At 40.3% G+C, this 72,089-nt stretch overlaps 1 protein-coding gene and 1 non-coding gene across 2 annotated transcripts; one reads left to right on the top strand and one right to left on the bottom strand.

The window, feature by feature from the left end:
• Positions 1-44,477: 44,477 nt before the first annotated feature.
• On the bottom strand, positions 44,478-44,584 carry LOC114401022. Its single transcript, XR_003664138.1, has one exon. It is a non-coding gene; the product is annotated as a small nucleolar RNA R71 (small nucleolar RNA).
• A 2,557-nt stretch (positions 44,585-47,141) lies between these two features.
• Positions 47,142-47,891, top strand: LOC114398634. Its single transcript, XM_028360811.1, has one exon. It carries the CDS (start codon positions 47,142-47,144, stop codon positions 47,889-47,891), a length of 750 nt encoding a protein of 249 aa, XP_028216612.1.
• Positions 47,892-72,089: the final 24,198 nt, after the last annotated feature.

The raw sequence follows: 72,089 nt of genomic DNA on the forward strand, positions 1-72,089 counted from the left end.
GTATCATCCCCTTCGAAAAACATATTGCGGCAGTAGGGACTACCAGCAACAACATGCTATCAAAGAGAAAAACTCTAGATGAGGGTTCACTGTTATCAAGCAAGTTGGAGACCCAGCATGACCACAGATTCACCTCCACTCCTTATGTTCCCATGGACCAAGGTATAGGGCCCCTTTTCAACTCACCGTGTGTACAAATAGTGTTGGTGTTTGTGCGCATCAAATGAATAAATATCTATCTCATGCATACATTTCAAAAAACACACTAAAAGCATCAAAGAGTTATATACAAGAACGTACAAGAAATAAAAGGAAATCGACAAAAGAGGAAGTCATGATATTGCATGAGATTAGAAGGCCTAATTCTCTAAAAATAGTTCCTAGTGGAGTCTCCAACTGTCGCAACCTACCCTTCGGCGGGAGGGTGACGAAAGGCTCATGGGTACGTCTTCCAAGGGAGGAAAATGCACAGAGTCACCACCAACGTTTATTCGAGGAAAACGTCAGAAAAATCGGAAAGGTGTGGTCTACGAACTTTAAGTGTGAAAGGTTTGGGTGTTTTTTTTACGCACGGGGAAGGTATTAGCACCCCACGCATCCGTCACAAAGGACGGCAGCCTTTAACCAAGTGTGCAATATCATGTCTTCGATTTGTTTTATTTTCCCTCGCTTCTACGTATCCTCAATTGCGATGAGGAAATCAGACCTACGTAATTCTTTCAAAAGCAGTAAAGTTACATGTTGATTTTATGCTTTTGAACGGTCCATGTTAACCGATAAAAGCAAAGAGGAGCGTTTAAGGTGTTGGACCTTAAAACGGTCTTTAGTGATTTTTGAAGACAAAGCTTGATTTGTGAGTTGATTTTAGCTTTAGTTCCACTTTGGTTATTAGTCAATTCATTCAAGGAAAATTCCAAAGAAAAACGTCCAATTGATTTTTTTGGTTATTTTATTCAAAGATATTTTGATTATTTTATTATTATTTTTCAAGATATTTTGATTATTTTATTATTATTTTGCCTTTTCTTGGTTTAACCGTGGTTACAGCGTGAACGATCGATTGAATTTTATTTTAACAGTGATTAAACAAAATTACAACACAAATGATCGGTTGAAATTCATTTTATTATTTATTAGGTGAGAAAATGGGGACCACTAAGGGTGCATATAATGAATTGAAAGATTCGATTTCAGGAACTTACCGGTTGAAGACCAAAGAACGACGAAGAACGATGAAAAACGGTGAAGAATCTTCACGAAATCGCTCACGGAAACGTCTTAGAAGCGTTACGGAAGCACCTCGGCTTGGATTTTTTCCATGAAAACAATTTTCTTCACTAATTTCGAGAGAATCCTAAAATACCAGAAGGGCTGAACAATTTACTCTGCCCTCTTTCCCCTATTTATAGGAGAAAAGAGGGAGGTGGTTGCCACCCAGCTCGCCCAGGCGAGCTCACCTCACCCAAGCGAGGTGGGTTGCTTCCACCAGAAGGCACCGCCTTCTGTTGAAACCCCCTGGAAGGTCCAAGTGGGCCTGGTTGCTATTTGCACCCTTTTTTACTAAATACACCCCCCTTTTGTGTTTTTTTGCTGATTCCTTTTCGAAATGTTACAGAACTTTACGGATTATGTAACGACACCCATTTTCTTTCCAGAATGTTGCGAAACTTTACGGATTATGCAACAATGCTCTTTTTGACTTCGAGAATTTTGCGGAACTTTACAGATTGTGCAACAATGCTTCTTTTCGACTTCCGGAATGTCGTGGAACTTTACGGATTACCTAACGGTGGGTGTTAAGTACCTCGAGGCGGTCAAGCGAAGGTTGGATGCCACCAAACAATGGTCCCTGGACGAAATTAGGGTATGACACATAAGATTCTTTTGGAGGATGGAGCTAAACCAGTGAGGCAGCCACAACGGCGAATCAACCCCACCATTCTAGATGTGGTGAAAAAGGAGGTGACTGTTGGTTCAAGTGGCCTCAGAATAATTAAGAAGGGGGGTTGAATTAATTATTCCTAAACCTTTACTAAATAAAAATTACTCTTCTAAGGATTTTACTAAGTTGTTAAGAGAATAATGAGTAGAAGAGAAACTTAACAGAAAGTAAAAGTGGAAATTAGAATGCACAGCGGAAAGTAAAAGAGTAGGGAAGAAGGAGACAAACACACAAGAGTTTTTATACTGGTTCGGCAATAACCCGTGCCTACATCCAGTCCCCAAGTGACCTGCGGCCTTTGAGATTTCTTTCAACCTTGTAAAAATCCTTTTACAAGAAAAGATCCACAAGGGATGTACCCTCCTTTGTTCTCTTTGAAACCCTAGTGGATGTACCCTCCACTAGAACTGATCCATAAGAGATGTACCCTCTCTTAATCTCAGTCAAACCCAAGTAGATGTACCCTCTACTTGTACCACAAAGGATTTACCCTCCAATGTGTTAAGACAAAGATCTCAGGCGGTTAAACCTTTGATACTTTGTGAATGGGGATACAAAAGAATTCTCAGGCGGTTAGTCCTTTGAACACTTTTGTATTAGGGAAAGGGAAGAATCAAAAGAATTCTCAGACTGTGTCGTTTTGAATTCTTTGACAAGGGAGAAGGGAGACACAAAAGAATTCAGGCGGTTAGTCCTTTGTTCTTTTGGAAAAGGGAGAAGAGAGACACAAAAAGAATCCAGGCAGTTAGTCCTTAGCGAATTCTTTTTGGCAAAGGGAGAAGAGAAGAAAAGAATGAATAGCAGAAGTTTTCAAGGTTTAGAAAACCAGAAAACTTTGGAAAGCTTTTAGTACAAAGAAGAAGAAGAAGTTCAAAGAGATTCAAGGCTTGTAAAGTATTGTATGAATAAGTGTTCAAGGTACTTGAAATGCAAAACAAAGCCTTGCTTTTATAGACTCTTCATGTCTGGTCAAGACAACCATTAGAAGAGTTATGACTTTCAGAAAAACTTAAAACCAATTTGAAAAAGTCAAAAACTATTTGAAGAGTTACATCTTTTGATTTTATTCAGAAACAATCACAGGTAATCGATTACCAAATCAGTGTAATCGATTACACAAGGCTTTTATGTGAAAGGATGTGACTCTTCACATTTGAATTTGAATTTCAACGTTCAAAGGCACTGGTAATCGATTACCAAAACATTGTAATCGATTACAGCTTTTTGAAATTAATTGTAACGTTGTAAATTCAATTTGAAAACATTTTCAAATCCATTTTGCTACTGGTAATCGATTACAGCAATCTGGTAATCGATTACTAGAGAGTAAAACTCTTTGGTAAACATGTTTTGAGAAAAATCATCTGCTACTCAATTTTTGAGAAAAACTTTTCATACTTATCTTCATTAAGCCTTCTCTTGATTCTTGAATCTTGAATCTTGAATCTTGATCTTGATTCTTGAGATCTTGAACCTTGAATCTTTGATTCTTGACTCTTAACCTTCCTCTTGAGTCTTGAATTCTTCTTGATTCTATCTTGAACTCTTGAATTGTTCTTGATTCACTTGAGTTTTTCTTTGATTGATCTTTGATCTTTTTGTCATCACCTTTGTCATCATCTTTTGTTATCATTATTGTTATCATCAAAACACCTTTGAATCACCTTTGATTCACCATGAAGCTTTGCTTCTATAGTGACCAAGCTCTTCCAAGCTGGAATCATCTACCCCATTTCTGACAGCCAGTGGGTGAGTCCAGTCCATGTGGTTCCTAAGAAGACAGGCCTCACAGTGATCAAGAATGAGAGGGATGAGCTTATTCCCACAAGAGTGCAGAACAGTTGGCGAGTCTGCATTGATTATAGGAGGCTGAACCAGGCAACCAGAAAAGATCATTTTCCCCTGCCATTCATTGATCAAATGCTTGAGCGCTTAGCAAGTAAGTCTCATTACTATTTTGTTGATGGTTTTTCTGGTTATTTACAAATTCATATTGCTCCTGAGGATTAGGAAAAGACCACATTCACCTGTCCCTTTGGCACTTTTGCCTATAGCAGGATGCCCTTTGGCCTATGCAACGCCCCTGGTACCTTCCAGCAGTGTATGCTTAGCATTTTCAGTGACTTTTTAGAGAGTTGCATATAGGTGTTTATGGATGATTTTACTATTTATGGATCCTCTTTTGATGCATGTTTGGATAGTCTGGATAGAGTTCTTAATAGATGCATTGAAACTAAACTTGTACTGAATTTTGAAAAATGTCACTTCATGGTAGAAGGTATAGTTTTTGGGCATATCATTTCTAGTAGGGGCATAGAGGTAGACCCTGCAAAGAAAGCTGTTATTTCACAATTTCCTTACCCCTCTTGCATGCGAGAGGTTTGTTCTTTTCTTGGCCATGCAGTGTTTTATAGGCGTTTTATCAAGGATTTTAGCAAGGTAGCCCTTCCACTAACCAATCTGCTGCAAAAGAAGGTGGACTTGATGGAGCTTGCTTGTGGGGCTTCTATGAAGGCTGGATCTTTGAGCTTCAATGAGGTCCTTTAATGGTGATTTTCCACCATGGAGATGCAGCGGAAGACAAAGGAGAAGAGGTGAGAGGAGGCGCCATCCACTAGGGAATAAGCCATGGAAGAAGGAGATTCACCACCAAGATGAGCCTTTGATAAGAAGCTTGGAGAGGATGCTTCAATGGAGGAAAAGAAAGAGGGAGAGAAAAAGAGAGGGGGGAGCACGAAATTGAAGGAAGAAAGAGGGAGAGAAGTTGAACTTTGAGTTGTGTCTCACAAGACTCTCATTCATCAAAGTTACCACAAGTGTTACACATGCTTCTATTTACAGACTAGGTAGCTTCCTTGAGAAGCTTTCTTGAGAAATCTTCCATGAGAAGCTTCTTTGAGAAAACTTCCTTGAGAAGCTAGAGCTTAGCTACACACAAGCCTCTCATAACTAAGCTCACCTCCTTGAGAAGCTTCCTTAAGAAGATTCCTAAAGAAGCTAGAGCTTAGCTACACATACCTCTCTAATAGCTAAGCTCACCTCCTTATGATGAGAAGCTAGAGCTTAGCTACACACCCCCTATAATAACTAAGCTCACCCCCATGGCAAAATACATGGAAATACAAAAAAAATCCCTACTACAAAGATTACTCAAAATACCTCGAAATACAAGGCTAAAACCCTATACTACTAGAATGGCCAAAATACAAGGCCCAAACGAAGGAAAAACCTATTCTAATATTTACAAAGATAAGCGGGCTCATACTTAGCCCATGGGCTCAAAATCTACCCTAAGGCTCATGAGAACCCTAGGGCCTTCCCTTGGATCTCTGGTCCAATCTACTTGGAGTCTTCTATCCAATGCCCTTGCGGGGTAGGATTGCATCATTCCCTCCACCTTGGAAAGGATTTGACCTCAAATCCTGAGGTTCTTCATACTTTGGGCTCCTTCTGTCAACACCTGTAAAAAGAACAAAAACATATGTATTAGTGGTGTTGGGTATGTTAGAGTAGGGTAAGGTCTGAAAATTCCTTTCTTGGACCTCTTCCCATGAGGGAACATGGTTCTTCACCAACTCAATGAGTGGTGCTACAAGTATAGAAAAATATGGGACAAACCTTTTGTAAAAGTTTGTGAAGTCATGGTAGCCCCAGATTTCCCTTATACTTGGTGGAGTGGGCCAATCAGGAATGATCTTTATTCTCTTAGGGTCCTTGGGAACCCCTTGATCACTATTTAAAAAATTAAGGAAAGTAATGCAATAAAGCATACCTTTTTCTGTATTTTTATGTTGATTATTCCTACAAAAAAATATGACAAACCTAAGGTGTCCCATATGAGCACCTAAGTTTGTATTGAAACCAAAAATAAGAACAAACCTACCTAATGAGTCCCTATGTACATGAATCATGAAGACGTTGGGTGCATGACTGATTTTACAAAAGAGGGTTGCAACACTCAACACATTCATCATATCACTTATTTTAGGGATTTGGTGCCTAATAATACCTATTTTGGGCACCAACAAAGCACAAGGATTTAAGCTCTTACGAACCAAACCCTCATCCAACAACTCCTTTTCTTGAGGAATAACCTCAAGCCCAAGAGGCGTGGCAATGCTAGCAAGTGTCTTTTAACAAAAGAGAAAATGTGGAGGTTGTCTAAGAGGGAAAGTTTCTTTAATGTTTGTCTTTATTGTAAAATGAGTTTCCTTCTTAGCTAACCTCTTGGAGGAAACACTTACCTCCTTACACTTCTCTTTAACCACTAATGGTTCTCCTTCTTCTTGGGGGTAGATTTCTTCACTAGATTCTTCCCCTTTTGCTTTTTCACTTTCACTAGAGGAAGGTGAAGTAGTAGCCTTATCTTGGCTACTATAAATGTCTTGGCCCCTCATTATCATGGTTTTTGTGGTGGGGCATTGAGAAGTAATGTGTCCTCTTCCAAGACATTTAAAGCACTTTATAAAGCTAGTTTTCTCTAGCTTGCTAGCCTTAGGGGCTTGTTTTTCTATTGTCTTCCCCTTATCATCTTTGGGCTTAGAAGGTGTCACCCCTAAGATGCCTCGACCTTTGTCTTTCTTTGGATAAGAGTGAGAGCCATAAGATTTTGATGTGGACTTCTTTTTAAGTTGTTGCTCTACCCTTATTTCCCAAACTAAGTTAGCCTGTACATTGTCCTTCCCATGGAAGTATGGGAGGTTAATGTTAGCCTCTTGAGGCTTTCTTTCCTTTTCTCTTCTATGGGAGTGAGGTCTAAGATGTGACCTATGCCTTCCTTCGTAATAGTCACGAAGTTCTTCACTTAGGCTCTTGCAAGAGTTATGACTACTATAGGAGGCATGTTTTTCTCTTTTCATTTCTTTCATTATTTTTCTTCTTTCTTCCTCTCTTATTTTCTTTCTTTCATCTTGACTTATTTCTTCCACTCTTTTTTTTTCCTTTTTCTTTTCTCTCGTTTTTCTTTCCATAACTTGAAGGAACTCAACTCATCTAAGATTCTAGATAAAGGGTCTTTATGACTAGTACCCTCGCCATTAACACTAGATGAATGATGACTCGTGTTGGTTCCTAAGTTGTGGTTCTTTCTTGTTGGAGGTTTGAAAACAAAAGGTAAAAGAAAATATGGTAGAAACTAGCCAAAATAAACACTAAAAGAGGTGTGAAAGATAAGGGAAAAAACTAATTGGTAAAAGGAAAGCTATCTAGGCGGTTTGACAATGGAAGGTAAAGGAAATAAGCTATGAAAGTAAGCAGGAAATGTAAACTAGGCGAATCCTAAGAGTGTTTGGATGACCACATTCAAGGTTCCCAACAAAACACTCACTATCCTAAGGAAAAATTGCCTAAAATTATTACACACAAATGGAAGTTTGGTAACCTATTGGAGGCTCCTAACACACTTCCAATGAAAGGCCTTTTTGTTACAAAACTTGAAAGCAATGAAGGTAAGTAAATTGCAAATTACAAAATTACAAAACGGTCCTCAATTTTGGTGGTTGTTCTCTCTTTGGTGATTCACTCAATTTGGAGTGCTTCTTAGTCCAATAGCTCTTAAGGTGGTTGGCCCCTTTCTTCTTGACTCAAATTCTTCAAGGGATGGCATCAATCCTCCTTCCAATTTCCTATATGGCAACCCACAAACAAGGAAACAAAGAGACAAGCAATAACCAAAGACCAAAAAAAATGAAATGAAAGCTAAACCAATGGAGTTTTAACCAGACAATTTTTCAAGGATTACTCAAAAATTAAAGCAATGAAAAGGACATAGAAGCAAGCTAGGACTCAAAGAGAAACTTAGAATGGCTCTAGAGTAGAGTAAAAAAACTATAAAAAAAAATACTCAACAAACCTCTAGCTTTGGCACTTGTTTTGACAGTAATTTTCAATTGAAATTTCGTAACTGAGATTGGTATAACATAGGCACCAATTATAGAATAAATTTTGAGCCAAAACAATAAGCACACTTCCCTTTCACTTTTTTTTTTCTGGATACTGATATTTCTTCCAACTTGTGTGATTTTTAGTATTTTTTCCTGTTATCCAAATCACTTGGTTCTTTTTTTATAACTTTTTTCCAGATGTCTAGAAAATTCTTTAAAAATTTCAGCTCAAAATTAGAAGTAATCAATTCTCATTAATTTTTACAAGTTTGTATGTCCAAGCTGCCAGCATTAGCGATTGTTTTTTAAGCATGGTATATTGATTGCCTCTGGCTTACTTTCAACCTTCCTATGTATGTTGAACTCACTAGGATTGTTTACCACAGTTTTAGGAGTTCAATATTCACTTAGGATCAACATTTCAGCCAGCAATTCAATCACCAAAACTCAAATTCACAATAGACACAATCATAAGGAAACCTAAAAGTTCAAGAAAAGGTTCACAATCAAAGACTCTCTAAGAATTTTGCATGAACATGTTAAGGACTAATTAACATGAAAGATTTGACTCAAATCAAATAATAGGCTAAAATAATTTCATACACTCATGAACAAATGATTTAGACAAAGAAACTGTTAGTGTTTAGCTCTACTGAGCTTTAAAAGATTGGCTAAGATTTTGTTAAAACATAAGCACTTAGACAATGAAGGAAAGCTGGAGTTGCTGCACATGATGTCCAACGTTATGTCAAGGAATAAGATCGGGCTGCACAATGTACAAGGCAAGATAAAATGGCAAATGAAGAAGTGAAGTTGCAGGATCCACGATGTCGGATACAATGTCCTGACATCCTGCCCGAGAATACTGGAATTGCTGTACAATGCAAGATAAAAGTCAAGTGCAGAAGTGAAGCTGCAGGATCCACGATGTCGGACACGATGTCCTGACATCCGGCCCGATAATACTGGACATATAAATCTGTTATATCTTTAACAGATTATTGTGCAGTTAGCAAGAGATTAGAAGATCTATCTTTAGGAACGAATTAAAAGATCATTAAAGTTCGAATTTCAAAGTAGAAGAGTTCGTTCAGGGATTAAAGATTAAAGATTAAAGATTCAAACTAAAAGATCAAAAGTTATCTTTTAGTTCTTTAACTGCAGATTTTTCAGAAGAAGATAGATCTCCTCCAGCATCAAGGAGTTGCAGCCCAGAATCGTACACGGCTATATAATCATGGAGGCTGCACGAGTTCTGTACCAAGTCCGGGATTGAAGAGTTATTTTGTGAGTTGGGACTTGAGTCATTTGTGAGCCACCTTGATGGTACCCTAACATCAAGTGTTGGACCTATGTGTGTAGAGTTGATCTCTTGTGTCTAGAGTTGATCTCTAGTGTGTAGAGTTGATCTCTTTTGTTCAGAGTTGATCTCTGGTGTGTCTTTGACTTAATTGTAAACACGGGAGTGTGAGTGAGAGGGAGTGAGCAGAGGTTCTCATATCTAAGAGTGGCTCTTAGGTAGAGATCGCACGGGTAGTGGTTAGGTGAGAAGGTTGTAAACAGGGGCTGTTAGACCTTGAACTAACACTATTGAGAGTGGATTTCCTCCCTGGCTTGGTAGCCCCCAGATGTAGGTGAGGTTGCACCGAACTGGGTTAACAATTCTCTTGTGTTATTTACTTGTTTAATCTGTTCATACAGACACATATAAACTGCATGTTCTGAAGCGTGATGTCGTGACATCCTGTACGACATCTGTCCCCTGGTATCAGAATTTCAATTGGTATCAGAGCAGACACTCGAAATCACAGAGTGAGATCTAGGGAGATAAATTCTGATGAACATGGAGAAAGAAGGCGGACCAGTGAACAGACCACCAATTCTTGATGGAAGCAACTATGAATACTGGAAAGCAAGAATGGTGGCCTTCCTCAAATCACTGGATAGCAGAACCTGGAAAGCCGTCATCAAAGGCTGGGAACATCCCAAGATGCTGGACACAGAAGGAAAGCCCACTGAAGAATTGAAGCCAGAAGAAGACTGGACTAAAGAAGAAGACGAATTGGCACTTGGAAACTCCAAAGCTTTGAATGCTCTATTCAATGGAGTTGACAAGAATATCTTCAGACTAATCAACACTTGCACAGTGGCCAAAGATGCATGGGAGATCCTGAAAACCACTCATGAAGGAACCTCCAAAGTTAAGATGTCCAGATTGCAACTCTTGGCTACAAAATTCGAAAATCTGAAGATGAAGGAGGAAGAGTGTATTCATGACTTCCACATGAACATTATTGAAATTGCCAATGCTTGCACTGCCTTGGGAGAGAGGATAACAGATGAAAAGCTGGTGAGAAAGATCCTCAGATCCTTGCCTAAGAGATTTGACATGAAAGTCACTGCAATAGAGGAGGCCCAAGACATTTGCAACATGAGAGTGGATGAACTCATTGGTTCCCTTCAAACCTTTGAGCTAGGACTCTCGGATGGGGCTGAAAAGAAGAGCAAGAACTTGGCGTTCGTGTCCAATGATGAAGGAGAAGAAGATGATTATGACCTGGATACTGATGAAGGTCTGACTAAGGCAGTTGTGCTCCTTGGAAAGCAGTTCAACAAAGTGCTGAACAGAATGGACAAGAGGCAGAAACCACATGTCCAGAACATCCCTTTCGACATCAGGAAAGGCAGTAAAAACCAGAAAAGATCAGATGTAAAGCCCAGTCACAGCAAAGGAATTCAATGCCATGGGTGTGAAGGCTATGGACACATCATAGCTGAATGTCCCACTCATCTCAAGAAGCAGAGGAAAGGACTTTCTGTATGTCGATCTGATACAGAGAGTGAACAGGAAAGTGACTCTGACAGAGATGTGAATGCACTCACTGGGAAATTTGAAACTGCTGAAGATTCAAGTGATACAGACAGTGAAATCACTTTTGATGAGCTTGCTACATCCTATAGAGAACTATGCATCAGAAGTGAGAAGATTCTTCAGCAAGAAGCACAACTGAAGAAGGTCATTGCAGATCTGGAGGCTGAGAAGAAGGCACATAAAGAGGAGATCTCTGAGCTTAAAGGAGAAGTCGGTTTTCTGAACTCTAAATTGGAAAACATGACCAAATCAATAAAGATGCTGAATAAAGGCTCAGATACGCTTAATGAGGTGCTGCTGCTTGGAAAGAATGCTGGAAACCAGAGAGGACTTGGATTTAATCCTAAGTCTGCTGGCAGAACAACCATGACAGAATTTGTTCCTGCCAAAAACAGGACTGGAGCCACGATGTCACAACATCGGTCTCGACATCATGGAATGCAGCAGAAAAAGAGCAAAAGAAAGAAGTGGAGGTGTCACTACTGTGGCAAGTATGGTCACATAAAGCCCTTTTGCTATCATCTACATGGCCATCCACATCATGGAACTCAAAGTAGCAACAGCAGAAAGAAGATGATGTGGGTTCCAAAACACAAGGCTGTCAGTCTTGTTGTTCATACTTCACTTAGAGCATCAGCTAAGGAAGATTGGTACCTAGATAGCGGCTGTTCCAGACACATGACAGGAGTCAAAGAATTCCTGCTGAATATTGAGCCCTGCTCCACTAGTTATGTGACATTTGGAGATGGCTCTAAAGGAAAGATCATTGGAATGGGAAAGCTAGCTCATGATGGACTTCCTAGTCTGAACAAAGTACTGCTGGTGAAGGGACTGACTGCAAACTTGATCAGCATCAGTCAGCTGTGTGATGAAGGGTTCAATGTAAACTTCACAAAGTCAGAATGCTTGGTGACAAATGAGAAGAGTGAAGTTCTAATGAAGGGCAGCAGATCAAAGGACAATTGTTACCTATGGACACCCCAAGAAACCAGCTACTCCTCCACATGTCTATCCTCCAAAGAAGATGAAGTCAGAATATGGCATCAAAGATTTGGACATCTGCACTTAAGAGGCATGAAGAAAATCATTGACAAAGGTGCTGTTAGAGGCATTCCCAATCTGAGAATAGAAGAAGGCAGAATCTGTGGTGAATGTCAGATTGGAAAGCAAGTCAAGATGTCCCACCAGAAGCTTCAACATCAGACCACTTCCAGGGTGCTGGAACTACTTCACATGGATTTGATGGGGCCTATGCAGGTTGAAAGCCTTGAAAGAAAGAGGTATGCCTATGTTGTTGTGGATGATTTCTCCAGATTTACCTGGGTCAACTTTATCAGAGAGAAATCAGAAACCTTTGAAGCATTCAAAGAATTGAGTCTAAGACTTCAAAGAGAAAAGGACTGTGTCATCAAGAGAATCAGGAGTGACCATGGCAGAGAATTTGAAAACAGCAGGTTCACTGAATTCTGCACATCTGAAGGCATCACTCATGAGTTCTCTGCAGCCATTACACCACAACAGAATGGCATAGTTGAAAGGAAAAACAGGACTCTGCAAGAGGCTGCTAGGGTCATGCTTCATGCCAAAGAACTTCCCTATAATCTCTGGGCTGAAGCCATGAACACAGCATGCTACATCCACAACAGAGTCACACTGAGAAGAGGGACTCCAACCACCCTGTATGAAATCTGGAAAGGGAGGAAGCCATCTGTCAAGCACTTCCACATCTTTGGAAGTCCATGTTACATCTTGGCAGATAGAGAGCAAAGGAGAAAGATGGATCCCAAGAGTGATGCAGGAATATTCCTGGGATACTCTACAAACAGCAGAGCATATAGAGTATTCAATTCCAGAACCAGAACAGTGATGGAATCCATCAATGTGGGTGTTGATGATCTGTCTCCAGCAAGAAAGAAGGATGTCGAAGAAGATGTCAGAACATCGGGAGACAATGTAGCAGATGCAGCTAAAAGTGGAGAAAATGCAGAAAACTCTGATCCTGCTACAGATGATTCAAACATCAACCAACCTGACAAGAGACCCTCCATTAGAATCCAGAAGATGCACCCCAAGGAGCTGATTATAGGAGATCCAAACAGAGGGGTCACTACAAGATCAAGGGAGGTTGAGATCGTCTCAAACTCATGTTTTGTCTCCAAAATTGAGCCCAAAAATGTGAAAGAGGCACTGACAGATGAGTTCTGGATCAATGCTATGCAAGAAGAATTGGAGCAATTCAAAAGGAATGAAGTATGGGAGCTAGTTCCTAGGCCCGAGGGAACTAATGTGATTGGCACCAAGTGGATCTTCAAGAACAAAACCAATGAAGAAGGTGTCATAACCAGAAACAAGGCCAGACTGGTTGCTCAAGGCTACACTCAGATTGAAGGTGTAGACTTTGATGAGACTTTTGCCCCAGTTGCTAGACTTGAGTCCATCAGATTATTACTTGGTGTAGCTTGCATCCTCAAATTCAAGCTGTACCAGATGGATGTGAAGAGCGCATTTCTGAATGGATACCTGAATGAAGAAGTCTATGTGGAGCAGCCAAGGGGATTTGTAGACCCAACTCATCCAGATCATGTATACAGGCTCAAGAAGGCTCTCTATGGATTGAAGCAAGCTCCAAGAGCTTGGTATGAAAGGCTGACAGAGTTCCTTACTCAGCAAGGGTATAGGAAGGGAGGAATTGACAAGACTCTCTTTGTCAAACAAGATGCTGAAAACTTGATGATTGCACAGATATATGTTGATGACATTGTGTTTGGAGGGATGTCGAATGAGATGCTTCGACATTTTGTCCAACAGATGCAATCTGAATTTGAGATGAGTCTTGTTGGAGAGCTGACTTATTTTCTGGGACTCCAAGTGAAGCAGATGGAAGACTCCATATTCCTCTCTCAAAGCAAGTATGCAAAGAACATTGTCAAGAAGTTTGGGATGGAGAATGCCAGTCATAAAAGGACACCTGCACCTACTCACTTAAAGCTGTCAAAGGATGAAGCAGGCACCAGTGTTGATCAAAGTCTGTACAGAAGCATGATAGGGAGCTTACTATATTTAACAGCTAGCAGACCCGACATCACCTATGCAGTAGGTGTTTGTGCAAGATATCAAGCCAATCCCAAGATAAGTCACTTGACTCAAGTAAAGAGAATTCTGAAATATGTAAATGGCACCAGTGACTATGGGATTATGTACTGTCATTGTTCAAATTCAATGCTGGTTGGGTATTGTGATGCTGATTGGGCTGGAAGTGCAGATGACAGAAAAAGCACTTCTGGTGGATGCTTCTATCTGGGCAACAACCTTATTTCATGGTTCAGCAAGAAGCAGAACTGTGTGTCCCTATCTACTGCAGAAGTCGAGTATATTGCAGCAGGAAGCAGCTGTTCACAGCTAGTTTGGATGAAGCAGATGCTGAAGGAGTACAATGTCGAACAAGATGTCATGACATTGTACTGTGACAACATGAGTGCTATCAATATTTCTAAAAATCCTGTTCAACACAGCAGAACCAAGCACATTGACATTAGACATCACTATATCAGAGATCTTGTTGATGATAAAGTGATCACACTGAAGCATGTTGACACTGAGGAACAAATAGCAGATATTTTCACAAAGGCTTTGGATGCAAATCAGTTTGAAAAACTGAGGGGCAAGCTGGGCATTTGTCTGCTAGAGGAATTATAGCAGCTACTGCAATCTGAACGTGCCCAAACGAATCACTTAACATTAATAGCACGTTCACCACAAAGCAAATTCGACCGTTGCCTCACACGCCCCTCTACATTCTTCGTTCAAATTTATATCTGCTTGGCATTCGTGTTTTCACCAGCATTTCCCAATAGTTTTCTGAGATTTACGAAATCATTCCAAACGCTCTGTTTTTCCATGGCTTCCTCACCAAAAGAAACTTCCGTTTCTAGTTCACCCGCTGTACCATCATCTCCGCACCAGGAACAACCAGAATTCAACATCCAACCCATACAAATAATTCCTGGTCAAGCTTCAGTCCCTGAGAAACTGATTCCCAGAAGACCACAGGGAGTGAAGATTGCTGAAAACCCTAGCCCTGCAACAAGTCCTAGGGAAGTAGACACGGAGATGGACAAGAAAATCCGCAGTATTGTGAGTAGCATTTTGAAAGATGCTTCTGTGCCTGATGCTGAGAAAGATGTCCCAACATCGTCCAACCCAAATGTTTCTATGCCTGATGTCAAGAAAGATGTTCCAACATCCTCCGCTCCAAATGCTGAAGCCCTCCCTTCATCCAGTGAAGAGGAATCAACAGAAGAAGAGGATCACGCCTCAGAGGAGACTCCTGCACCACGGGCACCAGAACCTGCTCCAGGTGACCTCATTGACTTAGAAGAAGTAGAATCTGATGAAGAACCCATTGCCAACAGGCTGGCACCTGGAGTTGCAGAAAGGTTACAAGGCAGAAAGGGAAAAACCCCCCTTAAGAGGTCTGGACGAATCAAGACTATGGCACAGAAGAAGAGTACTCCAATCACTCCTGCCACATCCAGAAGAAGCAAGGTTGCTATCCCCTCCAAGAAGAGGAAAGAAATTTCCTCATCCGATTCTGATGAGGATGTCGAACTAGATGTCTCGACATCTAAGAGGGCCAAGAAATCTGGGAAGAAGGTGCCTGGAAATGTTCCTGATGCACCATTGGACAACATCTCTTTCCACTCCATTGGCAATGTTGAAAAGTGGAAATATGTGTATCAACGCAGACTTGCGGTTGAAAGAGAACTGGGAAGAACTGCCTTGGATTGCAAGGAGATCATGGACCTCATCAAGGCTGCTGGACTACTGAAGACAGTCACCAAGTTGGGAGACTGTTATGAAGGCCTAGTCAGGGAATTCATTGTCAACATTCCCTCTGACATATCAAACAGAAAAAGTGATGATTACCAAAGAGTGTTTGTCAGAGGAAAGTGTGTTAGATTCTCCCCTGCTGTGATCAACAAATATCTGGGCAGACCTACTGATGGAGTGATAGATATTGATGTTTCTGAGCATCAAATTGCCAAGGAAATCACTGCCAAACGAGTCCAGCATTGGCCAAAGAAAGGGAAGCTTTCAGCAGGGAAGCTAAGTGTGAAGTATGCAATTCTGCATAGGATTGGAGCTACAAACTGGGTACCCACCAATCATACTTCCACTGTTGCCACAGGTTTGGGTAAATTTCTGTATGCTGTTGGAACCAAGTCCAAATTTAATTTTGGAAACTATATTTTTGATCAAACTGTTAAGCATTCAGAATCATTTGCTGTCAAATTACCCATTGCCTTCCCTACTGTATTGTGTGGCATTATGTTGAGTCAACATCCAAATATTTTAAACAACATTGACTCTGTAATGAAGAGAGAATCGCCTCTATCCCTGCATTACAAATTGTTTGAGGGGACACATGTCCCAGACATTGTCTCGACATCAGGGAAAGCTGCTGCTTCAGGTGCTGTGTCCAAGGATGCCTTGATTGCTGAACTCAAGGACACATGCAAGGTGCTGGAAGCAACCATCAAAGCCACCACAGAAAAGAAGATGGAGCTAGAACGGCTGATCACAAGGCTCTCAGAAAGTGGCATTGATGATGAAGAAGCAGCTGAAGAAGAGGAAGAGGCAGCTGAGGAAGACAAAGAAGCAGCTGAAGAAGAAGAAGAAGCTGCTGAGGAAGAGGAAGATGCAGCAGAAGAGACAGAATCAGATGATGATTCTGAAGCCACCCCATGATCATCAAACCTTTATGTTTGCTTTTACTGTTATTAGTTAAAGGGGCATGTCCCTTTGAACAATTGTTTACTATGGGTCTGTAATATTTGCACATTAATTTCATGCATCCTACTTTTGCCAAATTTATGTCTAAAAAGGGGGAGTAATAGTATTATGCTTGCTATTATGCATGATTATGTTGAATGTATGATGTATGGCAGTAGGAAACGATGTATGCATGACTCATGATTTTGAGGGGGAGTTGTATGTATATGACTTTGAGGGGGAGACTGCTGCTGCTGAGGATGACTGATGTAAGACTAGTAGCTGATAGAAGATGCTGCAGTAAGAGCATGGAGACAGGGGGAGCAGAAGCAGAAAGCTGATGTCACGAGAGATGTCTTGACATCCTGGAGAAGACTTGTAGATTTGCAACTTGAAGAATTTCCGCTGTGCTTGATTACTCTGATAATGGAAGTTGCTGATCCCACTTGCATAACTGCTCGTACCTGCTCAGGAAGTGTCTAAGTATGTTTTAGACAAAATTTGCCAAAGGGGGAGATTGTTAGTGTTTAGCTCTACTGAGCTTTAAAAGATTGGCTAAGATTTTGTTAAAACATAAGCACTTAGACAATGAAGGAAAGCTGGAGTTGCTGCACATGATGTCCAACGTTATGTCAAGGAATAAGATCGGGCTGCACAATGTACAAGGCAAGATAAAATGGCAAATGAAGAAGTGAAGTTGCAGGATCCACGATGTCGGATACAATGTCCTGACATCCTGCCCGAGAATACTGGAATTGCTGTACAATGCAAGATAAAAGTCAAGTGCAGAAGTGAAGCTGCAGGATCCACGATGTCGGACACGATGTCCTGACATCCGGCCCGATAATACTGGACATATAAATCTGTTATATCTTTAACAGATTATTGTGCAGTTAGCAAGAGATTAGAAGATCTATCTTTAGGAACGAATTAAAAGATCATTAAAGTTCGAATTTCAAAGTAGAAGAGTTCGTTCAGGGATTAAAGATTAAAGATTAAAGATTCAAACTAAAAGATCAAAAGTTATCTTTTAGTTCTTTAACTGCAGATTTTTCAGAAGAAGATAGATCTCCTCCAGCATCAAGGAGTTGCAGCCCAGAATCGTACACGGCTATATAATCATGGAGGCTGCACGAGTTCTGTACCAAGTCCGGGATTGAAGAGTTATTTTGTGAGTTTTGGGACTTGAGTCATTTGTGAGCCACCTTGATGGTACCCTAACATCAAGTGTTGGACCTATGTGTGTAGAGTTGATCTCTTGTGTCTAGAGTTGATCTCTAGTGTGTAGAGTTGATCTCTTTTGTTCAGAGTTGATCTCTGGTGTGTCTTTGACTTAATTGTAAACACGGGAGTGTGAGTGAGAGGGAGTGAGCAGAGGTTCTCATATCTAAGAGTGGCTCTTAGGTAGAGATCGCACGGGTAGTGGTTAGGTGAGAAGGTTGTAAACAGGGGCTGTTAGACCTTGAACTAACACTATTGAGAGTGGATTTCCTCCCTGGCTTGGTAGCCCCCAGATGTAGGTGAGGTTGCACCGAACTGGGTTAACAATTCTCTTGTGTTATTTACTTGTTTAATCTGTTCATACAGACACATATAAACTGCATGTTCTGAAGCGTGATGTCGTGACATCCTGTACGACATCTGTCCCCTGGTATCAGAATTTCAGAAACAAGAAAATAAAATTCAGCACAACATAAGAAATCTTATGTGACAAGTTTCATGACTAGACATGACTTCTATGACAAAACTACAATAAGTGAACAAGTCACTCTAGATTTTTGAGGTTTTCTTCTACTTTAATATTTTTGTAAGAATTTTATGGTTTAGGTCTTAGCCACAAAAAATAACAAGACAAAACTCAAAGGAACCTAAACTCAACACAATTCATGGTTCAAGAACAAGAACAAGAAATTTGAACCATAGAAAATCAAATCTAGCTTCTATAGCAAGTTTAATCGGTGGAAAATCTAAAGAATCATGTTAACAACATTTAGCACAAGACATGTGAGGAGATACATGGAGAAAAATGAATAAACAACAATGGAAGAGAAGGTAAAGCAAAAAAATTAATGGAGGTTTAAGGAGCACCTACTTTAAGCTCTTGGGCTCTGATTATCACTTGATGGAAGCTTGCTTGTGGGGCTTCTATGGAGGCTGGATCTTTGAGCTTCAATGAGGTCCTTTAATGGTGATTTTTCACCATGGAGATGCAGCGGAAGACAAAGGAGAAGAGGTGAGAGGAGGCGCCATCCACTAGGGAATAAGCCATGGAAGAAGGAGCTTCACCACCAAGACGAGCCTTGGATAAGAAGCTTGGAGAGGATGCTTCAATGGAGGAAAAGAAAGAGGGAGAGAAAGAGAGAGGGGGGAGCACGAAATTGAAGGAAGAAAGAGGGAGAGAAGTTGAACTTTGAGTTGTGTCTCACAAGACTCTCATTCATCAAAGTTACCACAAGTGTTACACATGCTTCTATTTACAGACTAGGTAGCTTCCTTGAGAAGCTTTCTTGAGAAATCTTCCATGAGAAGCTTCTTTCCGAAAACTTCCTTGAGAAGCTAGAGCTTAGCTACACACACTCCTCTCATAACTAAGCTCACCTCCTTGAGAAGCTTCCTTAAGAAGATTCCTAAAGAAGCTAGAGCTTAGCTACACATACCTCTCTAATAGCTAAGCTCACCTCCTTATGATGAGAAGCTAGAGCTTAGCTACACACCCCCTATAATAACTAAGCTCACCCCCATGGCAAAATACCTGAAAATACAAAAAAAAATCCCTACTACAAAGACTACTCAAAATACCTCGAAATACAAGGCTAAAACCCTATACTACTAGAATGGCCAAAATACAAGGCCCAAACAAAGGAATACCTATTCTAATATTTACAAAGATAAGCGGGCTCATACTTAGCCCATGGGCTCAAAATCTACCCTAAGGCTCATGAGAACCCTAGGGCCTTCCCTTGGATCTCTGACCCAATCTACTTGGAGTCTTCTATCCAATGCCCTTGCGGGGTAGGATTGCATCAAGTTTGATTTTGATGACCGGTGCAAAGAGGCTTTTTATTGCCTCAAGCGTGCGTTGACTACCACCCCTAACATTCAGGCACCTGATTGGATAGCCCCATTTGAGCTGATATGCGATGCATCCAATTATGCATTGGGGGTTGTCCTTGCTCAAAAGATTAACAAGTTGCCTTGGGTGATCTTCTACGCTTCCAGAACTTTGATGTTGTCCAAGAAAATTACACTACCATAGAGAAGGAGTTATTAGCAATAGTTTTTGCTCTTGAGAAATTTTGTTCATATTTTCTTGGTACTCGTGTTATTGTTTATACTGACTGTCGCAACCTACCCTTCGGCGGGAGAGCGACGCGGGGCTCATGAGTGCGTCTTCCAAGGGAGGAAAATGTGCGGAGTCACCAGCAATGTTTATTTGAGGAAAACGTCAGAAAAACCGGAAAGGTGTGGTCTACAAACTTTATACGTGAAAGGTTCGCGAGTTGTTTTTACGCACGGGGAAGGTATTAGCACCCCACGCGTCCATCACAAGGGACGACAACCTTTAATCAAGTGTGCAAATATGACTTCAAAATGTTTTATTTTTCCCTATTTTATGTCTTTTTTCTATTTTTATGCTTTTTATGTTTTTTTGTATTTTTTTTATCTTTTTGTGGTCGACAGGGGTGTTTCCCTCGCTCCTATGTATCCTCAATTACGATGAGGAAATCAGACCTACGTAGTTCTTTTAGAACTAAACGTTGGTTAAGTTGTTTTGATCTTTTTCTGCAAGATCGATTTTAACCGAACAAAAGTCATTTAAGACGTTGGACCATTAAACGATCTTTTGATTTTTGGAAAGGAGAGAAAAGTTAAGGCGTTGGACCATTAATGATCTCTTGGTTTTGAAAGGAGAGAAACGTTAATGTGTTGGACCATTAATGATCTCTTGGTTTTTGAAAGGAGAGAAACGTTAAGGCATTTAGACCATTAACGATCTCCTGGTTTTTGAAAGGAGAGAAACGTTAAGGCGTTGGACCATTAACGATCTCTTGGGGTGGTCGACAAAAGCTGGGCTTTTGCTCCTATGTATCCTCAATTTCGATGAGGAAATCAGACCTACGTAGTTCTTGCAAAAGCGGTAAAGTTATTTGTTGATTTTATGCTTTTGAACGGTCCATGTTAACCGATAAAAGCAAAGAGGACCCTTTAAGGCGTTGAACCTTAAAACGCTTTTGAGTGACTTTTGCAGACAAAGCTTGATTTGTGAGTTGATTTTAGCCTTAGTTTTACTTTGGTTATTAGTCAATTCATTCAAGGAAACTTCCAAACAAAAACGTCCGATTGATTTTTTTTATTATTTTATTCAAAGATATTTTGATTATTTTATTATTATTTTTCCTTTTTTTTGTTTAACCGTGCTTACAGCGTGAACGATCGGTTAGATTTTGTTTTAACAGTGATTAAACGAGATTACAACACAAATGATCGGTTGAAATTCATTTTACCATTTATTAGGTGATAAAATGACTTAAATAAATGGTAAAAAGCTCATTAAAGCAGGAGAAAAGAAAACTGAAAGTAAGCAAAATTAAAGTGAAAGGACACAAAACAAGTAGGGACCACTAAGGGTGCATATAATGAATTGAAAGATTCAATTTCGGGAACTTACCGGTTGAAGACTGAAGAACGACGAAGAACAATGAAGAACGGTGAAGAATCTCCACGAAATTGCTTACGAAAACATCTCAGAAGCGTTATGGAAGCACCTCGGCTTCGATTTTTTTCACGTAAACAATTTTTCTCACTAATTTCGAGATAATCCTCAAATACCAGAAGGGCTGAACCTATTACTCTGCCCTCTTTCCCCTATTTATATGAGAAAAAAAGGAGGTGGTTGGCGCCCAGCTTGCCCAAGCGAGCAGGGTTGCTTCCACCAGAAGGCACCACCTTTTTTTGGGCCCAAGTGGGCACGGTTTCTATTTGCACCCCCTTTTTCACTAAATACACCCCCTTTTGTGTTTTTGTGTTGATTCCTTTCTGAAACGTTACGGAACTCTACAGATTACGTAACAACACCCATTTTCTTTCCGGAATGTTGCGAAACTTTACGGATTATGCAACAATGCTCTTTTTGGCTTCCGAAATGTCACAGAACTTCACGGATTGCTCAACAATGCTTGTTTTTTCCTTCCGGAATGTTGCGAAACTTTACGGATTACGCAATAATGCTCTTTTTGGCTTCCAGAATGTCACAGAACTTTACAGATTGCGCAACAATGCTTGTTTTTTCCTTCCAGAATGTTGTGAAACTTTACAAATTACATAACAATGGGTGTTAAACACTTTGAGGCGGTCAAGCGAAGGTCGCATGCCAACAAACAATGGTCCCCGGATGAAATTAGGGTATGACACTGACCATGTAGCTCTGAAGTACCTGTAGAAGAAGGCTGAATCAAAGCCTAGATTGATCAGGTGGATGCTTTGGCTCCAAGAGTTTGATTTGGAGATCCGTGATCGGAGCGGTGCACAGAACCTCGTGGTTGACCCCCTGAGTAGGATTGAGCATGCATCTGAGGACTCACCCATTCGAACATTCTGTGTAAGATTTCTGATTCCTTCCCCACTCCTTCGTTTGCTAATATTGTGAATTATTTGGTTGCTTCTGTTTTTCCTCCCTTAGCATCTAAAGCTCAAAACGATAAAATTAAGAGCGATGCTAAGCATTATATTAGGGATGACCCCTATTTGTGGAAGTTGTGCAGTGACCAGGTTATTAGGAGATGTATTCCAGACCATGAGGCCTTTCCCTGTCTCTTTTGGTTTTGTTGATATTCGCCTTGCTATTGATTATGTTTCAAAATTGGTGGAAGCCAAAGCCACTAGAACTAATGATGCTAAGGTTGTTGTGGATTTTGTTAGATCTAATTTGTTTTGCAGGTTTGGAGTCCCTAGAGCCATCGTTAGTGATCAAGGCACCCATTTATGTAATAGATCCATGTATGCCTTGCTCAAAAAGTATGAGGTCGTGCACAAAATTTGCACACCTTACCACCCCCAAACTAATGGGCAGGCTGAGATTTCAAACATGGAGATAAAAAGGATCATGGAGAAGATTGTGCAGCCGAACAAAAAGGATTGGATCACCAGGCTAGATGATGCTCTTTGGATGCATAGGACTGCCTATAAAGCACCCATAGGAATGTCTCCTTATCGGGTTGTCTTTGGCAAGGCATGTCATCTTCCTATAGAGATAGAGCACAGAGCCTACTGGGCTGTAAAGACCTGTAACTTCTCTATTGATCAGGATGGAGAGGAAAGGATGTTGCAACTAAGTGAGCTAGATGAGATCCATTTAGAAGCCTATGAGAATTCCAAATTCTACAAGGAAAAGACCAAGAAGTTCCATGACAGCTTGATAGCTAAGAAGGACTTCGTGGTTGGACAGAAAGTTTTATTGTATAACTCTAGGCTCGGACTCATGAGTGGTAAGTTGAGGTCAAAGTGGATTGGTCCTTTTGTGGTGACTAATGTTTATCCTTATGGTACAGTTGAGATCAAAAGTGAATCCACAGATAAGAGCTTCAAGGTCAATGGACACCGACTGAAACCATTCCTCACAAATCCCTCCTTGGTGGATGTAGTGGTGGAGGAGACTTCCTTACTTCACCCTACTTCTCGTCCGCCATGACTTAGGGAGTTTTCTTTTTCTGTCTCCTTCTTTACTTTTATTGCACTTGTCCTAATTTATTGATTGTTCTTATTGCTATTGATCTTATGATTGTGCTACATTGAGGACAATGTGTTGTTTAAGTGTGGGGGGAGATAGTTCTATGTTTGGGGTTTTCTAGGTTAATTTTGTTATTTTGGGTTTTATGTTTTGTGTACAACATTGCATGTTTCTCTTTGAATTCTTGGTTATGTACAGGTAATGGGTAATTGTTTTTGAAATAGGAGTTTCTTGGTATTTTGTGAATTGAAATCCTTGTTTTTCTCTACATGTCAAGTTAGTTTTGAAAGGTTGAATTGAAAGTGATTGATTTACCCTTGGTGAGATTTTGAGCCATCATCATCTATTTTATTTGGTGTGTTTTTCACCATATATTGCTTGCACAATAGCCTTGGCTTGACTCTTATTGATACTTCTTGGTTCACATGCATGTTGGGAGATGATTTAGGCATTTTGTTCTTATAAGCCTCTAGCCAAATGAGCCTACCTTGAATTAATTCCTTTGATAGCCCCTTTGAGCCTATGTTCCCCTTTCTTTGTTTTGAAGCTCATTACAAGCCTTAAGTGAAAAACCATGATCTCACCCTACCCTTAAGGAATTTTGGAGGTTTGGAATTGTTTTAGGAATAAGTGTGGGGATGTATCCTTCATTGGATGATATGTTTTTTTTTTGCCATGTTAATGATGTATTTTTGCCATGCTTGATGTATATACATATTTTTGCCATGCTTTCGAATATTTGAAATGCTTTCAAATGCTACTGTTAAAAAAAACAAAAAAAGAATGAAGTTGAATAAATGAGGTCTTGTTTTAAGGACTTGGACTGGTTTGAGGACTTGGTTGATTTTGTGTGATATTGGAGATTTTGGGTTTACTTTTTATGCTTAATTTTTTATTTTGGTTTTGGGTTTACTATTTTTGCTTAATTTCCACTTATTCCCCATTGCTCCTCTATTCCTTTGGGTTTTAGCTACTTATCCCATACTTTCCTCTACCTTGTCCCTGGCCCCATTAGAACCTTAAAAGACCTTTTGATCCTCATGTACATATGTTTGTGGTGTTTGGTTGTCAATTTTAGAGTCTTGCCAAGTCTATGTGGTGTTTGTTTTTCATGAGTGCTCTGAGAGTAAACAGTAGCCTAGACACTTGAGAGATAGAATGCATATCTTGTGAGGCTTTATCACTTTTCATTCAATTCTTGAGCTGATTGACTACCTTGCCATGTTAGAGGTGCTTGGATGATTTTCATGTCTGTCTTGATTCTTTAACTCTTTACGTGTTGGATGTTTCCCATTCCTTGAGATTCATTGAGAAATATGTAAATTTTTATGTGTTTGTTTGTCTCTCTTTAATGTCTCTAGTTTTGTTCCTTGCTCTGCTTTTTGATTTTTCCCAGGAGTGCAAAAGGCTAAGTGTGGGGGAATTTGATGTGTCATTATTTTCTCCTATTTCTTATCCCTTTTTGTCACCATTTTAATTACTGATTAGCCTTAATTGTCAAATTAATTATGCAGTTTTATCATTTGGGCCTACTTGACTAATTCTGTGTTTTAATTTAATTTCAGGAGAATTATAAGCAATTGGGTTTGGATCCGGAATTGAGATGAACCGGCTTGGACTTGAAGAGAGCAGACAATTTTATTTGTCGTCCAGTTTTATTTTATTTCGTTTTGGGGGGTATTTTTTGTAATTGGGCCACCAGACCTTATTGGGCCCAAAAATTAGATTTGTATGCTTTAGGAACCCAGCTGCTAGGGTTTTAAGTGTGGCTGGTCATTGTTCACGAGGCAGAGAGAATTTGTAGGGTTTTATTCTTTAGTTTTGTATTACTGTTCATGCGCACTGTTCACGTAGCAATTCCAATTTCGTTTTCGTTTTCTGCTTCTAATTTCAGTTCGTTTTCTGCCTTTGGTTTCCTCTTCGTTTCTGCTATTAATGGAAGGCTGAAGCTCTAGTGTTGTTTTATCTTGAGGATTAAGCATATCTCCCTTTGAGGTTTTGTTATTAATATTAAATTCTAATCAGTTTTTCCCCTTCACCAATTATTCTGTGTTTGTTGTTGATATTAATCCATGCATGCTTAATGCTCGATTAATTGTCTCTGTGCTTAATTAATGTTCATGCTTAATGGACATGTGATAGGAATTAATTGGTGTATGTGTTGCTTAATCACATAATGATAGCCTTGTGTTAATTTTTGCTTAGTAAATTAATTTCGGGTTGGATTAAGTGGTTGAACTAATTAGGGATAAATTCTCGTAACCTAGGATAAGAGACTTGCTTTTGAATCAAGGGGAAACAACACGTTTTAGTTCTATTATTTCTTTAATTCGAGGTTGCTTGCTGTTTGAATTACAAAAACAACAAACCCCCCCCCCCCCCCATTTTGTTACTGTCTCATTATTACATGTTATGAACGTTTGTTTGATCATTGCTCACTGGGAGACGACCTAGGATCACTTCCTAGATACTGCATTTTAATGATTATTTGATTCGGGTATGGCCTCGATCAATCTCCATATCTGGGAAGATTCCTTTACAACAAAGAGCAGAGAAAAATGAAGGATTGAAGAAATACAAGTAGTGGGGATGTCTCCTCCACCTCTAGAACCTCACAATCACTTACAGACTTATTTTATGCTCTCAGGATGGCTTCCTCTTCAAGCTCAGTTCTCTGCCAGTCTTCACACAGCAAAAGCTCTCAAAACACTTTGGAACTTAGACCTTTCTCTCTCTAGAAATCTCTAAACATGCAGAAGCTTTGAGAAATGCCCAAACTCCCCTCTTCATTTCTGATTTCAGGCTTAAATAGGTGGCCTTGTTGGTGCTTGCACGCTTAGCGCAACTCTGGCTCGCTTAGCGCGCATAAGTGAATTTCGGCTTAGCGCGCATCTTCTTGCTTAGCGGATGGATGCAAGCGGTGTGCTTAGCGGGATGAGCTCTCGCTTAGCGCGCATGTACAGCTCATCCTTCTTCCAGATTCTTCCTCGCGCTCAGCCGCAAGAGTGGTGTGCTCAGCGGATGGCTCGCTAAGCCGACAGATTGGCTTGATCAAGATCAGCACTTCACAAACTTGCCTAATTAACCTGAAATTGAAAGGGAATGATTATTAAATGAACAAAATGGGAGTACTAAGTACTTATTTCCTATATTTAACAAGAAGTAATTACAACACTACAAAATAACCATAAATGGGACGAGTTAGATACAATTTTCACAAATTTCTTACACAAAAGTTAGTCATATTCATCGACTAGCATCCATACCACACACCAAACTTTCATTTCAAGACACTTATTTATTGAACCACAACTTTACCAAGTAAAACAAGTTTCCCGAGAGCTCGATACTCGGTATTCACTTACTATTTTATACTACTTGTGTGATACAGTGCACTTGCCGGCCGTTGAACACCATGTTGAAAATCTAAATTGATTCAACCCCATGTCCTGTGTAAAAATTCGCAATACTTCAACTGTGCATCATTCGCATACATCCATGCTTTTCATTGGTTGCATTGCTCATTGCATTCTTTCCTTGAAAACCAAACTGTAATCATTGTAATCAAACGAAAGAATACGCTTTACGGTGCCCTTACCAAATGCGTGCTAGAGCTAGAGTAATGGGTGAAGTAGAGGAGGTACAAGAACAAATCAAGGCTGACAGAGAGGAATTGAAAGAGCAAATGGCCACAATGATGGAGGCCATGATGAGCATAAAGGAGATTATGGAGATCAATGCAGCTGCAATAGTCACTATCAGAACCATTGCTGAGGTGGGCCTGACCCCCCCTTATGGCCACAACCAAATAAGTCATCCAACCTCAGATATGGTAGGTCTGGAAGGCAAAGAGTTGGGAGGTATGGGCGGCCCTCATTTAGTGCGAAAAACAAGCATGCCTTCCCACCATATGGCTTGCCTCCGAACTATACACCACCCAAATGGCGTACACTCCCGGTGAGGATGTCAATAACTCCGCTCCCATACTCATTGAAAGTCGACAACCTCAAACTAATCATGCACATGTCTGTCAACCCATGGGGGAGGCGCATGAGATACCCTACCTCATGCGGTTGTCTGTACAAACACAACATCTGCTGATCCTGACCCACGGGTCAGGTGGCAGGCGGACATACCCAGCAGTTGTTTGTACAAACACAACGTCTGTTGATTCTAACCCACGGGTTAGGTGGCAGGCGAACGTACCCAATGGTTGTCCGTACAAACACAACATCTGCTGATCCTGACCCACGGGTCAGGTGGCAGGTGGACATACCCAGCGGTTTTCCGTACAAACACAACATCTACTGATCCTGACCCACGGGTCAGGTGGCAAGCGGACATACCCAGCCATTGTCCGTACAAACACAACATCTATTGATCCTAACCCTTGGGTCAAGTGGCAGGTAGACATACCCAATGGTTGTCCGTACAAACACAATTTTGCTACCCCAACCTATGAGAAGTCAGGTAGCATGCGGAGACACCCAAGGGTTATCCGCATGCACATTCATGCTACCCCAACCTGTGAGAAGTCCGGTAGCATTCGGAGATACCTTTTGGTTATCCGCACACTTGCTTTCATTTTTCCGTGGCTATCAAAGTTCTTTTTATCATCCCGAGACAAACCAGTCTAGCGATATCTTGGATGATGGTAGTCGTCTGTTTCTAATTTTTTTTTGAGATTTTCCTGCAAATACGTTTTGTCATCCAGGGACAATCAAGTGGATGACGCACAAAGAACCCATTCTACCATCCAAGGACAATCAAGTGGATGACGCACAAAGAACCCATTCTACTGTCCAGAAACGATCGAGCCCGATAGCATGAGGGGCGCCATGGTCGCTGTTGGAGTTTAGCCTGAACGAAATTAGTGTCTTATCTTTACTTCCCTTTTATCTCCAATAAAAGATAAGTAAAAAGGGGCAACTGTCATACCCTAATTTTGTCTGGGGACCATTGCTTATCGGCATGCTACCTTCGTTTGACAACATCAAAATCTTTAAAACCCATCGTCGTGGAATCCAGAAAGTTCCGTGAGGTTTCGAAAAGAAAATAGCCAAAAAACACAAAAATGGGGGGGGGGGTGAACTTATCAAGCTAAGGGTGTAAATACCAATTTTCAAATCTGGGCCCATCTAGAGGATTCTAGACTTTTTCTTGCTTCAAGTGGAAGCAACCTAGCGTGCCTGGGTGAGCTGGACGGCAACCACGTCCCCCATTTTGTTGAAAAATGGCATCTGGGGCTTCCGTAATGCTTCCGTAACCCTTGGAAAGCATATTTCATTAGGATTTGTGAAGAGGAAGAGAATGAAGAAGAAAATCAAGTCTGATATGCTTCTGTAATGCTTCCAAAAAATTTCTATAAAGTACGAAAAGGGGGGTGAACTTATCAATTTGGGGGCTGCATCAGGAAACTTCTCGAGGAAGCCACCTGCTCGCCTGGGCGACCTGAGCGGCAACCTCCTCCCCTTTTCCTCCTATAAATAGGGGAAGGGGGCTGTTTCAAATGGTCCTTGATCCCTATGTTGTGTATTTCAGATGTTTTGAGTGAAAAAATGTGTTTCCGTGAAGAAAATCCAAGCTATTCGTAATGCTTCCGAGACGTTTTCGTGGGTGATTACGTGAAGATTTTTCGTCGTTCTTCGCCGTTCTTTGTCCATTCTTCGGTCTTCAACCGATAAGTGCTCGAATCCGAGGCTTTCAATTCATTTCATGTTTTGCTTGCCTTCATCATCATCTTGTCACTTTCGGTTTCCTTTTCTTCCACTTTTAATGAGCTTTTAGCTGTTTATTTAAGCCATTTTCTCACCTAGTAATTGATAAAATGAATTTCAACCGATCATTTGTGTTGTAATCTCGTTTAATCACTGTTAAAGCAAAATCTAACCGATCATTCATGTTGTAACCTCGGTTATATAAAAAAAGGGTAAAATAATAATAAAATAATCAAAATATCTTGAATAAAAATAATAATAATCAAAAAAATCAATCGGACATTTTTCTTTGAAAGTTTCCTTGAATGAATTGACTAATAACCAAAGTGAAACTAAGGCTAAAATCAACTCACAAACCAAGCTTTGTCCACAAAAGTCACTTAAAACCATTTTAAGGTCCAGCGCCTTAAAACGGTCTTCTTTGCTTTTATCAGTTAACATGGACCTTTCAAAAGAATAAAATCAACACATAACTTTACCACTTTCGCAAGAACTACGTAGGTTTGAGTTCCTCACCACAAATCGAGGATAAGTAGGAGCAAAAGCCCCACTTTTGTCGACCACCCCTTTTCAAAAATAGACAAGAGATCGTTAATGGTCCAATGCCTTAACGTTTCTCTTCTTTCACAACCAAGAGATTGTTAATGGTCCAATGCCTTAACGTTTCTCTCCTTTCAAAAGAATCAAAAGATTGTTTAATGGTCCAACGCCTTAAACGACTTTTGTTCGGTTAAAATCAATCTTGCAAAAAAAAGATAAAAACAACTTAACCAACGTTTAGTTCTGAAAGAACTACGTAGGTCTGATTTCATCATCGCAATTGAGGAATACGTAGGAGCAAGAGAAACACCCTTGTTGACCATAAAAAGATAAAAAATACAAAATACCCAAGCTAAAAAACATAAAAAAAGGGAAAATACATAAAAACATAAAAAAGGGAAAATATGTAGTTTTGAAGTCATATTTGCACACTTGATTGAAGGCTGCCATCCCTTGTGATGGGCGCATGGGCTACCTTCCCCATGCGTAAAAACAACTCTCGAACCTTTCACGATTAAAGTTTGTAGACCTCATGTTTCGGTTTTTCCGATTTTTTCCTCGAATAAACGTTGGTGGAGACTCCGCGCGCCTTCCTCCCTTGGAAGACGCACCCATGAGCCCTGCGTCGCCCTGCCACCAAAGGGTAGGTTGCGACACCAGAAAACCTCAGACCTGCTTCTCGGTGCGTGGCTCCAGAATTTCAAGGATTGCCTTTACTTTGTCTAGATCTACCTCTATTCCTTTCTGACTAACGACAAAGCCGAGCAATTTTCTAGATTTAACCCTGAAAGTACACTTTGCGGGATTCAACCTTAACCTGTATTTACCCAGTCGTTCGAACAACTTCCGCAAATTGATAAGGTGTTCCTCCTTGGTCCTTGATTTAGTGATCATGCCATCCATGTAGACCTCGATCTCTTAATGCATCATGTCATGGAATAACACCACCATGGCCTGCTGGTATGTTGCCCGCTCTTACTGGGAGAATAGCTCGATGGCAAGTTTTATTATTGGAGTTCGATATTGTTTATGTCACTTAGAAGGCAGTAAAAGGGAGCGCTTTGGCAAATTATCTGGCTCAATAGCCCTTAAATGATTATCAACCTATGCATCCAGAACTCCCTGATGAGGATATCATGGCCATGTTTGAGGAAGAGGGTGAGGATGAAGACAAAGATAAGTGGACTATATGGTTTGATGGCGCATCAAATGTATTGGATCAAGGAATTGGGGAAGTGTTGGTTTCACCAGATAAAAAATGTTTTCCTTTCACGGCTAGATTATGTTTTGATTGTACAAATAATATGGTGGAGCACGAAGTGTGCGCCCTAGGAATCTAAGCAGCAATCAACTTTAGGGTTCAGTTGCTTAAAGTGTATGGGGATTCAGCTTTAGTAATTCATCAGATGGAAGGTGAATGGGAAACCAGAGACCATAAGTTGATACCTTATCAGGCTTACATCAAGGAATTGATGGAGCTCTTCGATGATATATCATTTCATCACATTCCTAGAAAGGAAAACCAAATGGCTAATGCTCTTGCCACACTATCGTCCATGTTCAAAATAAGTCCTTATGGAGACTTTTCGTGCATAGAAATCAAATGTCACATTAAGCCTGCATACTGTTCTTTAATAGAAGAAGAGCAGGATGGTAAGCCTTGGTATTTCGATATCAAATGATACATCAAGGACAAGGAGTACCTGTTTTATGTGTAAAATCATGACTTCAATCTTTATCTTATTTTCCCTTTTTTTTTATGTTTTTATCATTTTGGGGTCGACAAGAGCAGGTGATGCAATCCTACCCCGCAAGGGCATTAGATAGAAGACTCTAAGTAGATTGGCCCAGAGATGCAAGAGAAGGCCCTAGGGTTCTCATGATCCTTAGGGTAGATTTCGGGCCCATGGGCTAAGTATGAGCCCACTTATCTTTATACATATTAGATTAAGGTTTCATTATTTTTGGGCCTTATATTTAGGGCTCCATAATATAGGTAGGGTACCCTAGAGATGTAGGATTTTTCAGCCCTTGTATTTTAGGGCACCTAGACTAGTTTTTGTATTAGGGGTAGTTTTGTAATTTCACATGAATTAAGTGAATATTTGATGTGTGTGTTGGAAAATAAATTTAATTGAATTGGGAGAACCCCAATCCAATTAAATTTTAGAGGGGGGGGGGGTCAGCATTTGCTTGCTACACCTCATTGCCACATCATATAGTCACACTTTGTGCATGTCTTTCATGCTTTACATGCCTCATGACACCTAAGCACACTTAGTGGAGAATCTTGGACTTGACCTTGGTTTAGTGGTCTGAACCATAACTAAAATTCACTAATCATAATTAGTGAAATTTTGGCTCCACAAAATTCAATTTCAAATCCAAGTGAAATTTGAATAGAAATTCAAATTTCCCTCCTATTTTGTGACACTTAGGCTATAAATAGAGGTCGTGTGTGTGCATTTTTTTCAACTTTGATCATTTGATAATTAACCTTCAGATTTAAGAGCTCTTTTAGAACACAAAATTTCGTGCACTTCTCTTCCTCTCCCTTAATTCATCTCCTTCTTCCTCCAAGCTCTTATCCATGGTCTCCTATGGTGGTGAGCTTCTTCTAGACTCATCTTCTCCTTGAAGTGGCGTCTCCTCTCTCTCTTCCTTCTCCATTCCACTACCATTCATCTTCCAAGAAGCAAAGGAATTCATTGATGAAGAAGATCCTATGCCTTCAAGCTCCAATGGAGCTTACATCGTGTGGTATCAAGAGCATCTTCAGCCAGGTGATGTTCTTTTGCTTCCTCTATCTTTTTGTTCGGTGAATTCTCTTTAATTCCTTGTTATTCATCTTATTCTCCATGTATATTCTCCATTGTCTTGTGGTTTGGTTCTGTTTAGAATAGATTCAAAAAAATAAACCGATTAAATCTTAGATCTACACTTGTTCTTGCATTTCTATGGTTCAAATTTTGTAGATCTTCTCTTGAATCATGTTTTTGTGTTGATTTCAGGTTCTATCATTTTCCATTCATAATATTCTTGTTTTGAACCTTAGATCTAAATTTTGTTCCAAAATATTGATTAGAAAAAAAAAACACAAAAATCTAAGTGTAAATCATTTCATCCATGTTGTCTTAGAGTCATGTTTAGTCATAGTAATTGTCACATTATGTTTTAAGTTTGTGTTGAATTTTTATTTTGTTGATTGAATTCTAGATACATTTTTTCATGTATTCTTGTCATTCTTAGCCTATCTTTTGAATTTTGAGTCTAATTCATGCATGTTAATTAGTTCATAACATGTTCTAAATCAATTCCTAGAAGTAGTCTTGTTGTTGAACTTTTTTTTCTAAGTTTCCTACATGATGCCTATGATGAAGTTGAGTTGTGGTGCTGAGTTGAGGCTGGATTTGTGAATCAAAATAAGTCTTAAGTTCTCTTGAATTGTGTTATTCAAGATTATTGAGTATAAGCAAACACAAATTGTAACTATCCAAACCTTAAGCAACATAAACACTACTCTTGATTTCTAGGTTGAAAACACTGGTGTTGGCAGCTTGAACATACGAACTTGTATAAATTACTGGGAATCGGTCACTACATGTTTTGAGCTGAAATTTTTACTGAATTTTCTAGACATCTGGACCAAAATTATGAAAAAGAAACAAGCGATTTGGATTAAAGGAAAAAATAAAAAATTACACAAGTTGGCTGAAAAATCAGTGTCCAGGAAAAAAAAGTGAAAGGGAAGTGTGCTTGTTGTTTTGGCTCAAAATTTGTTCTATAGTTCATAGTCACCCTTTGTGCATGTCTTTCATGCTTTACATGTCTCATGACACCTAAGCACACTTAGTGGAGAATCTTGGACTTGACCCTGGATTAGTGGGCTGAACCATAACTAAAATTCACTAATCATTATTAGTGAAATTTTGGCTCCACAAATTCAATTTCAAATCCAAGTGAAATTTAAATAGAAATTCAAATTTCTCTCCAATTATGTGTGACACTTAGGCTATATATAGATGTCATGTGTGTGCATTTTTTCAACTTTGATCATTTGAAAATTAAACATCGGATTTCAGATCTCTTTTAGAGCACAAAATTTCGTGCTCTTCTCTTCCTCTCCCTTCATTCATCTCTTTCTTCCTCTAAGCTCTTATCCATGGCCTTCTGTGGTGGTAAGTTTCTTCTAGACTCATCTTCTCCTTGAAGTGGCGTCCCCTCTCTCTCTTCCTTCTCCATTATGCTGCCATTCATCTTCCAAGAAGCTTACATCAATTCCATTGATGAAAAAGATCCTAGACCTACAAGCTCCAATGGAGCTTACATCAACAGGGCTCTTCCTCCTACATATCCTCAATTCCAATGGGGAACTCAGACCTACATAGTTCTTTGAAACAGGAAAGTTACGCGTGGGATTGATTTTAGACTTTTGAATGGTTGACTTTAACCAATAAAAGAAAAAGAGATCGTTTAAGGCATTGGACCTTTGAACGGATTCAAGCGATTTTTATGGATAAAGGCTTAATTATGAGTTGATTTTAGCTTTGGTTTTACTTGATTATTTTCCAAATCATTTAAAAGAAGACTTACAAAGCAAATGACTGGTTGAAACTTATTTTTTAAATGACTAACTGAGGTTACAGCACAAATGATCAGTTGGAATTCATTTTAATAGTGATTAAACGAGATTACAAGATAATTAATCGGTCGAAACTCGCTATAAACACAGAAAAAGATCAACAATGATAGAAGAATGAAGATGAAGACATGTAAAGCAAGGATGGACCCCTAAGGGTGCATAAAATGAATTCAATGCTTCAAAAATAGAAACTAATCAGTCGAAGAATGAAGAACAATGAAGATTGATGAGGAACGATCACGGAATTGATCACAGAAAACGTTATGGACCCTTACTTCAGATGCTGGACCCTTACTTCAGCCCCCCTCACGCCTATTTATAGGAAATGAGGGGTGGAGGTTGCATAGTAGCTCGCCCAGGCGAGCTGCGTGCTTCCTCTAAAAGTAACCTAGCTCGCCCAGGCGAGCTGGTTACTTCATCCCTAAGCTTTCTAGTGGGCCCAAGGGCTGAAAAATGTCCCAAAAGTGACCATTTTGCCCTTCTTTTGAATATTTTGCACATATCCTTTCGAAACATCACAAAACCCTATGGATTGTGCGGCAATTAGTGTTAAGCAACTCAATTCGGCTGGCGAGAATCCAAATGTTGGCAAACGATCGTCCCCGAATGAAATTAGGGTATGACAGTTAATAATATGGATGAGTTGATGCGTTGTATCTCTTTCTCTCATGTGTATCTTTTTCACTTTTATTTTATTTGTTTTGTTGGGATATGAATGTATGCTTTTGCTTTGCTCGCTCAAATGACATGCCCTCCAGAGCCAACTTTCGAGTTTGTCCGGTCAAAAATCGCATATTTAACATGTTTGGTAGGGGTGCCATAAGTGTTGAGTAAAATTGAACAAAAAACTTGATTGACTGTTTTGCTAAATAAATGTTAAATACAAACATGCATGCAACCTCATATTATCATCTTCAAAAGTTTTGCAAAAATTGAGAGTCGTTTAGGTTATCATAGATGCCATGCGCGAGCCTCGAGCGAACCTAGGGGCAGATAGTGAATGCTCACCTGGTAGGTTGAAAACACAGAAGGGAGGCCTAGGCAAGGTTAGGGTTATAAAACATAATGATAATAGAAAATAAATAAAAAGGAGAGGAAGAAGAAGGAAAGGCGGTACAAGCATTTTATAGATATTTTTAAACAAACTGCATATTAACATTCCTTTTTTTGAGGCGTTAGAGTAGATGCCAAAGTAGGCTAAATTCATGAAGGAATTGCTTATGAAGAAGAAAAGAGTTGGGATGATAAAATAGTGGAGCCTCAGCCACAAGAATAGCATCCAGCTATAAAGACATTAAAGAAGCGCTCATGGGAGGCAACCTAGTATTTCTGAAATTTGCTTTTAATTTTCTAAAATGTTATGTCTTATACTTCTTCATTTCATATTTGTGTTGTTTAAATTTTCATTTGTTTGAACTATTTTTTTAATTTTTAGGATTATACTTAATTATAAAATTTATTACAAGATTATAACTAAAAAAAATTAATTTAAAAAAATTAACTTGCTTAAGCGAGTATATGTCTGTAGTGAAAAATAAAAAGGGGGTGAAATCATATTTCACCCACCTTCATTTCACACTTACTTTCTTCCCTTTTGCATGAAAACCTCGCTCTCCTTCTCCCAAAACTTGCCCAAGCTAGCTTTTTCCCACCAAAATCTTCATGTTGCACACACCACTCCATCTCATTCAAATGGCTCCAAAGAAACTCACCTCTAAGAAAGCTAGGAAGACCACTACAGGAGAAGGGTCTAACACAACTACACCTGTAGAAATTGAATTCAATGGACATTGCTTTGAAGTGATCAAAGATTGGTCTTTTCTCAAGGAAAGAAGGGTCCAATTAGCTGAGGGTGAGTATATTGAATTCTAAGCAGAGATTGCTAGGAGGCACTGGATATAGCTTGTAGAGCCCATGCCTAAATATGTCCCTCAAATAGTCATGGAATTTTATGCAAATGCTTAGCCTATTGTTGATTTTCCCATATGGTTCCTTTTTCTCCAATTTTTAAGAAATATATTCAAGGGAAATGAAATACCAAAAAGCGCACCGGGTCATCAAGTATTTAAAATTAAAACAGAGTGATCCAAGTATCGAACTCAAGGAACTTGCTTATTAAACAAAGTGTTATTCAAAAGTAAGGCATTGTTGGAACAAACATTGATAATTGATGGTTAAAAATAGAAATAAACTAATTCTATGGTAAAAACAGTAAATGAAAGTAAGTAAAAGTTGACAGCAATAGGTAAAAAGTGTTGGGTCTTTCTAACAAATAAGTTGATGCATATGAGGATATTTCTAATAATTAATCATGCTCTTGTGTTCTATGTTGTAGCCTAAAGTACTAATCCTCGATCCCTTGTAAGTTTAAACTTATTTAACATAAGCTTCATCCGCAGATCCCTCTTGTAAGACTAGGCTTAACTTAAACAACATTATCATCACAACATATTCAGAAAACCAAAACCCCACAATCCATCCCTGGTAATTTAGTTATTTAGTCCTGCTTCTATCAAGTTCTAAGGCAACAGTACATTTCCCAATGCTAAAGTCACCAAACAATACACACAACTGGGTGATTAGGCCAAGAGCATTCAGTAATTAAGCATTGAAAGAAGCATTGAACACACAAAACACAATTAATTAGATATTAAAGATAATTACATCAATTGTTCCTTAGAAATCCCCAACTAGGGTGTTTAGCCAGCCATACACAGAAACCCTAACACAAATGAGATAGAAAGTACAAAATAATTGTTCCTTACATAAGAAGGGGGATCCCTCCTCCTCTTCTTAGCACTTCACAATCACTCTAACACTCACTAATCTCTCTAAAAATGTAGAACCCTAGCCTTCTCTACACAGCTGCTCCTCTTTGCTGCCTCCAGAGCATTATTCTTGAAGTCTGTGCCAAAATATGCAGCTCTGGTCTCTCAAAATCATCACCTTAATTCTGACAATTTAGGCTAATAGGCTCTGAAATCGCGAAGTCGCGCTTAGTGCAAGTAAGTGGATTTGGGCTTGGTGCCAGTCATGCACTGAGCCTGGCTAAAGACAAACATCTCACTTAGCGAGTTGATCTCATGCTTAGCATGCAGCCTTGATACTTGTGCTCTGCCAGATTCCCTTGTCACGCTAAGCGCACTGAAGCTGTGCTTAGCGGTGGATGCGCGCTGAGCCCATAGGGTCCGCTTAGGGCGACCGCTCGTTTTTGCTCTTCAAGATTTTAGCCTCTTTTGACCTGAAATTGTACGGATTTTCTCATCAATTCCAATTAAAGATACTCTAAAGATAGCTATTCAAACAAAACAAGATTTATATACAAATTCCTACAAAATAACTATAAATTGGGGAATTATACAGGTTTTAGAAAATGTTTCCTATACAAAAGTTAGTCGTATAAGGAGACTAACAAACTCCCCCAAATTTACAGTTTTGCTTGTCCTCAAGCAAAGAAAGAATAGTTCACTTGTCCTCAAGTGGCAAAATACAGTGGTTAATCAAGGTGGTGTTTGTTTGACAGAAAAATTTAATCATATGAAATGAATATCATGGAATGCTTTAATCAAATGCATTTCACAAACTTGCAGCTTTTCAAAGATAGGAATGTATGCATTAGAGTCATAACTGAAACAAGCTAGTGAGAGTGACAGATATCAAGGAAGGATCATCAACCAAAGCCTCACAGTCATTGTTTCACTCAAGCTCAAGTGTTTAGGCTCATTCCATCATAAACAACTAACACAAGTCCTAACCTTTGCATTTCATCTCATACCATACATAAATAAACACACAAAATGAATCCAAAGGACTTCCTAGGCTTGTAATGAGGTTGAGCTGCCAACAAATCATGGTTTTTCTAGGATTCAAAAGCTTAGATTCTAGGAGAACATTCATCCATATATAAACCTTTACATTTCATTCATTCCCACCTCGATACTTGCCTCTTTTTAGACACTTAGCTTTCATTGATTTGATTTACAGCACACACACTTTTATACATTTTTATTTATACTTACAATTTTTTTAATATACATAAAATAGTGTGTATATGCTGCTCTATTTTGACCATTTTATTTGTTTACCTAGTGTCTCCCCTAAATTTGGGACAAATTTGCTTTAACATATAACTCCCCTAAATTTGGGACAAATTTGTCTTGAACCAAGCTTTTTTGTGGATGATGCTCTCCTACAACCTAAGATAAGGTAGCTGAAGATAAAACTGTATAGGCTCAGGGTTCAATCAATCAATCATTCAGCTCAAAACTGGGTGCAAGGGATAAATCATTCAAGCACGTGGTCAGCTTTTTGGCTAAGTGGCTATCACAATCAAACATGGCCTTCATCATCCTCAATTTCATGCATTCAGTCCATACTTCAGAGATTCATGCAAAAATCAATACTAAATTATAGTTGTTTCTCTCAAAATTCAAGGATCACACTCTCACTGGGATATGGTCAATGCATTCCTTCACAATCAATCTGACAAACTAAATAACATTTTCAGCCATACTTCTAATCACATGTTCTTTCTCTTCTAATCCACTCAATTCATACATTTGCTCATTCAAGTCATTCACAAACACTAATTTCATACAAAATCAAACCACTGAATATCATATCCAATCAGTTCACTGTTTAAACAAGCTTTTTGTACAAGCAATCAACACTAAAATAACTGAAATTTAAATGATTGAAACATAAAGCAACTAAATAACTAATAAAAAAAAATTTCATGATTTGCAAAATTAAAAAAAAAATAGAATTTAAACATCCTGCTCATCCTGTGGCTCGTCTTCTTTTAAATCCAGCACTGGAACAGCTAGTATGTCCTGAAGAATGGGTTGCTCTGGCTCCATGGCTGGTGCTGAAGGCATGGTGTCCTCAGATATAGGTGTAGGGAATGGCTCTGGCATGGGATCTGGAGAAGTCTCCTCCTCCTGAGCCATAGATGTATCTGTAGCAAATGAAAAGGGCTCAAAAGGAGTGAGTTCATCCTCTGCTAATACTGGCTCCTCTACTGCCTGCTCCTCTGTGAGCTCCTCCACTAGCTCAGTAGAGTCAGGTTCCTGGGCTGCGGAGGCCCCACCCCCTCCAGAAGGAGAAGGCTGAACTCTTGGCCAGGCCACCTATGCATGGAAATCCTCCATAGGCATAATAGAAGGCAGGCCTACACTCTAAAAACTCTGCATAAGAATAACCTGTCCTCTGTGGAGGCTCTGCATCATGGAGTGAAGCATCTCTGGAGTAAACAATAAATCTGATGCAGGAGCAAAAGAAGCTGGGAGCTGAACTGGAAACTGTGGAAGATGTGGAGTCGAAGTGGATGGTGCTAAAGGATCTGGTAAAGTAGATGAAGAAGGAGCAGAAGTATCTGGTGCTGCTGAAGTAGGAGAAGCCTCAGATCTCTTACCCCTGGCCTTCCTTGGCCCTCTAAATGCCACTGTTGGATCATCTAGATTCCAACAGTTCTTCTTTATATATGCCAAGTTAATGGCAGGGCTAAGACTCTCCAAAGATTTGGAATCTGGTGCGACTCCTCTAGCTTTACACAAAGCTACGATTAAGGCTGGAAATCCAAGCCTAGAGGAGTCATGTTGGGCAATGATAGAAATCTGGTGGGAGATGAGGTAGCCCAAATTCATGTCCATCTTCATGATAATGCCATAAATCAACTTGGCCCGGTCTAGTGTGATGTCAGAAGTGTGGGAGGTAGGGATAAAGTTGGAGTAAGGAAGAACACTCCAAGTCTGAGCCAGTGAGGTCATGTTCTTCCTTAAAATCTTTAGAGGCTAACCATCATCATGCTCAAATCTCCTCCCTGGGATGCAGAGCTTAGCAGCATACTCTTGAGGATTAGGCCTCAAGAGTGAAAATCTAGAGTAAGCTGATAATGTCTCCCCCTCCTCGATGATTACAGGGGTCTTCAAGAATGTATTTAGCGTCTCCTCATCAAACTTAGTCAAGTGACCTCTGACCCGCACCTGCTTAGGTGACTTATCTTCTGGGTCGTAGTGGTTTGCATAAAATCCCTTTACAATGGCAACAACGGTGTTGCCTTCAAGAAAACTGGTTAATTCCTCATCCCATTTCCTTCTCATCAGCTCATCCTTGAACTCATCAAATTTTGTGTAGTATACTACCACATTTCTTTCCAGAAGCAGCTTCCTAGGTACAACAATGTCATTATATCTATCCCAAGCTTCCTGTGAATGGAATCTTGATCTGTCAAATCTAATTTGGGAAGATGAAGGAGCAGATGATTTTCTTTTCTTTGAAGCCATCTAAAAATATAAGATCAAACAACAAGATTAATCAGGGTTATTTTCAACAAAATAGAAAATTAAAACTGAAAACTAAACTGGGCGCTTAGCGCATCATGCTAGGCTTAGCGCGCCTTATGCAAATTTACTCATGGTCTAAGCGCGACAGGCACACGCTTAGCCTAAAGACACAAAAAAAAATTTCTGCAAATTAGGCTTAGCGCAGCATGCTAGGCTTAGCCTAAATCCACAATTTTTAAATCAGTGGAGGACCCGAGCTTAGCGTCGCAGGGCATGCTTAGCTCTGCCTCACCAGAATGACACTCAGGCTTAGCGCACAGGGCACGCTTAGCCTGATTACAAAAACTTAAAAACACTAAGAGAGTTGAGCTTAGCGCAGCAGGGCACACTTAACTCAACCTCCATGAAACATAACAAGGGCTTAGCGTAGTAGGCTATGTTTAGCCTTATTCAAATGTTGAAAAACAGAACCAAAGTGGCGCTTAGCCTGACAGGTCAGGCTTTGCGCTGAACAAAAATGAAAAGAATTCTATGTGTCTGAAATACTAGTGACGCTTAGCGTACAGACGCACTTAGCGTACTCATCATTTTTGTTCATCAGCAAGGATGAACGCGCTTAGAGCGACTTGGTCGGCTTAGCGTGATCATCTGGAAATCCAAAAATTTAACAGTTATGATGAACAGGCTAAGCGCAGTAGGCATGCTTAGTTCGTTCATCATGATTTCCAGCACAAACACAGGGGTTCTCACCCCTTTTTATCAGCATTGCCCCTAATGGGCTTACAACTCAACCTAAATCCTAAAATAGCAAACCCTAAAGCTAGAAACCCTAACCTAAACAGCAATGCAAGAAAACAAAGCAAGAAATCGTCTATCCTAAGTTTCAAAGCATGAAAAGCAGATGAAAATAAACATTAACTTACTTGGATTGAAGTGCAAGATAAAAGAAGAAAGCAAGAATGATGCAGGGATGACTTGAAATGCAAGTAGAAGAAAGCACAAAAATACAAGGGAACAAGCACATGAAAAAACTTTGGTGTAAAGGTAACTGCCAATGGCAGTTCTATTTTATTTTAGCATTTTTGTTTGGAGCACTTAGCGTATAGCTGCGCTTAGCGTGCCAATGTGACGTTTGAGTTTAAAGCCCATGCGCTTAGCCTAACCTTGCGCTAAGCACAACCTAAAGTTTCAAATTCCAGAGAGGACCTGGGGCTTAGCGCCGCAGGTTGCGCTTTCTGCAACACAAAATTTTTCTGCAAAATGTGCTTAGCCTGAGATGTAAGGCTTAGCGCGCAATCAAGCTTCAACTTACAGAGAGTAGTTCAGGCTTAGCGCAATAGGTGCGCTAAGCGCACTTCCAAGCATTTAAAAAATAGTAAGGGATTGGAGCTTAGCGCATCCTGCCACTAAGCCCAACTCGTGAAAGTTCAATTCCAGAATGGATCTGGCGCTTAGCTCAGGACAGCGTGCTTAGCGCTGCTACAATAGATTTTTCCCGAGAAGGAGTGGCACTTAGCACATCATCTCCGCTAAGCCCACTGCTTGAAGTTTACTTCTAGTGAAGATGTTGGCGTAGCGCAGTGATGTGTGCTTAGCTGAACTATTTAGCCAACTAGCCAGGGGTCTAAGCGCTTAGCGCATGAAGACATTGCACTTAGTGCAAGGGTTGCGCTTAGTGGATGGACAACTGAATTTTTTTTCCAAGTCTTATCTGTGATGTGTCATTATTTTCTCTTATTTCTTAACCCTTTTTGTCACCATTTTAATTACTGATTAGCCTTAATTGTGAAATTAATTATGCAGTTTTATCATTTGGGCCTATTTCTTAACTCTTTTTGTCACCATTTCTTAACTAATTTTGTGTTTTTAATTTAATTTTAGGAGAATTATAAGCAATTGGGCTTGAATCCGGAATTGGGCTTAGACTTGAAGAGAGTAGACAATTTTATTTTATCAAATCTTATCTTATCCAGATTTTATTTCATCTAGATTTTATTTCGTCCAGATTTTATTTCATTCAATCTTATCTTATCTTGTCCAGATTTTATTTTATTTCGTTTATGAGCTTGGACTTAAAATAGATTTGTAAGCTTTGGGGCTGAGAACCTATATAACAGCACCAGAGTTTTAGTTTTGGAGGTTTTTGGGAGAGGAGAATAATTCTAGGATTTTAGAATTCCAGTTTTTACTGTTCATGCTCACTGTTCACGTAGAATAAAATTCATTTTCTGCAATTTCGTTTCTCCTTCAATCTACAATTTCATTTTCTACTGATTAATGGAAGGCTAAGTCTCCAGCGTTGTTTTCGCTTGAGGATCAAGCACATCTCTCTTTGTGGTTTTGTTATTACTATTGAATTTTGATCATTTTTTCCTCTTCACCAATTACTCTGTATTTGTTGCTATTAATCCATGCATGCTTAGTACTTGATTAATTATCTCTGCGCTTAATGTCCGTTCATGCTTAATGATCAGTTTCGTTCATGATTAATTGGTGTATGTGTTGCTTAATCACATAATGACAACCTTATGTTAATTTTTGCATAGTAATTTAATTTATGGTTTGATTAAGTGGTTGAATTGATTAAGGATAAATTCTCGTAACCTAGGATAAGAGACTTACTTGTGAATCAAGGGGAAACAACATGTTTTAATTCTGTTATTTTATATTTCAAATTTGCTTGCTGTTTAATTTACAAAAACAAACAACCCCCCCAATTGGTTATTGTTTTATTACTATCTGTTATGAACGTTTGGTTGACCATTGCTCGTTGGGAAATGACCTAGGATCACTTTCTTGATATTGCATTTTTAATGTTTATTTGATTTGGGTACGGACTCGATCAAATTTGGCCCCGTTGCCGGGGAGCAGTGGGCCAAAGGTTCATAATAGTGTTTAGTTTTTTGTGTGTAGCTCTGTCGTTTAGGTTGTGAGTGTGTGTTGTTTTGTTTTGAGTAGAGTTCTGTTTTGCATTTCAGTCGCGTTCCCTGTTTAGCGACTGTTTCAGTTTTGTGTTTTGCTGTGAACAGTGATTAGCGACTGGGAACTAGCGACTAATTTTGCAATTGAATTGGCAATTTTTTTTTTTGATAGTTAGAGTTGTTATTTTTGGCTGATTTTTCTTGTGGTAGTTTCTTTTGATCTATATTTTGTGTGAAAAATACCAGGAGCACTTGGTGTGGCAGTATTTGAGAGAGACAAAAAATTTAGGAACTTGTTTTTAGCAAAACTTAAAACGGCCATAACTTTTTATAAACTTTGCTAAGTATTTGAGAAAGACAAAAAAGGGCGGTTGGGGTCTCCCAAACTCGAAAAATCAGCCGTTTGCTAAGTTTTTTTATTTTTCAAGTATTATTGTCCTATTTTTCTAAACTTTGCTTAGGTAGTTTTCATAGTTAGACTTTGAATTTTTGTTTGAAATTTTGTGTGCTATCTTTTCATGATTTTAGGGTATTGCTCACAAAATTTCAGCTCATTTGGATATCGTTTGACTATAGTTGTAGTTTTACCCCCTTATTAGGTGCTTGTTTGAGAACACATTATTTGTTGCATATAGTGCATGACTAGGGGCAATCCAGGTGATTTACAACCCTTTGATCCTGAAATAGATAGAACCTTTCATAGATTAGTTAGGCATGGTGTGCATCCTGATCATTCTGTGCATTTTGAGCATTATGAGTATTCTATTGCTAGTGATTCTGCATATTTTGATTTTGAGCATTCGGCTGTTAATTTTCATACTGAGAGGACTCTTAGGGAGATGGCTGCACCTAATTTCACTTATGAAAGCTTGTGCATTCAATATCCTGATGAGGGTGTTCCATATGTTCTCAAGACTGGACTAATACATTTGCTGCCCAAGTTTCATGGTCTTGCAGGTGAAGATCCTCATAAGCATCTTAAGGAGTTCCATATCGTTTGTTCCACCATGAAGCCCTCTGATGTCCTAGAAGATCATACCTTTCTAAAGGCTTTTCCTCATTCTCTGGAGGGAGTGGCAAAAGATTGGCTATACTACCTTGCTCCCAGGTCCATTTTCAGCAGGGATGACCTTAAGAGGGTGTTCTTGGAGAAATTCTTCCCTGCATCTAGGACCACTGCCATCAGAAAAGACATTTCAGGCATCAAACAACTTAGTGGAGAGAGCTTGTATGAGTACTGGGAAAGATTCAAGAAATTGTGTGCAAGCTGTCCTCACCACCAGATTTCTGAGCAACTCCTTCTACAATATTTCTATGAAGGACTTAGCAACATGGAGATGAGTATGATTGATGCTGCCAGTGGTGGGGCCCTTGGTGATATGACTCCTACCGAGGCTAGGAATTTGATTGAGAAGATGGCTTCTAACTCCCAACAATTCGGTGCAAGAAATGATGCTATCATCCTTAGAGGAGTCCATGAGGTGGCCACGGATTCATCTTCATCTGCTAAAAATAAAAAGCTTGAGGGAAAACTTGATGCCATGGTCAACCTAGTAACTCAGCTTGCCATGAATCAGAAATCTACATCTGCCCCTGTTGTAAGAGTCTGTGGTCTATGTTCTTCTGCAGATCACCATACATATCTTTGTCCTTCTTTGCAGTAATTTGGAGTCAATGAGCAACCTGAAGCTTATGCTGCAAACATTTATAATAGACCTCCTCAGTAGAAAAACCAACAACAACAAAATAATTATGACCATTCAAGCAACAAATACAATCCAGGTTGGAGGAATCATCCAAAATATGAGATGGACAAGTCCTCCACAACAACAACAACCTATCCCTCCTTTCCAGAATATTGTTGGTCCAAGCAAGCCATATGTTCCTCCTCCAATGCAGCAACAGCAGCAACAGTCACAGCAAAGACAACAAGCAATTAGATGAGTTAGTGAGGCAAATGACAATCCAGAATATGCAATTTCAGAAAGAGACAAGAGCCTCTATTCAGAGTCTGACAAATCAGATGGGGCAGATAGCTACTCATTTGAACCAAGCTCAATCCCCAAATTATGACAAATTGCCTTCACAAACTGTGCAGAATCCAAAAAATGTGAGTGCCATCACCTTGAGGTCTGGCAAGCAAATTGAGGTGCCTCCACCAGTAGCAGCATCTGCACCTGAACCTGTCAAGCTTCATGCTACACCTGAAAATGAAGATGAGATAGTTGCACAAAAGAGGAAGTTTACTCATCAGGGAGCTAACAAAAATTTTCATGCAGGTGGACCTTCTTCTAGCTACTCATTTGGAAAAGGAGATCTTGGAGACCTTCAGGAAAGTAGAGGTGAACATACCTCTGCTGGATGCCATCAAGCAGATTCCAAGATATGCCAAGTTTCTAAAGGATCTATGCACCCACAAAAGGAAGCTCAAAGGCAATGAAAGGATTAGCATGGGCAGAAATGTATCAGCATTGATAGGTAAATTTGTTCCTCATATTCCTGAGAAATGTTAGGACCCAAGTACTTTCTGTATACCTTGCATTATTGGGAACAACAAATTTGAGAATGCCATGCTAGATCTAGGAGCATCAGTTAGTGTCATGCCTCTGTCCATTTTCAATTCTTTATGTTTGCCTATGTTCCTTGCTAATTGTGGTTATTTGGAATTGGTATTGGTTCTTTTTATAATAAACTCACCCTTGCAATTTTGTATCGTGTGGTTGATACCTGTGATGATCACGAACCTTGTTGGTGGGAGCAGAATGACAATGGTAGGGTGCAGGGAGTAAGATTCTGGTGAGGAGCCGTCGAGCCGACGTGATGACGTTGGCGTTATTTTGGGAGAGAGTTGTGTTTTGTAATCAACTCCTCCGTAGTTGGTTTTAAGTTTTATTTTGTTGAGTTAAAGATGTAAAACTAGGATTTTAATTATATCTATGAACAGATTTAATTTTCGTTATGTGTATGACGTGTACTGAGTTATTGTTTCTATGTAATTATGCATATTCACTTAAGTAATGGCGTGTTGTTGGATGAATTTATGTTGTGACAAAATCACTTCTATTTTCATATTCAAAAATTAAGGAAGTTATTTTTATATAAAAAAATTGAAATCATCGAATATTAGAGTGTGGATACCGTAGCGACGAGGCGGGTCGTTACATTTAGTGGTATTAGAGTAGGTCGAACCTTTCGGCCAGTGAGTTATGAGTCTGCTATGTTTTTCTGTGCATTCTCTGGTTGTTTTGTTGAATGCTTGGTGTTGGTTGTTTGCTGATGTTTGATGTTCGTTGTTTGCTATTATCACTTACTCACTAGTTATGTTTTAATGAGTTATAGAGATTTGATTGTTATAGTCATATTGAATTTGTTTTTCTCATGTCTGCTATACCATGAATTTCAATGCCGGGTCACGGATTATCAGACTGGCCACCTGTATAATTTGTGAAGGGCAATGGAATGATATGGCAAGCAATCAGAAAATGCAAATGATGGAAAGTGGGTGTTAATGTCTCGAGTCATCAACTCTCAAGAGTAACTGAGTAGGAATATGTGATGGTTGTAATTGTTGTGTGATTCTTTGTTTGTGTGTAATCCTTCCACGTCTAACTCCCTGGTGTGTATAGGGAGTGATGGCTGGACGGAATGATCGTGCGATAGCGGATGCCGTTCAAGCCTTAGCTCAGGCTATAGGGAATCCGAATAGAGGAGAAGTTGGTGGAGCTGTTGAGTACCAAGGGTTGGATCGCTTCGAACGAAGCAACCCTCCTTCTTTTAATGAAGGATACAACCCTGATGGTGCTTAGAACTGGATAAAGGAAATTGAGAAAATTTTCCGAGTTATGGCATGTCCGGAGAGGCAAAAGGTTGCTTTTGGTACATATACTCTAGTGGAAGAGGCTGAGTATTGGTGGGAGAATACTCGCCAATGCCTAGAGGCTGAAGGTCAAGATGTGACCTGGGATGTCTTCAAGAGAGTATTTTTGGAGAAATACTTTCCCGAGGATGTTAGGAACAAGAAGGAGATGGAGTTCTTGGAGCTTAAGAAAGGAAGTATGATTGTGGTTGAATATGCGGCCAAGTTTGAGGAGCTGGTGAGGTACTTTCCCCATTATCAAGGGAGAGATGGTGAGAGTTCCAAGTGTGTAAAGTTTCTGAATGGCTTACGACCTGAAGTGAAGCAAGATGTGAATTACCATGGTGTTCGTCAGTTCCCACTTTTGGTTAATATGTGTCGGATTTGGGATGAAGACTCCCGAGACAGGGCGGCCTATTATAGGAGTACAGGTCCAATGAGGAACAAAAAGAGTGGGCCTCAACATCGAGGAAAACCATATTCGACTCCTTCTAAGCAATATGGTAACCGCCATGACAATCAGAGGACTGTTGCTAGGGGATTTGCAAGTGGTTGTGGTAGCAAACCCAATACTTTCTCCACTCATATCATTTGTTACAGGTGTGGTAAGCCAGGGCACATCTCCTCGAATTGTCCCGATATAGGCGCAATATGTTTTAATTGTGGACAAAAGGGATACACTCAAAGAGATTGTTCACGACCCAAGAAAAGAGCAAAATGGTGGAGGCCCGAATGACCAAACTAGACATCCAAAGACCACGGGAAGAGTCTTTACCCTTAATGGTGCTGAAGCTTCGAAATCCAAAGATCTAATCCAAGGTAGATGTTTCATAAATGGGATTCCTTTGCTTGTGTTGTTTGATTCTAGTGCCACCCATTCCTTTATATCTTGTTTGTGTGTAGAAAAACTTAAGATTTCTGTGTTTCTTTAAATAAAGATCTAGTGGTAGAGACCCCTACTAGTGGTTTTGTGTTAACTTCTGATGTGTGTTTGAATTGTCCTGTGGAGATTTCTGGTAGAACATTCTTGATTGATTTGATTTGTTTGCCTTTGAGCCAGATTGATGTTATTCTTGGTATGGACTAGTTATCTTCCAACCATGTCTTGTTGAACTGCTTTGATAAAAGTGTGGTGTTTGATGATTCTAGAGTGAGTAAGGATATGATGTTTATCTCTGCCAACCAAGTTGTGACATCTTTAAAGGAAGATGGTCAAGTATACATGATCTTGTCTAGCCTGGAAGTAGAGACAAAGGTTTCTATGTGTGACCTCCCTGCTGTTACAGAGTTTCCGGAAGTGTTTCCTGAGGATATATCCGGTCTGCCACTGTCGCAACGTGCCCTTTCGCGGGCGAGCGAGGGCGAGGCTCACGGGTGCGCTTTCCAAAGGAGGAAAGATGCACGGAGTTGCCACCAACGTTTATTTGTGGAAAACGTCGGGAAAACCGACGGAAACCGGTCAAAATAAAAATTCTAAGTTTGGGAGTTATATTTACGTTTGAGGAAGGTATTAGCACCTCTCACGTTTGTCTCAAAGGACAACAACCTATTTTTTTTGAATTGTGGAAATTGTGTTACCTTAACTTTTATTTCTTTTTATTTTTTGAGTTCGACAAAAGCGGGGCTTTTGCTCCTACGTACCCTCCATCAAAGAGGAAATCAGACCTACGTAGTTCTTTCTTAAGTGTGAATCAAACGATTCTTTTTACTTGAAAGGTGATCATTTTTAAGGCGTTGGACCTTAAAAATGATCCATTTTACTTGGTAAGAAACTGAAATGATAAACTTTCAAAACCCTATTTTTTTGTGGACGAGCTTGATTAGGCAAGTTGATTTTAGCCTTAGTTTCACTTTAGTTATTAGTCAATTCAATTAAGAATGAGAAATCCCAAAGAGAAAACGTCCGATTGATTTTTCGCTTTATTTTACTAAAAAGGTATTTTTTAGTTATTATATTATTATTTTACCTCTTTTTTGATTTCCAACGTGGTTACGGCACGACCGAACGGTCGGAATTCATTTTAACAGAAATTAACGGATGATACAATTCAAATGGTCGGTGGGAATTTATTTTATTTTTAGATTAGGCGAGAAACGACTTAAATAAATGACTGAAGCACGTCAAAAGGGGGTACGGAAAGTAAATGAAAATGAGAATAAAAATAAATGAAACAAAATGTGGACCACCATGGGTACATAGAATGAATTGAAAAGCTCGTTTTGAGGTACTTACCAGTTGAAGACTGAAGAAAACGGAGAACGAACGATGAATGTCGAAGAACGGTTGAAAATCTTCGCATAATTACTCATGGAAACGTTACGGAAATGTTACGGAAGCGCCTCGACTTGGATTTTCTTCATGGAAACAATTTTCCTCAGTAATTTCAAGAGAGAGAAGTGCCAAGAAGGCTGAACCCTTTTCTTCTTCACTCCTCCCCCTATTTATAGCAAAATAGGGGAGGAGCTTGCCACCCAGCTCGCCTAGGCGAGCAAGGTTGCTTCCTCCAAAAGCAACAGCCTTTTAGAGGAAGAATCTGGAAGGCCCAAGTGGGCCTGATTGCTATTTGTACCCTTTTTTTATTAAATGCACCCCCTTTACCTTTTTTGGTAATTCTTTTTCCATAACGTTACAAAACTTTATGAATTTCATAACGATACTTATTTTCCTTCCGCAAGGTTACGAATCTTCACGGATTATGTATTTACTCTTTTTTAGCTTTCGAAGAAGTTACGAAAACTCGGATTGCGAAAAACACCTCCTTTCGATTTCCGTCACATTACGGAATTTTCACAGATCGCGTAAGCTTGCTTCCTTTTGATTTTCAGCACGTCTCGGGACTTCACATATCGTGCAACAAAGGGTGCCAAGTATCTTGAAGCGGCCAATCAAGGGTTGTATATCATCAAATAATAATCCCCGGACGAAATTAGGGTATGACAGCCACCTGAGAAATAGATAGAGTTTTCCATAGACTTAGTACCTGGTGCTGGACCTATATCCATAGCTCCTTATAAGATGTCTCCTATAGAGTTAGTTGAGCTTAAGAAACAGTTAGAGGAGTTGTTGGATAAGTAGTTTATTAGGCCTAGTGTATCTCTGTGGGGAGCCCCAGTGTTGCTAGTGAAGAAGAAAGATGGAACCATGAGGTTGTGTATGGATTACCGCCAGTTGAATAAGGTAACGATTAAGAATAAGTACCCTTTGCCTAGAATAGATGACCTTATGGACCAGCTGGTAGGAGCTTGTGTGTTTAGTAAGATAGACCTTAGGTCGGGTTATCATCAGATTCGAGTGAAGTCTGAGGATATACCAAAGACTGCTTTTAGGACCCGTTACGGTCACTATGAGTATCTAGTCATGCCCTTTGGTGTGACTAATGATCCAGGAGTGTTTATGGACTACATGAATAGAGTTTTTCACCCTTACCTTGACAGTTTTGTGGTAGTATTTATAGATGATATTTTGGTATACACCAAGACTAGAGAGGAGCGTGAAGAACATTTGAGGATTGTGTTGCATACCCTTAAGGACCGACAACTCAATGCTAAGTTGTCCAAGTGTGAGTTATGGTTAGAGAAAGTCAGTTTCCTAGGGCATGTGATATCTCAAGGGGGTATAGCTGTGGATCCCTCTAAGATAGAAGTTGTTCTTAAGTGGGAGAGTCCTAAGTATATTTTTGAGATTAAGAGTTTTCTGGGCTTAGCAAGATACTACCGGAGATTCATAGAAGGTTTTTCCAAGTTGGCTCTACCTTTAACTAAACTGACTCGTAAGGGTCAAGCTTTTGTGTGGGATACCCAATGTGAGCATAGTTTCCAAACCCTTAAGGAAAGATTGACAACCGCTCCAGTGCTAGTTTTGCCTAACCCGAGAGAACCATTTGAGGTGTATTGTGATGCATCAAAGATGGGTTTAGGCAGAGTGTTGATGCAAAATGGCCAAGTGGTGGCCTATGCTTCTAGACAGCTTCAAACTCATGAGAGGAATTATCCCACCCATGATCTAGAGTTGGTTGCTGTAGTTTTTGCCCTTAAGATTTGGAGACATTATTTGTTTGGCTCTAAGTTCGAGGTGTTTAGTGGTCATAAGAGCCTTAAATACTTGTTTAGTCAAAAGGAGCTGAACATGAGACAAAGGAGATGGTTAGAGTTTCTTAAGGATTATGATTTTGAGCTTAGTTACCATCCTGTCGCAACGTGCCCTTCACGAGCGAGCGAGGGCGAGGCTCACGGGTGCGCTTTCCAAAGGAGGAAAGATGCGCGGAGTCGCCACCAACGTTTATTTATGGAAAACGTCGGAAAAACCGAAGGAAACCGGTCAAAAATAAAAATTCTAAGTTCGGGAGTTGTATTTACGCTTGAGGAAGGTATTAGCACCTCTTGCATTTGTCTCGAAAGACAACAGCCTATATTTTAGAATTGTGGAATTTGTGTTACCGTAACTTTTATCTCTTTTTATTTTTTGAGGTCGACAAAAGCGGGGCTTTTGCTCCTACGTACCCTCCTTTGGAGAGGAAATCAGACCTACGTAGTTCTTTCTTATGCGTGAATCAAGTGGTTCTTTTTACTTAAAAAGTGATCATTTTAAGGCGTTGGACCTTAAAAATGATCCATTTTACTTGATAAGAAAACTGAGATGATAAACTTTCAAAACCCTATTTTTTGTGGACGAGCTTGACTAGGCGAGTTGATTTTAGCCTTAGTTTCACTTTAGTTATTAGTCAATTCAATTAAGAATGAGAAATCCCAAAGAGAAAACGTTCGATTGATCTTTCGCTTTTATTTTACTAAAAGGTATTTTTTGATTATTATATTATTATCTTACCTATTTTTTGATTTCCAACGTGGTTACGGCACGACCGAACGGTCGGAATTCATTTTAACCAAAATTAACGGATGATACAATTCAAACGATCGGTGGAAATTAATTTTATTTTTAAATTAGGCAAGAAATGACTTAAATAAATGGCTTAAGCACGTCAAAAAGGGGTATAAAAAGTAAATGAAAACGAGAATAAAAATACATGAAACAAAATGTGGACCACCACGGGTACATAGAATGAATTGAAAAGCTTGGTTTGAGGTACTTACCCGTTGAAGACTGAAGAAAACGAAGAACGAACGATGAATCTTGAAGAACGGTCGAGAATCTTCGCGTAATTACTCACGGAAACGTTACGGAAGCGCCTCGGCTTAGATTTTCTTCACGGAACTATTTTTCCTCAGCTATATTGAGAGAGAGAGAAGTGCCTAAGGGGCTGAACCCTTTTCTTCTTCACTTCTCCCCCTATTTATAGCAAAATAGGGGAGAAGCTTGCCGCCCAGCTCGCTCAGGCGAGCAAGGTTGCTTCCTCCAGAAGCAACAACCTTCTGGAGGAATCTTCTGGAGGGCCCAAGTGGGCCTGGTTGCTATTTGCACCCCCATTTTTACTAAATACACCCCCTGCCTTTTTTTGTGATTCTTTTTTCGTAATGTTATGAAACTTTACGAATTTCGTAACGATACTTATTTTTCTTCCGCAAGGTTACGAATCTTTACGGATTATGTATTTACTCTTTTTTAGCTTTCGAAGAAGTTACGAAAACTTATGGATTGCGCAAAAACACCTCTTTTCGACTTCCGCCACATTACGAAATTTCACGGATCGCGCAAGCCTACTTCCTTTAAATTTCTAAGACGTCTCGGGACTTCATTTATTGTGCAACAAGGGACGCCAAGTATCTCAAAGCGGCTATCCAAAGGTTGCATGTCATCAAGTAATAATCCCCGGACGAAATTAGGGTATGACACATCCTGGTAAAGCCAATGTAGTGGCTGATGCCTTGAGTAGGAAATCTCTACATATGTCTTCCTTGATGGTTAGAGAGATGGATCTCCTGGAACAGTTTAGAGACCTTAGTCTTGCATGTGAGGTTACTCCTAATAGTGTAAGATTAGGAACTTTGAGGATCACTAGTGAGTTACTAGGTGATATCAGGGAAGGTCAGAAGATTGATCCTTTTCTAAGGACTCAGTTAGAGGCTATAGAGTCAAGAAGGGAAATAGTTTCAATGTTGGATCAGATGGAGTTTTGAGACTTTAAGATAGGATTTGTGTTCCCAATGTGCTTGAACTTAGGAAGATGATCTTAGAGGAAGGACATTGGAGTAATTTGAGCATCCATCTTGGTGCTACCAAGATGTATCAGGATTTAAAGACGATGTTTTGGTGGCCCAACATAAAGAGAGAGGTTAGTGAGTTTGTGTATGCAAGCCTAGTCTGTCAGAAGGCTAAGATAGAACATTAGAGATCTTCAGGGAAGTTACAACCCTTAGAGATACCCCAGTGGAAGTGGGAAAGTATTTCCATGGATTTTGTGGTAGGGCTACCTAGAACCCCTAGAGGTTTAGATTCTATCTGGGTTATTGTTGACAGATTGACTAAGTCTGCTCACTTCATTCCCATTAATATCAGATTTTCCTTGGAGAAGTTGACCACCTTGTATATAAGTGAGGTTGTCAGGTTACATGGTGTGCCATCTAGCATAGTATCTGATAGAGATCCTAGATTTACCTCTAGGTTTTGGGAGAGCTTGAACAAAGCATTGGGAACCAAGCTTAGACTGAGTTCAGCCTACCATCCTCAGACTGATGGCCAAACTGAACGAACCATTCAGTCATTGGAGGACCTTTTAAGAGCATGTGTCTTACAGCAGAAGGGAAGCTTGGAGAGTTTTCTTCCATTGATAGAGTTCACTTATAATAACAGTTTTCACTCTACCATTGGCATGACTCCCTATGAAGCTTTGTATGGTAGAAGGTGTAGGACACCCCTATGTTGGTTAGAGCCCGGAGAAGGCCTCACCTTAGGACCAGAAGTGGTACAGCAAACCACTGAGAAAGTTAAGTTAATTTAGGAAAGGATGAGAACTGCTCAGAGTAGGCAGAAAAGTTATCATGATAAGAGGAAGAAAGATCTGGAATTCGAGGTTGGTGATCATGTATTCTTGAGAGTCACTCCATGGACTGGGGTTGGTCGAGCATTGAAATCCCGAAAACTCACACCTCGCTTAATTGGTCCTTTCCAAATTCTTAAGAAAGTTGGCCCTGTGGCATACCAAATTGCACTACCCCCGTCTCTTTCTAATCTCCACAATGCCTTTCATGTGTCTCAACTCTGTAAGTATATCCATGATCCATCCCATGTGATTGAATTGGATGATGTACAAGTGAAGGAGAATTTGACATATGAAACATTGCCTTTGAGGATCGAGGATAGGCGAACAAAACACCTAAGAGGGAAAGAGATTCCGTTGGTCAAGGTGATCTGGGGAGGCGCATCAAGAGAAGATGCCACATGGGAATTAGAAAGTCAGATGTGAGAAGCTCACCCATCCTTGTTTGAGTAAGGTAAATTTCGAGGACGAAATTTCTAATAGGGTGGGAGAGTTGTAACACCCTGATATATATATATATATATATATATATATATATATATATATATATATATATATATATATATATATTTGTAATTATGTTTGATGTTTGATTATTTGTTATGTTATTTTCATCCGTAATTATTTTCAAGGAGGCTAATTTAGTTAATAAAAGGGTGTGGGTAGATAAGGATCTAGCTTCTCAAAGAAGCCTCTTCAGAAAGCTTCTCAAAGAAGCCACGGGGAAGCTTCTTGAAGAAGCCTCTTAATGAAACTTCTTGAGGAAGCTACATGTAGCTGCCTCGGTAAAAACACTACCCAGCCTTCTTTAACCGTTGGATCTTCTCGAAATTTGGTCTGCAGCTTGACAAGACACTTGGCCACGATCTGACCGTTGGGATCTTTGAGAATATGTCTGGAGTGTGCTCACAGCTTCCGTTCCCGAGAGCATTTCTTATTTAAGCACTTCAGCCTTTGCTTTCGTGTAGCTTAGGAAAAACGTCATTTCTTCTTCTTTCTTTCTTCCAAAGCCATTTCTAAAGTTCCAAGCACTTTCTCCATCACCCACAACCACCATTAGCCACCACAAACCATCGTTGTTCTCCATTGAAACCCCACACCGAGAGGAATCCTCCAGCCGAAGCGGAATCTTCCAACTTGGCTTGCGGTTTTGGTAGAGAAAGAAACCCTAATCTTACCTTTCATTTTCTTTCGAGGTAACCATGGTTCTACGCTTGTTTCTTGTTAGTTTCATCTTGTCTTTGCATCTTTTCTGACTTTGGAACCGCCATTGCATGTCTTATGCTTCCTTTGAAAAACCTTAGAGAAAGAGACTTTGTAAACGTTATCCTTTTCATGAAATGCATGTTATTTTCGTAACCTACACTAAACCCCGGTCACATTGGCGTGGTCGGAATTTCCAAATGATGTTCCTCTGTAAAACCCAAAATGCTCTAAGCTTTTTCATGTAGTGATTTGGGTGTTTGATCCAGAGCACTGTTCCTAGCTTTGTTTTCTAAAATCCATACTAAGGTTCCTTCATTTTGTCATGGTAGAGGCTTGCGTGGAATCGACAAGCAAGGACAAAAAGGAATCTTCAAGTGACACGACGAGGAATCTGTGGGGTAGCTCACGATAGGTAAGGAGAGTTTATTATAAAATTTACCGTTTTAACACCATAGTTAGGGTCAGGGAACCTAGCCATGAGGATATCTGCCTGTCCCTGTTGCATGCTGATTTTTCTTCAAAGAAAATTACGTTTTAACTAATGGGATGCGATATATATATATATATATATATATATATATATATATATATGTGTGTGTGTGTGTGTGTGTGTGTGTGTGTGTGTGTGTGTGTGTGTGTGTGAAATGCGATTTGTTGTTGATGTCGCTATTAAGGATTTTAATTGATATGTGATGATAATTATAATTATGATGATATTGATTTGAGATGACGTTGTTAATAAAGACCATGTCAACATGAATTGTTATTATTGATGAATATGTGAATATGAAATGAGGTTGTTGTTATTGTTGATAACGTCATTGAGATGAGATGATATTTATGTTGTGAATGACATGGAAATGGAATGTTGATTGATGTTGGAAATGCATTGGCATGTGCATATTGTGTATGTTTGTGGGGGGCACTATGCACTGACCTTCCAGGGTCTTTGGCACTAGCTTTTGGCCACGTTCATACGTTGGATGTTGTGTATGATCGTGGGGGGCACTGTGCACTGACCTTCCAGGGTCTTTGGCACTAGCTTTTTGCCACGATCATACGTCGTATGGAGTGTATGTCATGGGGGGTAGAGTGCACTGACCTTGTCGGATGGCCCAGACGTGGGTAACTAACATGGTTAGAGAACCTGAGCATTTCTTAGGGGATGCTTAGGCGCTTTAATTGGTCCATGGTATTTGGCACTTACTTTTGGCCGTGATCATAGCTCATACGACACAGGAAATAGAGCAACTGTGGCCAAGTGTTACGTGCACAACCGAGTGGTCTCGACACACCTTTGGACTCCCAGGCTGATCACCTATGGGAGGGGGGCTGTTACGTGCACAACCGGGTGGTCTCGAAACACCTTTGTGCAGTCTTGATTGGGTCCATGGATGGATGATGAGTAATTGTTGGATGTGGATGATGAATATTTGTTGGATATGAGTGTTGAATAATGATTGTTGTGTATGCTCATCATGTTTGCCTATGTTCCTGGCTAATTATGGTTATTTGGAATTGGTATTGGTTCTTTTTATAATAAACTCACCCTTGCAATTTTGTATCGTGTGGTTGATACCTGTGATGATCACGAACCTTGTTCGTGGGAGCAGAATGACAGTGGCAGGGTACAGGGAGTAAGATTCTGGTGAGGAGCCACAGAGCCGACGTGATGACGTTGGCATTATTTTGGGAGAGAGTTGTGTTTTGTAATCAACTCCTCCGTTTTTGATTTTTAAGTTTTATTTTGTTAAGTTAAAGATGTAAAACTAGGATTTTAATTATATCTATGAACATATTTAATTTTCGTTATGTTTATGACGTGTACCGAATTATTGTTTCTAAGTAATTATGCATATTCACTTAAGTAATGGCGTGTTGTTGGATGAATTTATGTTGTGACAAAATCACTTCTATTTTCATATTCAAAAATTAAGGAAGTTCTTTTTATAAAAAAAAATTGAAATCATCGAATATTAGAGTGTGGATACTGTAGCGACTAGGCGGGTCGTTACAAATAGGACGTGCTTAGCCTGATTACAAAAGCTTAAAAATAGTAAGAGAGTTGATCTTAGCACAGCAGGGCACGCTTAGCTCAACCTCCATGAACATAACAAGGGCTTAGCGCAACAGCCTTATTCAAAGGTTGAAAAATTGAAGCAAAGAGGTTAGGCTAAGCACTGATCCAAAAATTTTTAAAAAAATCTAAGTGTCTGAAACACTAATGATGCTTAGCACACCAACACGCTTAGCGAGATCGTTTATGTTTATCAGCAGGGATGAATGTGCTTAGCGCGAAATGGTCGGCTTAGCGCGATCATCTGGCTAAGTGAAGCAGGCACGCTTAACGCATTCATCGCTATTTACAGAAAAATTAATCACAATCACAAGCAATTATCCGAACTACATGCATGAGATACAAAATGAAAAGGAGAAAAGGGAAAGAAAAGCTAGGTTGCCTCCCAGTAAGCGCCTTTTTAACGTCATTAGCTTGACGCATCTTCCTATTATTCTGGTTTGAAGTGTAGAATAGTGTTCAATCTTTCCATAGCTCCACCATGATATTGCTTCAACCTTTGTTCATTCACTACCCATGTCCTGCGAGGATCTTTTGAGTTGAAAAGCAACACCTGTTGTCCTAGTTGAAAGTCCTTCTTGAGCAGCTTTTTATCATGATACTTTTTTACCATTTCTTTATATAGCCTAGTATGCTTTATATTCCATCTCCACTAGTGATGTAGCTCCATGTGGAGCTTGTAGGCCTTGGATCTTCTTCATCAATAAAGTCCTTTGCTTCTTGAATTTTAATGGCAGTGGAATGGAGAAGAAGAAGAGTTGAGATGACAACGGGTGATAAGACTTGCCATACACCATCTGAAATGGAGATAAGCTTATCGGAGTCTTGAATGTCGTTTTGTACGCCCATAAAGCATCATCTAGTTTGATAGGCTAGTCCTTTATAGTAGAAGCTACAGTCTTCTCCAAAATCTTTTTCAATTCCCTGTTCGATACTTCTTCTTGCCCATTGGTCAAGGGGTGATAAGGTGATGCTACTTTGTGTGTCACATTATATTGCTTCAACACCTTTTGTAGCTGATTATTGCAAAAGTGTGTGCCTCCATCGCTAATCAGAATTCTGGGCACCCTAAATCTTGAGAAAATGTTCTTCTTCAGAAACTTTACCACCGTCTTAGCATCATTATTCGAGGTAGCCACTGCTTCAACCCATTTAGAGACATAGTCAAGAGCCACTAGTATATATTCATTGCCAAAAGACGAAGAGAATGGACCTACAAAATCAATCCCCCAGCAATCGAATACCTCAACCTCCATAATATTCTGTAGAGGCATTTCATTTCTTCTTGATATACCCCCCATCCTCTGACATTGATCACAGTGTAGCACATGCTGGTGAGCATCTTTGAAAAGCGTGGGCCAAAAGAATGCAGATTGCAAAACCTTGGTCGTCGTCTTATCTCCACCATAATTGCCACCACATGGAGAGTTGTGGCAATGCCATAATATGTTCTTGGCCTCTTCTTGTGTCACACATCTTCGTAGGAGATTGTCAGCTCCTATCTTGAATAAGTACGTATCATCCCAAATATAGAATTGGGCATCATGTAGGAGTTTCTTCCTCTGCTGCCAAGTTAAGTCCTTTGGGATGATTCCTGCAACTTTGAAGTTGGCCATATCGGCAAACCAAGGTCTCTAACTCACCAAGAATAATGGTTCATCAGGGAATTCATCTCTAACTTCAGCTTCTTTCGATATGACTTCCTCATTCACCAATCTAGACAAATGGTCCACTACAATGTTTTTCGATCCCTTTTAATCCCGAATTACCAAATCAAATTGCTGTAGCAGCAAGATCCATCTTATCAATCTAGGTTTGGAATCAGCCTTGTTGAGCAAATATTTAATAGCCGCATGATCGGTGTAGATGATAACTTTTGAGCCTACCAAATAAGATCTAAATTTTTCAAGTGCATAGACAATTGCCAGCATTTCTTTTTTTGTGGTAGCATAGTTCACATGTGCATCATTTAGAACCTTGCTCGCATAGTATATAGCATGAAAATTATTTCATTTCCTTTGTCCAAGAATTGCACCTATGGCATAGTCACTCACATCACACATCAACTCAAATTCTTGTCTCCAATCTGGTGCTGTAATTACTGGAGTAGACACTAATTTGGTTTTCGGAGCATTAAATGCTTCCGTGCACTCTTCATTGAACACAAAAGCAACATCTTTATTGAACAAATTGCTAAGTGGTTTGGTGACTTTTAAGAAATCTTTATGAATCGCCTGTAGAACCCTACATGTCCTAAGAAACTTCTCACTCCCTTGATATTCATTGGAGGAGGAAGTTTCTCAATTACATCAATCTTTGCCTTGTCCACCTCTATTCCCCTGATGTGCCATTATTTTCTCCTCCTTCTTAACCCTTTTTGCACCATTTTAATTACTGATTAGTCTTAATTGTCAAATTAATTATGCAGTTTTATCATTTGGGCCTATTGGACTAACTTTGTGTTTTTAATTTAATTTCAAGAGAATTATAAGCAATTGGGCTTGAATCCAGAATTGGGCTTGGACTTGAAGAGAGCAGACAATTTTATCAAATCTTATCTTATCTAGATTTTATCTAATCTAGACATTATTTCATCTAGATCTTATCTTATCTTATTTAGATTTTATTTCACCTAGATTTTATTTTATCAAATCTTATCTTATCTTGTCTAGATTTTATTTTATTTATGGGCTTGGACTTAAAACAGATTTGTAAGCTTTGGGGCTGAAAATATATATAACAACACCAAGGCTCTAGTTTGAGCTCTCTTCTCTTTCGTCTTTAGTTTTAGGCTTCTCTTCTTCTTTTAGACACTTTTTCGTTTTGCAATTCCAGTTGTTACTTTTCATTTTAGCAATAAAATTTCGTTCTCTGTTGATTAATGGAATGCTAAGTCTCCAGTGTTGTTTTCTCTTGAGGATCAAGCACAACTCTCTTTGAGGTTCTATTATTACTATTAAATTCTGCTCAGTTTTTCCTCTTCACCAATTACTCTGTATTTGTTGCTATTAATTCATGCATGCTTAGTGATGTAAGCTCCATTGGAGCTTGTAGGCCTAGGATCTTCTTCATCAATGGATTCCTTTTCTTCTTGGAAGATAAATGCCAGCGGAATGGAGAAGGAAGAGAGAGAGGAGACGCCACTTCAAGGAAAAGATGAGTCTAGAAGAAGCTCACCACCATAGGAGGCCATGGATAAGAGCTTGGAGGAAGAAGGAGATGAATGAAGGGAGAGGGAGAGAAGAGCACAAAATTTTGTGCTCTAAAAGAGCTTTGAGATCTGAAGTTAATATTCAAATGATCAAAGTTGAAAAAATGCACACACATGACCTCTATTTATAGCCTAAGTGTCACACAAAACTGGAGGGAAAGTTGAATTTCAATTCAAATTTCACTTGAATTTGAAATTGAATTTGTCAAGCCAAACTTTGGAGCCAAAATTTCACTAATTATGATTAGTGAATTTTAGTTATGGTTCAGCCCACAAATCCAAGATCAATTCCAAGATTCTCCACTAAGTGTGCTTAGGTGTCATGAGGCATGTAAAGCATGAAGGACATGCACAAAGTGTGACTATATGATGTGGCAATGGGGTGTAGTAAGCAAATGCTCACCTCCCCCTCTAAAATTTAATTGGATTGGGCTTCTACAAATTCAATTAAATTTATTTCCAACCACACACATCAAATATTCACTTAGTGCATATGAAATTACAAAACTACCCCTAATACAAAAACTAGTCCAGGTGCCCTAAAATACAAGGGCTGAAAAATCCTATATTTCTTGGGTACCCTACCTACAATATGGAGCCCTAAGTACAAGGATCAAACATAATGACATCCTTATCTAATATGTACAAAGATAAGTGGGCTCATACTTAGCCCATGGGCGCGAAATCTACCCTAAGGCTCATGAGAACCCTAGGGCCTTCTCTTGCATCTTTGGCCCAATCTTCTTGGAGTCTTCTATCCAATACCCTTGGGGGGTAGGATTGCATCACTTAGTGCTTGATTAATTGTCTCTGCGCTTAATTTACGTTCATGCTTAATGATCGTTCATGATTAATTGGTGTATGTGCTGCTTAATCACATAATGAATGCCTTATGTTAAATTTCGCTTAGTAATTTAATTTAGGGTTGGATTAAGTGGTTGAACTGATAAAGGATAAACTCTCGTAACCTAGGATAACAGACTTGCTTGTGAATCAAGGGGAAGCAACATGTTTTAATTCTGCTATTTTCGAATTCACATCTATTCGTTGTTTAATTTACAAAAGCAAACAACCCCCCCCCCCCAATTCTTTACTATTTTCCTACTATCTGTTATGAATATTTGGTTTATCATTGCTCGTTGGGAAACGACCTAGGATCACTTCCTAGTTACTGCATTTTAATGTTTATTTGATTCGGATACGGCCTCGATCAAATTTGGCACCGTTGCCAGGGAGCAATGTCCAAAGGTTCATAATAGCTAGTGATTCGTGTTTTATGTTTAGTTGTTTTAAGTTTTCGTGTTGTGTTAGTGTCATTTAGTGTCTTGTTATTTTGTTTAGTGTGGTGTTTTGTTTTAGTTTTTCTGTTCAGCACTTTCCCTGTTTCAATTTTTGTGTTTTGCTGTGTGTCGCAACCTACCCTTCGACGAGAGGGCGACGCGAGACTCACGGGTGCGTCTTCCAAGAAAGGAAAATTCGCGGAGTTGCCACCAACGTTTATTTGAGGAAAACGTCGAAAAAACCGGAAAGGTGTGGCCTACGAACTTTAAGTGTGAAAGGTTCGGGAGTTGTATTTACACACGGGGATGGTATTACCACCCCACGCGTCCGTCACAAGGGACGACAACCTTTAATCATGTGTGCAAATATGATTTCGATTTGTTTTATTTTCCCTTTTACGTTTTTATGTCTTTTTATACCTTTTGTATTTTTTATCTTTTTGTGGTCGACAAGGGTGTTTCCCTTGCTCCTACATATTCCTCAATTGTGGTAAGGAAATCAGACCTACGTAGTTCTTTGAGAACTAAACGTTGGTTAAGTTATTTTTTATCTTTTTTTGCAAGATATATTTTGACTGAACAAAAGGTCGTTTTAAGGCGTTGGACCATTAAACAATCTTTCGATTCTTTTGAAAGGAGAGAAAACATTAAGGCATTCGACCATTAATGATCTCTTGATTTTTTGAAAGAGGTGACAAAGTTATATGTTGACTTTAGGCTTTTAAAATTCCATGTTTAATAAAAGCCAAGAGGATTATTCCAAGGCGTTGGACCTTAAAATGGTTTTTAGGTGATGACAAAAGCTTGATTTGTGATCCCAAAGAAAAACATCAGATTGATTTTTTTTTAATTATTTTATTTAAAGATATTTTTTATTATTATATTTTTATTTTGCCTCTTTTTGGTTTTAAACGTGGTTACAGCGTGAAAGATCAGTCAGATTTTATTCTAACAGAGATTAAAAGATATTACAACTCAAATGATCGGTGGGAATTTATTTTATTTTTTATTAGGCAAGAAAACGACTAAAATAAATGGTTAAAACACGTCAAAAGGGGGTACGGAAAGCAAACGAAATAAAAATAAAAGCACGCGAAACAAGTGGGGACCACTAAGGGCATATAGAATGAATTGAAAGGTTCGATTTCGGGAACTTACCGGTTGAAGACTGAATAACGAACGAAGAACGATGAGGAACGATGGAAAACCTTCAGAAATCGCCCACGGAAACATCTCGGAAGCGTTACGGAAGCGCCTCGGCTTGGATTTTCTTCACGAAAACAATTTTTCTCACTAATTTCAAGTGAATCCCAGATACCAGGACGATTGAACGAATTTGCTCTATCCTCTTTCCCCTATTTATAGGGGAAAAGAGGGAGGTGGTTGCCGCCTAGCTCGCCCAGGCGAGCTGGGTTCCTTCCACCAGAAGGCACCGCGCCTTCTGTTGGAACACCCTGGAAGGTCCAAGTGGGCCTGATGGCTATTTGCACACCCCTATTTACTAAATACACCCCTCTTTGCCTTTTTTTGCTGATTCTTTTTCTTTAACGTTACGGAACTTTACGAATTACGTAACGACACTTGTTTTCTTTCCGTAATGTCACGAAACTTTACGGATTATGCAACCATCCCCCCTTTGACTTCTGAAATCTTACGGAACTTTACGGATTGCGCAATAATGCTTCCTTTCGACTCCCGACATGTCGTAGAACTTCATGGATTGCCTAACGATGGGTGTTAAGTACCTCGACGCGGCCAAGCGAAGGTTGCATCCAACCAAACATATGGTCCCCAGACGAAATTAGGGTATGACAGTTGCCCCTATTTACTTGTCTTTTATTGGAGATAAAAGGGAAGTAAAGATAAGACACTAATTTCGTTCGAGCAGAACATCATTCGGCCGATCAATATCCCCGCCAGCGGAACCTGTCGTTCAGAAAGAAAAGAAAAGGCATCAGAAGCGTCAACAAACTTCAGTGTTTTGAAAACGACAAAGTTGGACGACCACGACACTTCCCTTCGCCATTGCACCCGATTGTCTCTGCCCAGTAGAGAAGAATCTCGTGCGTCGTTGGGCTTGAATGTTTCCGGACAACGAGAGCAAAAACCCTGCAAAAATTTTGAAAATGATCAGCACCGAACGACCAACATCATCCTGATACCACCGAATTTGTTCCCCTCGGTTGACGAAAGGTGCGGATGACCATAAGGTATTCCCGCGTGTCACCTGACTTCGCGGGTTAGAACGACAAAAGGTGCAGGAGACAATGTTAGTCTCTGTGCATCAACGGGCTCGTTTGACCCTGGTTGACGAAAGGTGCGGGTAACCATAAGGTAACCCTGCGTGTCACCAAACTTCACAGGTCAGGACGACAAAAGGTGTAGGAGACAATGTTAGCCTCTGCATGTTATCATGCGCTGAGTCTTAGAGATAGCAAAAGAATGTTTATACGGATAACCACTTGGGTATTTCCGCCTGCCCCCTAACTTCACGGGTTAGTGCTTCAGATGTAGTCTACGCGGAAGATGACGTAAATCTCCGCGTGTCAACGGGCTCGCTTGCCTCTGGTTGACAAAAGGTGCGGATAACCATAAGGTACCCCCGCATGTCATCGGACCCGCCGTCTATGGATGACAAAGGTGCAGATGACAACGTTAGTCTCTGCATGCTATCAGGCGTTGAGTCTTACAGATAGCAAAAGAATATTTATACGGATAACCATTTGGATATTTTTGCCTGCCCCCTAACCTCACGGGTTAATGCTTGACAGAGGCAGTCTGCACGGAAGATGACGTAAATCTTCGCGTGTCAACGGACTGGCTTGTCTCTGGCTGACAAAAGATATGGATAACCATAAGGTACCCCCGCGTGTCATCGGACTCGCCATCTCTGGATGACAAAGGTGCAGATGACAATGTTAGTCTTTGCGTGTCAACGGGCTCGCTTTCCTCTGGTTGACAAAAGGGTGCAGAAGACGATGTTAGTCTTTGCATGCTATCAGGTGTTGAGTCTTACAGATAGCAAAAGAATGTTTATACGGATAACCACTTAGGTATTTCCACCTGCCCCCTAACCTCACGGGTTAGTGCTTGACCGAGGTAGTCTGCGTGGAAGATGACGTAAATCTCCACGTGTCAACGTGCTCGCTTGCCTCTGGTTGACAAAAGGTGCGGATAACCATAAGGTACCCCCGCATGTCATCGAACTCGCCGTCTCTGGATGACAAAGGTGCAGATGACAACGTTAGTTTCTGTGTGTCAACGGGCTCGCTTGCCTCTGGTTGACAAAAGGGTGCAGAAGACGATGTTAGTATCTGTATGCTATTAAGCGTTGAGTCATACAGATAGCAAAAGAATGTTTATACGGATAACCACTTGGGTATTTCCACCTACCGCCTAACCTCACAGGTTAGTGCTTGACAGAGGTAGTCTGCACGGAAGATGACGTAAATCTCCGCATGTCAACGGGCTCGCTTGCCTCTGGTTGACAAAAGGTGCGGATAACCATAAGGTACCCCCGCATGTCATCGGACTCGCCGTCTCTGGATGACAAAGGTGCAGATGACAACGTTAGTCTCTGCGTGTCAACGGGCTCGCTTGCCTCTGGTTGAAAAAACGGTGCAAAAGACGACATTAGTCTCTGCATGCTATCAGGCGTTGAGTCTTACAGATAGCGAAAGAATGTTTATACGGATAACCACTTGGGTATTTCCGCCTGCCCCCTAACCACACAGGTTTGTGCTTGACAGAGGTAGTCTGCGTGGAAGATGACGTAAATCTCCGCGTATCAACGGTCTCCCTTGCCTCTGGTTGACAATAGGTGCGGATAACCATAAGGTACCCCCGCATGTCATCGGACTCGCCGTCTCTGGATGACAAAGGTGCAGACGACAACACTAGTCTCTACGTGTCAACGGGCTCACTTGCCTTTGGTTGACAAAAGGGTGCAGAAGACGACGTTAGTCTCTGCATGCTATCAGGAATTGAGTCTTACAAATAGCGAAAGAATGTGTATACGGATAACCACTTGGGTATTTCCGCCTGCCCCCTAACCTCACGGGTTAGTGCTTGACAGAGGTAGTCTGGTGCTTGACAGAGATTGTGGGGTGGCCGACAAAAGCAAGGCACTTGCTCCTACGTATCCTTAATTTGTGATGAGGAACTCGGACCTACGTAGTTCTTGATAACTGTGAGACTAAAATAGTCTCGGTGTTTTCTTCACTAAAATGTGAACATGCTTTAGTAAAGAGACAAAACTTCCAACTGATCAGAGCAACATATGTTTTTTTGTATGAAAAAAATGTGTCTATCGGGGAAGGAGAGTATGCTGATGAAATTTTCTCATAACCATAAATGAGATATTGGATGTTAGCATTTCGTTTCTAAATGACCATTTAGAGGAAACACTGGGTTCAACAAAAATAAAAGAAAATCACTCAAAGTGTATCAACCTCACACAGGTAAGTGTTTTATCCTAATTCCGAACCATAGATATGTCATGACTTTGATTCTGCAAATCATTTCCTATCAAATCAACGATTACATGCGTGATCGTGGATCAATAGGATTTTTTCTTGGGAATGGTTTGTTTCTTCGTGGGAATTTTGGCTTTGAGTGTTCTTGGCCTTTTCCTTTGCTGTTTTTGTTTAGTATGAGGTGAACAAGCCACCGACGCACAGGATTTTGGTTCGCAATCAAAGGGAGAGGACCACTTTTGGTCGTGGTTTCCTTTCTTTTTTCGTTTACTTGGTGACAATTCTGTATTGTTCAGATATTGTCTGGTCCAAAGACCTTTTTGCATATTTCTTCTGTTTTCTTCCAATCCTTGATCTGGAATTTTCTTTCTTTTTTGCTTTCTCTCAATCTTTGATTGGGATTTTTCTCTTTTAGTTTTCTCCCGCTCTTTTGATTGAGAACTTTCTTTTTTCTCTTTTCTCCCGCTCTTTTGATTGGGAACTTTTTTTTTCTTTTCTTCTGAGGGCAAGGAATGACATTCTCACCCTGGGTCAAGGTTTATGGTAAGTTGGGATTTTGGCTCAAGGCTTGTAGAACAACTGGACATGATATCTGTTAGGGTTTGGCCAACGGTTCGGGGATAAAGGGGATATCCCACATTATTTCCATGATACACATGCAACAATGATGATTAGGAAATTTTATGCAAAATTGGTCATGCATGCACCCATGTGGACACTCAAGCATCAAGTTTTTATGGTCATGTGACACTAGGGCTCAGGATTCATTTTCTCTATTTAAGTCAACCCAGTGTTTCCAAAATATGTTCTTTTATCAATTCATGAATTCATCTAGGTCTATTTTGGGCATTCGGGAAAATTTTCACAGCATTCACTCTTCATGTGTATTACACACATTTTCTTTCAAAAATTGGTTATGATCAATGAATTTTTTTTTCAAAGAAAAGCTGGCAGTTATCTCTTTTCAAAAGCATGTTGTTTTTTTAGCAAGACAACTTATTATCATTTGTTTATTTCTTTTTTTTCTGTTTTTCTCTCTAAAAAGGTCGTGCGGATGAGGGCGCACACTACCTACTTACGTCTAACCACAAAGTAAATGAAAAACGCACGAAATGATAAGTCGCAAAAAAAACGGTGACGAAATAACTGAGAGCCATAATGCCAAATTTTAGCATAAAAAAAAACAATAATGTTAGTAACAACATAGACAATGACAGAAAACAGTAATGTTAATAACAAAAGTATGGTGACCTTGGTCACATGGCTCCGCTCCCTCCCAAGAAACCAAGCTAGTCAGTCATATCTTCATCCATATGGGACTCATCTGGCTCACTGGGGGATCCTGCAGGCTCCTCCCCTGCCCGGACATCAGGCCAGTCTCTAGGCCATGCAACCTCAGCCCCAAACTGCTCCCGAGTAGAGCATGCAAAAGGGGCGGAACCCTGCCCCTGCTGGTTGAGGTTGAACCGATAGAGATACTCGTGTATCTGCACCTACCCACGGTGGTTGGCCACCTGCTGGTGAACCAAATGTTGTAGATAACACTTCACGCCCAGTGACCCAGCTGGATCGGCCTACCGAGGTGGTGGCGGTGCGTCTGCAGCCTGATGTGCATCACCCTGCGCCTGCCTAGGCGTGCAGTACTTCTCAATGAAGGCCCGGATGATCGGCGGTCGGATTACTTTACTGGGAGTGACGGGAACTCCGTAGAACTGGCAGAGGCCCGTGATAAGCGCCGGAAACCCTAGGGCCCTATTGGACTTATCTAGGTCCAGAGGGTGCCTGGTAGGCGCCATACCTGCAAACAAATAAATGGAGTCAGCAATCACCTGGGCCACGTGGACGCTCATCCGTGTCAAGATGGCATACACCAACTAGCACTTAGGCAGAGGGAGATCGGAGTTGTGATCGCTAGGCAAGACATTGCTGAGCAGTAGTGTCATCCATGTCTGGGTCAAAGTGGTCATGCTGGTGCGCATGATCCACACCCGCCTCCCTGCAGCGGTCCGAGCGAAATCCTGCCCCGGCGTGCACAACAGCTGGGCAATGGCTTCCTCATCGAACCCATTGGCCCCGTTCCTCCTCTGGCTGAACTCACACTACTGGCCTTCGTCCAAAACTAGTAGGTCACCCAGGACCTGGCTGAGGGCATCTGCGTCAAAGGGAATCCACTGACCCCTTACCCACGAACGCATGTCTCGCACTCCCTCTTTTGTGGGCCAAGCATTAGCATAGAACTCTAGGACTATCTCAGGGTCAAACTTGGCCATGGGAATCACCAGCAGTGTCCAACGTCTGCGAGCTATCTCCTCTTGAAAGTCCATATACTCATCCTCCCTGAGCTGGACATGCCTCTCCCTATGGAACGACCATCCTCTGATGGCCTCGAAGCGCTGCTGGTGCTCAGCACTCCGGAAACGATGACTATCAAACTTGAGGGCGGCACTGGACCCTTCTCTTGTGGCGTCTCTTCTAGACCTCTTCGTGGAGAGTTTCTTTGGAGCCATTTCCTGCAAAAACGTTTGGAAAGTTAGTTCAAGAAAACTTAATTGAAATGAAAGCCAGATCAAGCCAAACAGCGTACCCTTTTTCCAACAAAGCATGAATATCCATATAAATTTTGAAAGGAATGCTTACGCGTTAATGCGCGGGTTCTCCTAGGATATTCATACATTTATACCTATCTTTCCCTCAATGAACGACATCCTATAAGATGCACCTACTTTCATTTTTTTGCAAAGAAATTCCTTACGCTATGTGTCAAAGTATCCATACATATTTTCCAAGGCTTTTGCTACCTACCTACCCCATTCTTTTTGCTATATGTTCACATTTCATTCACATAAATGTTCTTACATTTGAGAGGCAACTTCATGTTATATATTCGCGCATGTTTACACTCATTTGAAAACAATTTCATGTCGCACCTTCATTGGAAAAGCAATTTTTGTACTACTCATTCACATTCTTGAAAGGCAATTTCATATCATATGTTCCTATTTTGAGAAGCATTTTCGTGCCATTTTCAACACATATGCACATTTGCAAAGCATTTAGCTACCTATTCAACATACACATGTACATTGTGAACAACATTTTCATACCATCTAGGTACAAAGAAAACATGGTGCAGCCCAAACCAAGTGCTGGCCTAAAGGGGAAACCTCACCAACATGCTTTCACTTTCATGCCTTCTTTCATTTCAAAAAATCAAAGGCTTGGGCCCCTAGGCCTAAGTCATGTTTTGGCATTTATCCTAACTTTCGCAAGCTGTCCGCATCCCAAAAATGGTACTCATACATGCATAAATCCAATCTAAAAGTCATATTCACAAACTTAGGTGAAAAGAACATTGAGGCATTTCACCTAGCACTTGGTGGGCGCACTTTTGGGTACCAACAACAAGGGAATGGGGGCAATGTGGCTTGCCCCATCATTTCAGAACACAACCTAGGCCTAAGGCCATCCCCTACAACCCCCCAATTCAAATAATCAAAGCATAAACTTGCCCCAAATTGTCTCACGGAATTGGTCAAATTATGTACAATTCAAAGCATAAAAGGCTTCAATGGAAAGCTAGAAACCAAAGGATAGTGCACTTACTTGCATGGAGTGACCAAAGATACTAAAAATGGAAGCAAAGGCGCAAAAATGGTGGCCTAGGGTTGAAAACCTGCAAAACCCATGGGTGCTGCGTTTTTGAATGAGGGAGGGGAGTTTTGGGTGGAGAGAAACTCACCCTCCCCTCGTTTTTATGTTTTCAGGTGCAGGGGTGCTCGCCCAGGCGGGCTAACCCTGCACATTTTTTTTATTAAAAAAAACACAGGTACGCGCTCTCTAGGGGTCGCTATGGGTCAGCGTCCGCTTACTCGAACCCCCTTAGGGTAAATTAGGCATCCGACCATTACCTTAAAGACACAACGGTAATAATAACTGGAATTTAAAGGATACTAGGCTCCCTCCCAGCAGCACTTCCTGCTTGTCTGGAGCTGGACATGGGACGATGATCCTTCGATCATGGGCCTAGCCTTTACTCGCGTCCATCCCTGAGTACCTGAAAGCAGGACATGACATTGCGTAGAAAATCATGGCCGCGTTACCTCTTACCTCGATTTGTCTTTGTCTTTGGATTTGGCTCGATATTTGACCATCGCCTAAGACGATCCTGCTTCTGTCATAAGATAACAAATATGTATGTGTATGCGTATGCATGAATGTTTTTCAAATGCAGTAATCTTTTTAGCGAAAGCTGATCGGGTTCAGTTTTAATTAAGTGCTTGGGGCATCCCATGGACTGAGCGAAAAGGCTCAGGTTATCAAATACTACACATCTTTTAAAGCACAAAGCGAGGACCGGAACCTCAATCCTACATTCTTTTCTTTTAAAAGACTGCGATGAGAAAATTACAAAGGACAGGAATCCCTGGGGGAAACCAAGATGAACACACAAAAATAAAAAATAAAAACATGCAGCGACTTCCTCAATTGCCCCAGATCTTAAGCGTAGTATCGCTTGACAACATCGGAGTTCACGGGTGAAGGTAGCTCCTCGCCATCCATGTTAGTGAGCACCAGGGCCCATTCGGAGAAATCCCTTCTTACAACGAAAGACCCTTCGTAGTTTGGGGCCCACTTTCCTCTGTTGTCTTCCAGAGCTTAGGAGACTTTCTTCAGCACCAAGTCCCCTTCACTGAACCTGCGTGTGCGTACCTTCTTATCAAAAGCGTTCTTCACTCGTTTATGATATAAACACCCATGACTCATGGCGGCCAAACGCTTGTCTTCTATGAGATTAAGCTGATCGAAACGTGCTTGGGCCCACTCCGATTCCTTTAATCCGGATTCCGCCAAGATTCTTAATGACGAGACTTCCACCTCAAATGGTAGCATAACTTCCATTCCATATACTAATGAGAATGGTGTTGCCCCGGTTGACGTGCACACTGAGGTTCGGTAACCATGTAATGCGAATGGGAGCATCTCGTGCCAATCCTTGTATGACATGGTCATCTTTTGGATAATCTTCTTGATATTCTTATTGGCTGCCTCCACGACGCCGTTCATCTTAGGTCGGTGTGGAATTATGATGTTGGATCTAAAACTCCTCGCACATTTCCCCTATCATCTTGTTATTCAAGTTGGTGCCATTGTCCGTGATAATCTTCCTCGGCAAACCATACCGGCAGATGATCTCCCTCTTAATGAACCTGACCACCACACTCCTGGTGACGCTATCGTACGACGTGGCTTCGACCCACTTTGTGAAGTAATCGATCGCCACTAGGATGAAACGGTGTTCGTTCGCAGCTTTGGGCTCTATGGCCCCAATCACATCTATTCCCCACTTGGAAAACAGCCACGGTGCGACCAAGACATTCAGAGGCAAGGGCGAAGCATTGACATTGTCTGCAAACGTCTGGCATTTGTGACACCTTCTCACATGGAGACAACAATTGCTCTCCATGGTGAGCCAATAGTAGCCCGCCCTTAAGATCTTCCTAGCCATGGCGTGCCCATTAGCGTGCGTACCAAAAGAGCCCTCATGGACCTCCCCAGCATGTTCTCAGATTCCTTAGCGTTCACGCAGCGTAGCAGAACCATGTCGTGGTTTCTCTTGTATAGTATGCTTCCGCTCACGAAGAAGCCGGCTGCCAATCTCCTCAACATCCTTTTGTCGTTGTCGGAAGCCTCCGGTGGGTACTCTTTGCTTTCAACGTATCGCTTGATATCGAAATACCAAGGCTTACCGT

Source organism: Glycine soja, chromosome 19, assembly GCF_004193775.1.
Source record: "Glycine soja cultivar W05 chromosome 19, ASM419377v2, whole genome shotgun sequence".
Taxonomy (NCBI): domain Eukaryota; kingdom Viridiplantae; phylum Streptophyta; class Magnoliopsida; order Fabales; family Fabaceae; genus Glycine; species Glycine soja.

Excerpts from the sequence above, each read along its gene's own strand:
- LOC114398634 (XM_028360811.1), top strand. The coding sequence starts at position 47,142 with ATGGCATGTCCGGAGAGGCAAAAGGTTGCTTTTGGTACATATACTCTA.